Here is a 70,080-nt window from a genome sequence, read left to right as displayed (position 1 = left end):
CAAATGACATAGAATCCTATGAGTAATGTTAACTAAACCAATGATACCCCACTTAGCCTGAATGATCCATTTAGGTTATCTTGTATATTTTGTTCTCCACAAATGAACCTATAAATATGACTGAATATAGAAATTTGGGCAGGTAGAGGAAATCTTGCAGGGCCAAAAAAAGGAGGTCAAGATATACCCGGTCTCTATTTCTACCAAAATGTTCAGAAGACATCTTAAAGGAGTGTTTGCACCCAAGTACAACTATATATATTTCAGATCAACATGTGTAATAAACAAATTTTGCATCAGTTTGACATGTTTGGAATTTTTTAACTCCAAAGGTCATGTGAAGTTCTGATTTTTTTTTTCCTCTGCCATGTTTTTTTCATCATGTCTTTGATACTCATGTATTAGCCCCATTTTGTTTTAAGAGTTATCTCCCTGTATTCTGTATTTGTTTTTTTTTAATGTTGATAGAATCCATCAGGTGACATCTCACAGAATCATTCCACTTAGCTATTTTAATTATCTGTATTTTAGTTTTGAAAACCATGGGTCACAACTATGAAATTAATAAAAAGGTCATGTTCCAAATTTTGACATATCCTTGTTATTCAATCTCCTCTGAAAATATAACATAGATAAAAAAAAAAAAAGAAGATTTTTTACATAACATGCAGGTTATACAAATGAAGCTAATTAGGCTATGGTAAATGATAGGAGATATTGCCCCTGAAATGTTTAAATTAAAGATTTAATGATCATTTCTTCAAATTAAAACATTATATAGCCGTTGGCCTTTGTATAATTTTTAGAGGTTTTTGAACTAGAATAATAATTATGTTTCTAAGTCTGGTTTTCTATGTTATGCATTTTTTAATTGTTTTTTTTTTTTTGCAACAGCACTGCCAATTCATTTTCTACATGTGAGTTTGATTATCCCTTTTGTATCTTCTGCCTTTCTTTAAGGTGGTACCTAACACTACAGGGAGATAACTCTGTAAAGTCAGCTAAATGCTTTGATTACGTTGTGTTGTAAATGGAATATTAAGCTCCTCAATGATCAAAGTTGGCGTTTGTCAAGCTGCTATATAACCAATGTAATTTTTCTGACAAAACAGTTGGTTCAAAATTTTTGAAATTTTTATTTTTTTGTTTAAGGGTCAAAGTAAATACTTTGTCAAAATTTAATGAAAATTAAACGAGCCAAATTAATTTTAGTGAAAGTGTTGGGTACCACCTTAATCATTTCAATCCTCAAGGATTTGTCTGTAAATAAAATTTTTATTTATGCAGATTGAATATTAAGGCAGAGTCTCATTACTATATGTACTAGTGTCATTGTTAATTTAATTAGGGATTCAGAAAATTATACATCGAGGACAGACATCACTATCCAATGACAGGTACAGCTAGAGGAAACTGAAGTGAATGAGTTCTCAACTAAAATTTGTAATTCTCATATGCTAAAAGAGATTTTTTTGACAATTTTTGAACTTTTAAGGTAAAATTATGTTGTATTCTACTAAATATTTCAATGTCCAGAGAAAATGTTAGGGCCATGTTCCATATTTGGAATATTTCTACTATATTGCATTTGTTTTAGTATCAACTAAGCTAATGTTACAAAAAATCATACTGATTCATTTATTTCTATGAATAGTAGATGCTGCATAATAGATTTTATTGGTTCTCAAAGATTATGGATGCTCTCTCGATTATATTAATAACTTTTGTACATTTGTGTAGTTGTGAAATTGTTTTGTATAAAAAGCACTTCTTATTTCTGTAAATGGCATATTTAAGAAAAGTGTCTGCGGATAATGAAGAACAAAACTAAAATTGCATCTCCACCTTTGATAGATGCTGATGTAATTCTTTTAATTTCATATTGAAGTCCATTGAAAACCTCAACGTTTGGATGCTGGCTTCTAATTATTTATAGATTCTGGCATCCCAACATATACGGAAATTGACATCCCAACATATCTGGATGCTGGCATCCCAAAATATTCGGATGCTGGCATCCCAAAATATCCGGATGCTGGCATCCCAAAATATCTGGATGCTGGCATCCCAATTTATCTGGATGCTGGCATCCCAAAATATCCGGATGCTGGCATCTCAATATATATGGATGCTGGCATCCCAATATATCCGGATGCTGGCATCCTAATTTATCTGGATGCTGGCATCCCAAATTATCCGGATGCTGGCATCACAATATATCTGGATGCTGGCATCCCAAAATATCCGGATGCTGGCATCCCAATATATCTGGATGCTGGCATCCCAAAATCTCTGGATGCTGGCATCCCAAAATATACGAATGCTTGCATCCCAATATATCTGCATGCTGGCATTCCAAAATATCGGGATGCTGGCATCCCTATATATTTGGATGCTGGCATTCCAGAATATAGGGATTCTGGCATCACAACCATGCAGACATGTACCATTTTTCATTATGAAATACGAATTTACATGCTGCTTCTCATCAATTGATTTTAGTATTAAGCCACCAATATAACACCCAGAACATTTCCTAAGGTTTTGATGTGTGTTGAATGTATATTAAAACAATCAAGTAAACATAAAAAAAAAGCTACTGATGAATGCCGGGAAGATTATATGTTTTGTCTTTGTTCATGTCCAGTGGCCAGTTTAATGCATATTGAGAATGTGACATCATAGGTCAGAGTGTGAAATGTATACTTGACCAACAAACTGAGTCTGAATTGTTAAGTGCTAGTTTACCATGTGAATGCTGATGTTAACAATTTGATATTTATAAGACTATGTCAATGTACTACCGGTAAGTTTCCAATAATAAGCCAATTTTAATGTTATTTTTCTGACTTTGATTACCATTATGAAAGACATGATGTATACATGTTATTGACTACATGTATAATGGTCTCGAGACAATACATTTATATATGACATCAGGACTACAATTTTCAAATCTGCTCATGTTTCGAATGTTCATAGAATTATTTTTTTTTGAAAATAAGCTTAATGCAATTGCCCAATGACCATCAACCTAAGTCATCCAGGACATACTCTACAAAACAGATTGGAGACTGTACCTTTATGAAGATGCTAAATATGAGTTGCATTTAATGTATGAAGTAAGGAGATTTGTTTTCCGCACTATTGTCTGTATACCATAAAACATGTACCACAATGCAATATTTAAAAAAAATCTATTATCGATACTGGTGCAGTGTCTTTGATCTGTACGTACTGGATATTGTCAGTAAATCTCATGTATCTGGACTTGCTGTATTCATTTTCCAATGTGTCAGTACATTATGTCAGCATCTTTTAGTACTGGAGTCTTTTATTTCATTAACACAACTATTTTTTTATTACAATCATTATTAAACTTGTATCTTTTTTTCTGTATTTTGATATTTCAATATTTGTTAATCATTTAATCAAATCAGTTACACGAACTGGAACTTTCAAACTTTATATTATCATGTATTGCTAGTAATCTGAAATCAGCTGGAATCACAAATGATCTGGTGCTGTTTGGATGATTCGTCGTCTGAGTTTAACCTGTCCAATAACTATAAAGTGTTGCGATACATTAATACACAACACATGAATAGTAACCAGAAAGGTGAAGCCACTTCTTTACTCTTTACAAATGCTGAAAAGAGAAATAATAATTATATGAAAGATTGTCTTTTAAACTTAAACAAAATTACGCCTCTTACTGCAAAAGATAGAAAAACGGACCACGATTTTTTCATTCAATTCCTGAATGAAAAACAGGATTTTCCAAGATTTTTTTCTTAATATATTTTGGACTGATTGGCCTAAATTTCTGTTTTTTTTACACATTTGAAATGTCTGCTGTTCATCTATAGTGAAATTTATTTGATAAATATTATATAAAGCTGCAGTTATTTGGTTTTAAATAGATGTGTAAAAACGGCGAATATGTGTCCCCCATTGACGAAACTTCGGGAAATATCAAACACCCTTTTAATGTCACCTTACATATGATTATTTTCAAACAAACATGTTTTCAAGCTTAGGAATGTTTAGCATTTGAAGTTATCTTCATGTTGAAATATCAGTACACTAACGTCAAAAACATAGACCTGAACATAAACTGTAGAAAACATGGAAAGATATGTTTAAAATGAGCACCCCACTCTAAGATTGTATTCGGTTAACACATTAATTTGTGTTTTTTTTTAAATTTTAGCCTAGTCTTGGAAACACAAAACTCTTGTAGCGATATTTACATTTTGTTCATTGTTGGAGGCCATATGATGACATTTAATTGTAAACTGCTTAGTCATGTTAGTGCTATATTATATGGTCTCAGTCCGGTGGAGAGTTGTCTCATTAGCAATCATACCATTACTCATATATTGCTCACACTTCAAACGGCTGTTTTGCAAAACAAGCTAGGCCCATGAGCGTAGGAAGTCAAGACTCAAAGTAATCACGGACGGGCACAAGTTAACTAGTTTTAGACCCTTGCAAAAAAGAGGCAAACAACACATTCAATTTTCTAGACCGAAAATCAATCTTAAATTAAGTTTTTCATACTTTATTTTTCTTGAACTCAGACTCTTACCAGTGATGCATTTTAATGGTTTTCCTATAGGTTGTCTATAGGAGTAAACAAAATCAATTATGCAGACCCAATAATTTTACTGGCCATGGCCATATTGATGGTGGTTAATCGTCTCAGTGGGGTTTATGTCGATCATATTTTTGTCAAAACTATTCATAACTTCATGAAAAAGGACATACTTCAATAATGCAAAATAAAAAGAATATATGTGTATTCCCTATGTCTGTCTTGGAGGCTCATCTCTACCATAGGCATAGGCAGATCCAGCCCTCCTTCTTTTTCGTGTGAAAAAAAATGGTTTATTATACAGGTAAACATTAAAAGAAGACTTTAGCGGGGCCCTCTGTTATGGCAGTTAGAGACCCCCCAAATCCCATTTATAGAAAGTTGTGGAATCACCATTTGCTCCCACAAACGGATCAAAGTGCATCCCTCCCCGACGACATGGGAGAATCTGGCGACTGACATTAATCATTGTGCCTGTAATTTTCCCTCTGGAAGTAATCAGAAATATATTATCCGGCTGGCGTATCAAGTCACTGAAATGCGTCCGAGATTACTCGGACTTCAAACAGCTGTTTAGCAAGACAAGCTAGGCCCATGAGCGTAGAACATTCCTTATGTCATGAATGAGGGGAAGAGGGGGGGGGGGGGGGGGGGGGGGGGGGGGGGGGGTCATGAATGGCTTAATCTGAGAAATCTCGAACTACGAAGTGCATGTAAAATATAAGCAAATCTACTTACCTGTATGAATAGCGTTCTATTGCGAATAGGTTATATTGTTATATCAAAAGAATGATAAATTGCGGCATACTGCATGGCCAAAGAAGTGTTTTTCGTCCTTCCCCTTGCAACCATGTCCACTTCGCCGATTTTAAACATTCTTTTACATGACGTCATGCGGGTGGGATTTACCGCAATTAGCGTAAAAAAAAAGTGCAAGCGCTTTCAGTATTAAACATAAGAAAATCTAATATATAAGATAATATCAAAAGGGTTATTTGTTTTAATTACTTTTCAAAAAATATTTATATCGGTATTAGTGATTCTTGAGAATTGATTTCTTTTCATGTTTACTGTGTCTGCATGAATCTCTACGCATGATGGTAAACAACCTCTTACGTCATAATATCCCTGACGTCATTAGATAAAGTGTTGGGAAGAAACAACAAACGGATTTTTGTTGTTGTTTTATTTTTTAGCATTACACAAAATTATGCATTGGAGTACATCTATAGAAATTCGGCCAACGGTATATCAAACAGAACTTGAAGGATTACTGCATTTGGATATCTTGCGATGTCTGCACTCCTATAGTTTTGGATGCCAGCATATATAACGGGATGCCAGCATCCCAAAATGACGGGATGCCAGCATCTCAATAAAACGGGATGCCAGCATCCCAATAAATAACGGGATGCCAGCATCTCAATAAAACGGGATGCCAGCATCTCAATAAAACGGGATGCCAGCATCCCAATAAAACGGGATGCCAGCATCCCAATATAGCGGGATGCCAGCATCCCAATACAACGGGATGCCAGCATCCCAAAATAACGGGATGCCAGCATGTCAATAAAACGGGATGCCAGCATCCCCAAAAAATAAAAAAATAGTTTTACAAAATATATGCAAAACTAGCATCCCAGTAATAGTAAGATGCGCCAATACCTTATTTTTTTCACAACAGCATCTACATCAAATTTTAATGCCAGAAGCATATAAAATAAAACACACAGCATACGTACTATAAAAAGATGCTACCTTATGTAAAATATGAAAGCAATTAAAAAATTGAGAAATACTTTGAAAAATAATTCTAAATTAGCATCTTTTCATTGAAATATGCTATTTCCTAGTTATTTCACGGAATGTATGAAAAAAACTGTACATGAGAATTTGAAATTTTAGTTGAGAACTCATTAGTGGCTCTTAAATTTCAGTGTATTTCATATGATAATTTGTTAATCAATAATAACAAAATGTGGCATAACTAATTTATTTCATATACTTGAGATTTCTGATTTATAAGCAGTAATATGCATAGTGTTCCAAAGATTCATAATACTGTAATATAAAAATATCTTTGATTTTATCATATTAAAAATACAGCCATTGAATTCTAAATAAAAACTTTTTATAAAACAGCTTTCTGAAAAAAAAATACTCCAGAACTCGTTCATATCCCTCATTAATACATTCAGTACAAATCAATTTAATGTAATAGCTAAATCATTCTAATTTACATAGGTGCAAAATATACAAAAACATTAAATCACAATTTTTAAATGACTCAATATAATACTGTGAAAGACTATAATTAAAACCAACTACATGGTTTATCACATGACTTTTGAAAATGTTTTAAGGATGTTCCCTACTCTTGTTTTTTTACTTTATGTCATATGTATATTCGAAATTCTATGGTTTTATCTATGCAAGTGTCATCAAAAAAATTCTGTCATAACCCTACTTTTCTTTTCATACTTTAATTACATAAAGTTTAAAGGCCATTTTTGAAAATTTTATAAAATTAGTTTTAATTAGTTTTTCAAAGAAGAAAGGTGCCAATGTTAAAAGAATAAAAAAAACTAGAGGCTCTAAAGAGCCTGTGTCGCTCACCTTGGTCTATGTGCATATTAAACAAAGGACACAAATGGAATCATGACAAAATTCTATTTTGGTGATGGTGATGTGTTTGAAGTTCTTACTTTACTGAACGATTTTGCTTCTTACAATTATATCTATAATGAACTTTGCCCATTAGTAACAGAGAACTATATTTGGTAAAAATTTACATAAATTTACCAAATTAATGAAAATTGTTAAAAATTGACTATAAAGGACAATACCTCCTTAAGGGGTCAATTGACCATTTAGGTCATGTTGACTTATTTGTAGATCTTACTTTGCTGAACATTATTGCTGTTTACAGTTTATCGCTATCTATAATAGTATTCAAGATAACCAAAAACAGCAAAATTTCTTTAAAAATTACCAATTGGAGGGCAGCAACCCAACAACCAGTTGTCCAATTCATCTGAAAAATTCAGGGCAGATAGATATTGACTTGATTAACAATTTAACTTCTTGTCAGATTTGCTCTAGATGCTTTGGTTTCATAGTTATAAGCCAAAAACTGCATTTTACCCCTATGTTCTATTTTTAGCCGTGGCGGCCATCTTGGTTGAATGGCCAGGTCATCGGACACATTTTTGAAACTAGATACCCCAAAGATGATTGTGGCCTAGTAGTTTCAGTGGAGATTTTGTAAAAGATTACTTAGATTTATGAAAAATGGTTAAAGATTGACTATAAAGGGCAATAACTCCTAAAGGGGTCAACTGACCATTTTGGTCATGTTGACTTATTTGTAGATCTTACTTTGCTGAACATTATTGCTGTTTACAATTTATCTCTATCTATAATAATATTCAAGATAATAACCAAAAACAGCAAAATTTCCTCAAAATTACCAATTCAGGGGCAGCAACCCAACAACCGATTGACCGATTCATCTGAAAATTTCAGGGCAGATAGATCTTGACCTGACAAACATTTTTATCCCATGTCAGATTTCCTCAAAATGCTTTGGTTTTTGAGTTATAAGCCAAAAACTGCATTTTACCCCTATGTTCTATTTTTAGCGGTGGCGGCCATCTTGGTTGGTTGACCAGGTCACGCCACACATTTTTTAAACTAGATACCCCAAAGATGATTGTGGCCAAGTTTGGTTAAATTTGGCCCAGTAGTTTCAGAGGAGAAGATTTTTGTAAAAGATTACTTTAATTTACGAAAAATGGTTAAAAATTGACTATAAAGGGCAATAACTCCTAAACGGGTCAACTGACCATTTTGGTCATGTTGACTTATTTGTAGATCTTACTTTGCTGAACATTATTGCTGTTTACAGTTTATCTCTATCTATAATAATATTCAAGATAATAACCAAAAACAGCAAAATTTCCTCAAAATTACCAATTCAGGGGCAGCAACCCAACAACCGATTGACCGATTCATCTGAAAATTTCAGGGCAGATAGATCTTGACCTGATAAACATATTTACCATGTCAGATTTGCTCTAAATGCTTTGGTTTTTTAGTTATAAGCCAAAAACTGCATTTTACCCCTATGTTCTATTTTTAGCCGTGGCGGCCATCTTGGTTGGTTGACCGGGTCACGCCACACATTTTTTAAACTAGATACCCCAATGATGATTGTGGCCAAGTTTGGTTTGATTTGGGCCAGTAGTTTCAGAGGAGAAGATTTTTGTAAAAGTTAACGACGACGGACGACGACGACGGACGACGGACGACGGACGCCGGACGCCAAGTGATAAGAAAAGCTCACTTGGCCCTTCGGGCCAGGTGAGCTAAAAAAAGAGAATTCTCTTCCACCAAATTTTCAATGACTTAAACAGAGAAGCAAACATCCTTACAAAGTAAACATTTTCGTATTTTTATACAGAAAGATATGATTTCGAATGCATTTTATAAAGGTTTAAAAAATATACATATGTACAAATTTTACAAATATACAATTAACAATGAAAGGATGTGTTCATAAGGCAACAATACAATGGCATAGCACCCCAGACTAATGTGACCTTTTATGCTGCTCTTATATAATTATACAAAATAAAGCATAAATGATCCTTCCTGAAACTGTTTCAAAGCACCTGCATGTGCCAGTGTAATGAAATTCTGATAAAATAGTCTTTAATAACAAAACTGTCAATTAATAAATGAATTTTGTAATGCAATATTAGATTCACAGGTATTTAATGCAACTATCAAATTAAAACTTTTAATTAAGTTAAAAATATACTCCACAATCTACTTGATCATTTTGCTGTAATGGTTCTATATCAACTTCATTTCTCTATATTTAACTAAAATAATACATTTTAAAAGTTTGAAAAAAACCTAATGGTTGATCATGATGATAAAGTAATTTATTCCATATTGATAAAACTTCAGTTAGGTTTTTCTATATGACTGGGATTTTGAATAAATAATATTCACCTGCGGAAAAGGTATATTTACCACACAAAACGTCACGTACAATTTTTGTAAAAAAACCGTTTGATAAACAATTGGTATTGATATATAATTTCCATTACATTTATTTCTCTCAAAATATGGAATAAAACAATTACTGTCTTTTGTTTTTGTGAATATGTGGTTTAATTGGTCGTTGGCCTCAGTGAATATCAGTTTTTCAAAAGTCAATAAAACATAAAACAACATATTTACCTCATCAAAAGACAGTGATTGTATAATATACAACCTTTAAATATATTCGAAATATTATGCACTATAAAAATACTGTATTTCTTAATTTCGCAGTTTGAGCCTTAGTTAGGGCAGTTAAATCTTGACTGTGTTCCTTATTCACATTTCATGGCCATATACAATGTATTTCAATGACTAGTAAAGGGTTAATTTTGTAGTAAAATCTCTATTTCATAAAATTAGTTACACATGAAAATTTCTTATGTACAGTAACCAAATCTTAAAGGAAGAATAGCAATAGAAGAGAAAACTGATTCTATATATCAAAGACAAGAATATATGCCAATCAGAACAAAACTCAAACGAGATCTGAAACTAGCATTTTGCAAGTATCATACAAATACAGGCTAAATATCTTATAAATAGCTGAACATTTACATTACAATTAGATATGCAAAATGTAATAATACAATATATACAACACATGCTTAGCACTTAAAAACAAACAAAAAAGAACATACAAGCAATAAATAATTAAAGCACTCTTTAAAAAAAAGGAACAGATATACAAAGAGAACAATTTAAAGCCTCCAAAAAGCATGAATTGATCACTGGTAAAACTTATAACTGACTAGCTGTAGGCATTATGAATGTCAAAAAATATATGACATAAAATCTGGACTTCCTATCAAAAAGCAAAGCAGTAAAACCTCTTGTTCAAAATGTCATGTTAGAGTAATTTTCCCTAATGCCATTGAGCTAATTGATGGCAAATGAATACATGAATTTTGGCAAGGTTATTTTAGATCTTGATATTTATATGAGTTTTCCAGAATATTTGAAATCAAATAGAAATAACATAACATTAAACTTAAAAATACATTTACCATTAACAAAGCATTCATAACAGTTTTATTAAAGCAGTTCCAAAAGTAATTGTAAAAGAGATTGTGTACTTTCATTAAAAACTTAGTTTTAAAAACTTATATATTGAAATCTGATAATTTTATATACTGGTCATTTGGGTCTTTCAGAAAAAAACCCAGCACTAAGCAATATTTACTATACCTAACCTAATATAAGAGCGTCGTAAAAGGGGTAACCTTCATAAAAAAATAACCTTATACATTATTGCTAAATGACGTTAACAGTAATTTTTGGTGCATGACGATAAAAAACTTTTTTTAGATGATAAAAAATCTTTGGTTTTGAAGAATCATGTTAATTTTTTCCCCCAAATAAAGGTAACAATAAATATTTGTGACCTCTGACGAATCACCATAAGGATATTTTGACGAATCACCGTAAAATTTTAACTAATTTGATGTTAACAGTAGCTGAAAATAACCATTTGACATTCGGAAAAGGGTATTACTATCCTAATAAAACACACTGGCCACTGCAAAATTGCACATTATTGTATTGCAATGATTATGATACATGATATAAGCTATGCCTTACTCTTTTTTCTGTCATGATTTATTTTAAAATAATTTTATACCAAGAAAAACTTCAAGTTGATTTATGAACCATGAAAATGAGGCTAAGTACAATGTATATATGAGTTGTGGATGAATATTCGATATCCTTTGATTTTCTATCAATATAAAAATCTTATACATTCTTTAAGACGAATAATAAATTGACTGATTATGACGAGTCAGATTAATTTTTTTCAAAAAAAACTGTCACCATGATTATTTGAGGCCATGACAAATCAGGAAAAAATTTCAACCAATTTGATGCTAACAATAGCCGAAAAATGACCATTTGTTACCCTACTGTAAAGGACATTCATACCCTCATTAATGCTAGTCTATCATTATTGGGAACTTGATACTGTCACAGTTTTGCATTTATAAAACCATTGCAATAATTCCTGAATCAACATTATATAATACAGCTAGATTAGCATTCCTGTGTGCCCCAAGATGAGAAAAAGATCCAGTTTCCCAGACTCCCAGTCAATAAATTAGCACTTTTTGATAAAATGTACCTAAAATTTAGATCTTAATACTATTTTGCACATACAGTATACCTACTGTACACATAAAAAAAATTTAAGTCAAAATTTGCACAAAGTCCTTTGCATAGTATCGTAATAATATCAAAATATTGTTTGTTTAGTTTTGCAATTCTTCAAGGGTAACTGTAAGTGTCTGGTGCTTGCTGCAAAATAAAAAAAGAAACAATGTTGAGGCAGGAAAATTAAGGTATATTATTCCATAATGATAAAACTTTAGTAGGTTTTTCTATATTCATCATGCAAAACATCACATGATTTTACGTGTGTAATTATGTTAAAAAAACGTTTGATAAACAATTGATTTTGGTGAATAATTTCCATTACATACATATGCATTTTTCTCGGAATATGGAATAAAACAATTACTTTCTTTTTTTGCGGTAAATATGTGGTTAAATTGACTTTTGAAAAACTGATATTCACTTCAGCTGTTGGCCTCATCTTTTTACCTCATCAAATTAAGTTATCATATATACTATTACTATTTCTAATCCATTTTTTATCGACAAAGTCTTTTCCTTATCACAACTTATTTCTAAAATCAAAAACTGAATTCTAGTTATCTGATTGATTTGACATTCCAAGAGACCTTGATTACACTAGTAAGAAAATAACAATGTAAAAATTAATCTATTTAATGTTATGAATTTTATGCAACTGTCATACATGTGAGTGGTTTATCTAGGTATAAAACTAGGTTTAATCCACCATTTTCTACATTAGGAAATGCCTGTACCAAGTCAGGAATATGACAGTTATTTTCCATTTCTTTGCGCTCTTGATTTTGCCATTTTTTAAAGGACTATCTGTTTTGAATTTCTCTTGGTCCTAAGTTCGGTACTTTTGTTATTTTACTTATTATGACTATAAACATAACTTACATTAACTGTTTCTTGCTGTAATGACTGGTTACTCTCGGACTCTCTACTATTGTCAGAGCTGGGTGTAGCCAACACATTTCCTGATGCTGTTTCATGAAGGTTTGGTTGTTCATTGTTATCTATGTGATTTATTTCGTCAGTTGGAGGAGATTCATGATTTGTGGAGAGTGAGGGTTGCTGTCTTAATCCTTCAGAACTATCCATACTTGGTGGATGACCCTGTGCAGAATTGATAACTCCTCCTGTATTATTTTCTCTCATGTCTGGGTATTCGCCATAATGAGTATTAGCAACGACCTTGTGACTGTCATTATTAACAGCTTGTTGGATATCAATACCATTTGCAGTAGTTGGGGAAGGAGTATATCCTTGTGCTCCATTTCCTGATGATTGAGCATTGGGTTGTTGTTCTTGTGATGTTGATCTTACTGGAATGACTAAAAATAGATATTCAAAATAACTACTTTAAAAATTGAACTGTATGGGAATGTTGCAATGTGTTTACAAGCTAAATGTTGATAATTTTAACAGGTTGGCAACTGTAACTTGAGGTCATATCATCTGTATTTTACATGAAAAAACTTACAGGTTTTTGATAGTTACAAGGGTTGAACTTTATAAATTCCCTGAATAAAAGAAAGTTGCACTATTATGGTGTTAAGTATTTATTTATTTCTCTTTGAAATTTTACATTAATTATTTGTTAAATAGATAATTTTCCCAGCATTCAATCTTTTATTAGAATCATCAATATTATGCAGAGTTCCAAGAAAAGAAAATCAAACTTTACGGTCCCGATCTGTAGATATTCATCATGATCACCATACACTAGTTTTTGAGCTCATCTGATTGTCTAACAGTTTTTACACACATAAAAGGTTGTTGCAATACATTTTTTCACAACATCTGGAATTTGGTTTATGGTAATAATTCACCTTTAATTTTATTTTCATACATGGCAATTTATATGTTCATGATCATGATGTTTAAGAAAAAACAAGTAGTCGTGAACAGGAATTTGATGTGTGATGAATATGAAAATCCATGCTCACAATAACTCTGATACAAACATTTCATGATCAGTGCCAACTGAACCTCTTTGATAAAACAATAGTAGTCTAATATTTTTAACATTAAATAAATCATTTGTATATGACCCTTAAATTGTTAACCCCTTTCAGTGATATTGTTTGCCTCAAATAACAGCCGAAATTCGGCCTTTTCCCCTAGAGAAAATTCCCAATTACTAAAAACTAGAGGCTCTAAAGAGCCTGTGTCGCTCACCTTGGTCTATGTGAATATTAAACAATGGACACAGATGGATTCATGACAAAATTGTGTTTTGGTGATGGTGATGTGTTTGTAGATCTTACTTTACTAAACATTCTTGCTGCTTACAATTATCTCTATCTATAACAGTACTTTCTGTGGAAAATAATATTGAAAATCTTCAAATTTTAAGAAAATTGTTAAAAATTGACTATGAAGGGCAATAACTCCTTAGGGGGTCAATTGACTATTTTGGTCATACTGACTTATTTTTAGTTCTTACTTTGCTGTACATTTTTGCTGTTTACAGTTTATCTCTATCTATAATAATATTCAAGATAATAACAAAAAAACAGCAAAATTTCCTCAAAATTACCATTTCAGGGGCAGCAACCCAACAACCGATTATCCGATTCATCTGAAAATTCCAGGGCAGATAGATCGTGACCTGATCAACAATTTTACTTCCTGTCAGATTTGCTCTAAATGCTTTGTTTTTAGAGTTATAAGCCAAAAACTGCATTTTTCCCCCCAGGTTCTATTTTTAGCCATGGCGGCCATCTTGGTTTGTTGGCCGAGTAACCGGACACATTTTTTTAACTAGATATCCTAATGATGATTATGGCCAAGTTTGGTTAAATTTGGCCCAGCAGTTTCAAAGGAGAAGATTTTTCTAAAAGATTACTAAGATTTACGAAAAATGGTTAAAAATTGACTATAAAGGGCAATAACTCCTAAAGTGGTCAACTGACCATTTTGGTCATGTTGACTTATTTGTAGATCTTACTTTGCTGAACATTACTGCTTTTTACAGTTTATCTCTATCTATAATAATATTCAAGATAATAACCAAAAACAGCAAAATTTCCTTAAAATTACCATTTCAGGGGCAGCAACCCAACAACGGAATGTCCGATTCATCTGAAAATTTCAGGGCAGATAGATCTTGACCTGATGAACAATAATACCCCCATGTCAGATTTGCTCTAAATGCTTTGGTTTTTGAGTTATAAGCCAAAAACTGCATTTTACCCCTATGTTCTATTTTTAGCCATGGCGGCCATCTTGGTTGGTTGGCCGGGTCATCGGACACATTTTTTAAACTAGATACCCCAATGATGATTATGGCCAAGTTTGGTTAAATTTGGCCCAGTAGTTTTAGAGGAGAAGATTTTTCCAAAAGTTAACGCAGGAGGACGAAGGACGACGACGACGACGGACGACGGACGCCAAGTGATGAGAAAAGCTCACTTGGCCTTTCGGCCAGGTGAGCTAAAAATGGCTTAAAATTCCTCCCAAAAAGGTCTACATTTTCCCCAAACAGTGATGGCATTGGTAGTAATGTTTGTAAATATCGTATTCATGTTATTATTTTGATATTATAAAGCACTTTTGAGATCCAGTTTTCTGATCAGAATCATCATGGTGTTTGTAACACATGTGGTTTTCAATGCATTAAGTACCATCATTGCTTCAGTTTCTTTCCCCTCTCCGAAAAGTACCTTCCAGGTTGAAAATGTCTGACAACCAAAATATACATGAAAAAACAGTGCAAAAAAGACAGCAAAGGTCAGCAAAAAATCGGAGATGTGTTTAGAATAATATTTCCCAATTTCAATAAAAAATATGCATTTTTCCCAATAAAAAACGGTAGAGGTAGTTTTGAAAAAAGACAACAATATCACTGCCTTTATCATTGTTTATACCTTAAGCCATTTAACTTAGGAATTTAGTCATATACAGTAAAACCTGTATAAACCGGCCGGCTATGGGACTATGAAAAAGGGCCGGTTTGGACAGTGAGCCGGTTTATTCAGGTTTCCGTTTTGACCGGAGGTTAATGACTTGTGAAGTCCGATATTTTGCATGTAAAAGTTCTCTCTGTCAGATTGTAAATTATATCTGATAAATTAAAATACTTTCACTTCGTTTTTCATTGTTTGCATTTTCATCATAATACTCGCGTTGTTTGGATTGTGAGACTTTTCTTCTATGATCGTTAATTTGAAACATTGGAATGCCATGGCCGATTAAAAGCCAGAATATTATCAAACGTAATTTCATCACACTATCGAAACGTTGTCGTCAAGTGTACAATATCCATTGATTGTTGCCATCCGGGTGTTTTTCATTATCAAGGTCATGTGTTTTGGGGTTCACAACAGGGAACCCAGGATTTCGAAATCACGATGTAAATTTCTTACTCCGCGATTTTTTCAATTTGTTCATCCAAGTTACAACGTAAGTTCAATCCGAGATATATTCGATGTGTCTTTTCGTTTAATTGACACGTTTATAATGTTTTTTAAAATAAATAATACAGCTCACTCCTGTACGATTGTCAGTTCACAGTTTAACACCTGACTAATTGATTATCCTGAAAAGCCATATTGTATAAATAAATAAATATGTTTTGATTGCATATCGGTTTTGAAATTAATTAGACAAACCGGTTTTGACAGGTAATAATTAATGTAATTAAGAGTATTGGGACTGCATAATTAGACCGGAATTCGGAATGCACAGGGTCCGGTTTACAAAGGGTATTTTAACAAAGACTTTGAAGGGAAAAAACATGGGACTTTCATTTTTGGCCGGAATGGACAGGAAACCGATTTATTCAGGGTCCAGTTCAATCAGGTTTGACTGTAATTCAATATTTTAAACCATAGATATATTAATTGTATACGACCCCTAAGCTTGTTAACCCTTTTATACCTTTAGCCATTGGCTTGACTCTTGTCTGTGGCTTGAGGATTTCTTTTTTAACAGTTGGATTTGCAGCTGGTATTTCTGGTACCCTTGATTGATGGTTAATCTCATCCTTTAAATCAGTCCGTCTATAAGGCACGGTCTGTAAACTTTGAAATAATCCAGCTGCAGGAATGTTTCCATTAGAATTATTTTTTGGAAGACTTTCTTTTCCTGGTTCCTTTACAGATTCTATAGAGAAATTGTCACTCATTGTTTTCGGAATTGTGTCAGGATCACGACAACATGGCACTGGTGACTGAGTCTGTGGAGAGCTCGCACTGTGAACAAAAACTGATTCCAAAGTGTTTTCGTCCAAAGAATTGTCATCTTGTAAGAAACTGTCAGCATTCAGAGAGTTATAAGTTTTGCTATCTGAGTTTGACATTTTAGATCTTTCCTTGGTCTCTATTTTATTTCCACATATAGATGCTGCTTCAGATCCATCAATAAAAGTGTTCATAGTTAAGCCACTAGCTTGTTCACTAACTGAATCTATATGATAGGAATTTTGTCTTCCATCATGTTCATTCATCATTGTATCACTTTGCAAGCTTTGTGTGCCATTTCTTTGCAGAACTATATTTCCATTTAATACTTGATTATCCAATGAACCGTCTTGCTCCCCCTGGAATGGTGAGTTTGGAATGGAATGACCATTGCTTGCAGAGCCATTAGAACTTTGTCTTCCAATGCCATTTTGAAATCTGCCATTTTCAATAGTATTTAACATATGTTCATTTTCCTCAGTATCTATTCCGTCTCCTTTCTTACATTTTTTACATCTTGCACTTAAGATATCTGAAAAATTATAAAACTAAATTATTCAAAGTACTCCTCACTCAAATTTTGTTTTCCATAGTTCAAAATACATGAAAGAACTTATCTGAAAAAAATTCAAACAATTCAAACTTGGGGAGGGGCCAAGACTCACTTCACTTTATGCAAATGGCCTTGAATATAAAAGTATCCCTTGTCCAACAAAAAGGGGGGTAGGAGGGGTCCTGATCCCAAAATCCCAGGCTTGAAAACACGAAGTCCCGAAATCCTGGGCTTAAAAACAAGTAATCCAGAGGTCCCGAAATTCGAAAAAAGAATTCCCGAATGGGTCAATCCCGAAATCCCGAGCTTAAAAAACCCCGATCCCGGAGTCCCGATAAAGGTTCTATCCCCCCTCAACAAATAAATCAATTTATGTATTGCTATGAGTAATCTTAAAATAATCAATTGTTTCAAAAACATAATTGTAGGTGCACAATGCCACTTAGCATGGATAAAATCTGTGAAGTTACATGAAATTTCCATTGACTGGTTTAAAGAAGATTTTTGACAGTTAATTTGAATCAAAGATATTGATCAGACAAAACATGGCTGAATTAATGTTTGGCTTCAATATCTCAGGGATTGATTTTTGACAAGGATCACACTCTTTCTAAATCATTGAAAGGGAGAATCTTGTTTGCTTACAGCACTACAATATTCATTAAATACAATATTGATATTTGAACATTTTTATCCTACTTATATCAGTCAAGGGTCTAACTTAAATAAGTTATTAGAGAAAAATAACGTACATGTCGTTATTGTGGGCTAAAATATAAAAAAACTGTGATCACATATGTATGTTACATGTTTCAAAGGGACAATATACAACCTTTATTTTGTCAAATTGTATACAAATTCTTTTGATATTATAATTGTCTTTATGTATACTTAACTTTAGAAAGATAAAACAGTCCATAGTTTGCCAATCATGCATAGTACACCTATGTTATTACAGAAAATATATGCCTGCAATAACTAAAGGGTGTTATTGCAGCTTCTCTACATCTCTTCGAAACCTTTTCTCAGACATATATCACAATGTATTTTAATTTATTGTAATAAATAATGATCAGAGCATGTAATGAGGTTCTGCACAAGCTTCCAAGTCATTCCCAAGTGTCTCATATAATAAGTTACATGCCTGTAATAACTAAGCCTTGTTATTACAGCTAAGGTTATCACTTAAAACCCTTGTCTCGTTGATTTACCATGGTTGATCAAAAATGTATTAATTGAATTGGAAAATTAGTTTTCAAGGTTATGTATTAAGTTACTGCGCAAGTTTCAAGAATTCCCAAGTGCCGACTGAAATTATAAATTTTTTATCATACATTTAACTGATAACAAAGACATGTGTTGCTACAGATTATGAAAAAAAGAGTAGACAACTCATTAAAGTATCTGTAATAACACATGTATGTTATTTTTCTCTAATATCTTATTTAAGTTACACCCTTGACTGAATATCATTTTTTTTGTTCAATGCAATTCTAACCTTATACATGTGTAAAAAAACAAAATCATACATTTTCTATTTGTCAGGCAACTGTACTTCTATCTTAATATACTTTCCTTTGGGGTTTTTTATGATATGAATGAAAATGTTACTTATGTGCAAGTAATAATTTCCAATTTTCAATACAATTGTGTATACAGAGGCGGCTCAAGATGGGGCACCCCTTATGGAGCTACATGAACTGTTAATCCAGACATTTTACCAGTTTCACTCCAAATTTTGTCTAGTTTGGTCTCCCCCACCCCTTTTTCAAAATCCTGGATCTACATCTGGTATATACAGATTTTATACATTATGCAATCCATACAGTCAATTTATAAAGAAAGCAAAACTAAAATTACAGCAAATAGGTCATAATAATACATATTATTACATATATAACTATATATATAAAGTTAGAACATTCCAAATATATAAATCAAAACTCAAATAGCAATTAGGTATACAATACTACATGTCAAATAAAAAAAACTAATTAAATCTTAAGCAAAGCATAAAAGCAGATTAAAAAGCATGTGTCATATCCCTACTCATAATTCATAATTTCATAATATCCAAAAACTGGTAGTAGATGTCTAATAAAACTAGACAGCACTGCTCACACTAAACAACTCACCACTGTCAAGCTGCTGACCTGGCTGCCGTTTCATAAAACAATCGCTAATAACGACTAACGTTAATTTTAGCGTGTAACTAACGACTACATAACGATGACGTCTACGTGTGTTTCATAAACCGTACGCAGAAGAATCGTTAGAATTTTTGATCGCTAGACAATCGCTATTTATTAATAGCACGGGGATTCCCGAAAACAGCACTCTTTTTCATTGGAGGTATGTTACATAGAAATTAGCAGACGAAAATAAGTACTGAGAGCATCTGACTACAGTCACAGTATGGAAAAAAAAATCAGTCCGAGAAAACCTCACTTTTCCAGTGAGGAGGTAGATGTAATTGTGGAGGGAGTGCAAGAGAATTACTCTAATCTTTTTGGAGCACTCTCCCCCTATTTAGACCAGAATAAAAAGAAGGCACTCTGGTCAAGTATTGTTCAAAAGTATGTGTATACACCACTGAATATTTTAAATAGACACAAATTGAATATTAAACCAAACAAATCAGTAACACAAAGATTGTTCTTTTAATAATTTGTCAGATGAATGCAAACACTATATTAGTAAACCGAAATCAGTCAAGTACCTGTTCGTTCCCCACAATATATATTCGGGATCCGGGATTTAACTTTATTTAAATTCGGGACCTCGGGATTTCGTGTTTTTAAGCCCGGGATTTCGGGATCAGGACCCCTCCTACCCCCCCCCTTCTATGTCAATGTTTTTTTTCTATTCTAAAATCTCGGAAACGAGAAGGATCACTAACCGCTTTTGATATGTATTTTAAATATGCACACTTCCTGTTTCCTGTTTTATTCTTCGAACACAATTTTATTGGTTTAAATTTTAATCTACCTCGACATTTAGATTTACATTATAAAGGATAAGTACTTTTACAATAAGCACTACAGTAACAGCGGACACTTTATTCAGATAGTCGTTGATGTGTCCCGTAAAAAAGAGAGGCGAGGAATCGGGAATACCAACCGGTCAAACCTGTTCACACTCAAAAGTCTAAAAATAAAAACTACTAAAACGCAAATTATAGCTAGAAAAAGTATGAAAAGGATAAACAGACAAAACAACAGTTCACTAGACAAATGCTAGACTATAGTAATCAGTTCATAAAACTAATTTTTTGAAAAAATTGAGAATGGAAATGAGAAATGTGTCAAAGAGACAACAACCCACCCATAGAACAAACAACAGTCAAAGGTCACCAATAGATCTTCAATGCAGCAAGAAACTCCTGCATATGTTTACCTTGTTGAACTGTATCCATTTAAAAAAATACCAAGTAAACAAGTAAATCTGTGACAATACTGGTTCTACAAAGTTTCTTAATGCTCCAAATATATCAGAGTATTATTATGCTTGTACATATCAGAGACATGTATACTAAATATTTATATGTCTCTGTAGATATTCACATTAACTTGCAAAAGGTCAATTTCTACCAGACACATCTCATATATATGTTTAGATACTGTAACACCTTGAGTGTGTAAGCCTGAATTGATGTTACTCATTTACACCATGGTATTATTATAAATTCAGGTTAACTGTTTTCAATAACTTAATAGGAGGATGTGTTCCACAGATATTATATGGTTAAATCTTTGAAACACATGATATATAATTAAAAGCATTTATTACATTGGTTGCAATGAATTACATTGATTTCCCAGTAAAATAAAAACCGATAATTTCACATGTGAAATAAACGTGGTTATTTCACTCTCTGACGTCATACAACAATAGGCGTTGTCAAGACGTCGATAAAGTCGGATCAAAACAAATTGTCAATGCGTAGGAAAAAGATATAGTTCCTTACATTTTCTACATTAATTTCATAAAAAAAAAGACATTTGCCAATGTAATAAAAAGAATAACTAATCGCCGTATTTGAATATAAAAAATAAGACAACTTGTGACCGAACGCCGCTATGGATTAAACTCTTGCGGCTCACTCGTTTAATCCATGCGTCGTTCGGTCACGCGTTGTCTTATTTTTTATATTCAAATACGGCGATTAGTTATACTATAAGAATTGATAAATATAGGATATCCAATTTCATTTGACAATGTTTGACAATATCTTGGTGTAAACCTATATGTTACTTTTAATCAAGAAATATTTGTTATATTAAAGCAAATACTTTTTCATTAACTATATGGAAGTAACAGCTCTTTTTTTCTCTCATCTAAATAGAGTCAATTCAATTAGTTCTGTTGTAAGAACTATCACAGAGGTGAAACACAAATGGCAGGATCTGCAACTGAAGTCCAAGAAAAAGGAATCAGAAAGAAATAGGCTACAGAATCTGACAGGTGGTGGACCAGCACCACCTGCTTTAACACCACTGGAGTTAAAGGTTGAATTATTTTGTTGTTTTATTATTGTTGTAGTTCAAACAATATTGTCATGATTGTTATTAATATATGAATATAAAGGACATATAAAGACAAATTTGATTGACATTGAAAAATTCAATAAGTAATAATCTGACACAAATGGTAGTTTCAATCCTTACATATATATATGTATATATTGTACTGGTATATCAATTCAATTTTGTGTGATTTTAGTGCTCATGAGAATAATATTGTGATGGATTCTAAGACTTTACAATTATATAAACATGTTGTACCAGCTTTTTAAAAAGTAAAATTGATGAATTTGCAATGTTTATAACAGATTTGTTATTACAGTACAATGTACATATATTTAAAATAAGACCCATTACAGTACAATATCTGGCTAACTTTCAAATTAATTTGAACAAGTTCCATCTCACGTTTTTATGAATCATTTATTAAACATCATGAAGTACAGATACAGTGACATTGATTACTTGCCTTAAATTACAGGATAATAATTAAAGGCTTTTTCCCCTTGAGAAGAATCCCAATTTGAAGATAATTTTTTTTTTTTAATTTTCCCAAAAAGATTTTTTTTCGTCCCAGGAGTGCAGTCTCAGTAGTAATTGTGCATGAATACAAACTGAAAAACACACATTCAAACATTTTTCATGCCGAAAAGACCATGTGTGCAGATTTGAGGGTCTGCTTATGTACAAAAATGTATAATCTCTGATAATAAGGGGTTCAACTTGAACTTCCAGTCAAATTCATGGTTCATTATAAATTTTGCAATTTGAATCCTATTTACCCAATAAAAAAGGATAGAGGTAGCTTTGAAGAATAAAAAAACAATATCACTGATCTGATATGAAGTATATAGCAAGTGAATTGAATGTTATCTTTTATTACTACATTGTAGTAATAAAAGATAAATTACAATAGAAATTAAATACATGAATATATGTATGTATGGGATACTATCACGACTATGGAGAACATTTATGAACCATTTTATATCAAAATACTAGACATATTTTCATATTGAATATAAATACTTGGTCATTTTCATATTTATTTTTGTATTTTGTACACATTTTAAATCTGTTCAATGTATATACATGTATATATATATCTACATTTATTTACAGGTTATTTCTATCATTCCCAAAGTTGCATGCTATGGAATTCCTGGTGGTATTGACACTGACAGTGGTAAGTTAAAATTAAACATGTTATATGAATCTATTTTGAATTAACTTAGGACGAATACAATAATAAGTGTCTTTCCTACATCTTTGAAACAGGTTATTTGTAAATTAGACAGAAACCCAACAAATACAAGGTTTAAAATTTATATTGAAAGTATGAAAGATAACTTGACCATTTTAAAATTAATGACTTCTGAGTTTTGTAGCACTCATTTTTGTAAAAAAAAAAAGAAATATATTTCTAAACTATTAATACAATCACATTTTTTTTCAGTATACATATATGTAACAAATAATACAATTCGTTTACAAAACAAATACCTTCATGTACAATATTTAAACATAAGTTTATTTTGTCAATTCTAATAATCATATCTTTTTGTTTTAAATTGATATCATTAGAGTCCTCAGTACAGATTCCAGACATGACCAACCTCCCAACATTACAGTTACCTGTTTCTCAGAGTAAGTATGAACATGAACTTGTACAATTTCACTGCTGAATATAAAATGACAAATCTGGCCTACGTTTCATTTAGGGTTTATTAAGTCCTGTACAATTTAAGAGATGTGCTTTATTCCAAAACTTTTTTGTTGTTTAAAAAAAACATAACAGTGTGTTACAAAATAAAATCACTTTCTTTTAAAATGTAACTTAAGGTATAGTCAAATCATTACTAGAAATATAAGTCTATGTTCAAGTTAAAGAAGACCAAGTCAATAAAATATTTAGCCAAAAAAAAAAAACATGATTGCAAACCAGCAAATACAAACACATTGATTTAATTGTAGTAGTTTATCATAATTTTGATTATTTTAATAGATGAACAAACAGATCCAATTGGTAGTGCTGATGACAATGTTAATATTTTGATAGACATGTCGACCGGAAAGGAAATCAGAAGTAATTCTTAATTACATATATATATTTTCCTACTTAATGGGGCACTAGCTGTCAAAGTCATGGTCACCGATTTAAGTCAAATTTTCATATCTTATTGATAACAGTGTAAAGCATTTATCCAAACTATCAAAAGTGTGAAATAAACAGTTTACAGAGGATAGGGTCAATAATATGAAGTTTGGTTTCTTGTGTATTTTAGTCTAGACTCCATCAAATTAAATATTGAGTTGACCTCAGATGACCATATAAGAAATGTAAACATAAATATACTAATGATTATATATAAATAGATTAAGCCAACATGTGCATTTGAATTTTTATATGTCTGTTTAATTTTATTTTATAGATTAAAAATATATGTTTCTTGTCGTTTTAACATGTAGAAGAAAGATTTTTAGTGAATTGAATCAGTCATCAAATGATTTACCTTGGTTTCACTTTCAATGTTTACATTCCTTTCCTTTAAATAAACAGTACACCTACAAAACATGCATTGTCCATCTCTAGTTAAGGGGTTTAATTGAAGTTAACATGAATACGGATTTAATGAGGTCAACTTATTCACTTGCAAGTGAATAAGTCATTATCAATATTATATAGATTTATTTGACCAAATTCAACCATGTTGGCAGCTAAAAGCAAATTATTATTTCACCATTTCACTGTTATCATTGATTGAACAAAAACATATTGTACTTTCAATTTTTAGACATCTTGTAGCTAGTGCCCCTTTAAAGAAAATTCTTTAATACTATTACTTCACATTTCTTTGATACAGTAGAAACCCTTTTTGTTTTAATTTAGAAAAAAAAACAAGTTTAATTTAAGGTTTGTGCTTGGACTATTGGTTTTAAGTCACAAGTATGAGTGCAAAATGTTATGTTATTGTTGACAATAAAATTTGAGAAGAAAATTTTTTCAGAGGCATAGGAAATATTGAATTAATTATAAATACATAATCTTTAGTCATTATGACATGTAACTTTATATCTGCACTACTCATGTTTGCGATTAAGTAGCTTATGAATATACTTAATAGTATGGAAGCTTAAAAATAGTTTCATTGGTTTTTATTTTTATTTCTCAGTTAACGAAAATGAAGAGACACTTTGTGGTATTGAGAGCAGACCCAAGGAACAAGCATCACCACCATCAAAGAATAGGACTGGTATGCCTAGTATATAGTTTCTATTATATCAGCTTTATTCTAAATTCAGAATGTTAATGTTATTTTTTTCAGTGAAATTTTAAATAATAATTTTTTTAGTTATGTTTATGAAATATTGGTTTCAATACTAGTATAATATTTGAAGCAATTCATAAACCGGAATTATATTTTATATAATGACAACATAAAAAAAGAAGATTGCAAATAACACAACTATCCACCAAAGTTTTAATAAAAGGGATGTAAGCAATAATAGGCAATTTACAGTTGTTGTCTATTTAAGGAGTGACTGATACATTTTTCTGCTTATGAAGAAATAACATTTTAAATGTGCACCTGGAATACATTCTATAAACAAGAAGAATAATTGTGAAAAACATAAAACATCGAATCAACTGCATAATAATGAAGAAATCAAATTTGTTTATTTTACTATTTCCACAGCAATTGTTCCCTAAAATTTATTACAAGTAATTGCTTTGCTGGCCTAAACATATTCAGCTGAGATGTATATTATTTTGTTACATAAAAAATTTAGTAATAATTTTCAATGTAGGAAGTAGAATATTTTTAAATCAATAATTTGTTGAATAGTATACCATTATTTTTAGGAAAGACAGTGGAAAGTGATTCTACCAGTAAATTGTTGATAATAGAACAGGAAAAGTTACAGTTGAAAAAAAGAAAAATAGAGTTAATGGAGGAAAGAAATGATTTGGAAAGAAAGAAACTGAAATTTTTTGAACTTATAGCAGAAAAGTTAACTGTAGTTAATGAGCAATAGGTCAAATTTATCCCTACTCTGTGTACAAGCAAGTTGATTATTCATTATTGTATCATGAATAAGTTTTATTTTTAAGTATTTTTCCAGGATAATTGTTCATACTCAAAAACAGATAAGTAATAAGAGGTCCATCTCTTCACAAGCATTTTATTACCGTTTATTAATTCTATTGAAGACTAATGAGATAATATCACTCTATAAAATATCCTTAAACTAGCATTTAAAATTAAATGATGGTTGTACACTATGTGTAACTGACATGTTTAGTTGAACCTTTGTCTCACAAGGGAGGCACGTGTGTTTATACCATCACGGAAAACATTGAAAACCTCTGGTTGCTCATGGTCATTCTCGTTATTGTCATCTTCCAGTAGTTCATCCAGCTGTGGAATAGACTTGTCTATGCAAATGTTGTGAAGTATGAAGCATGCTACAACAATGTTGGTACACTTTTTTGGGATGAAATGTAGGCATCCTGTGGTTTTGTGTAAGCACCTGGAATAATGAATTAAATCATTTACTTTCAAATTGTAAAGCATATTTTGTGAAGAAAATATGATGGTCACTTTCAATTTACATGTATAACAGGTTAGTCACAACAGTTTTGGTTTTACCCACATTTTCTGTTTGTGTAATAAAACTTTCATTTTTTTATGCAACACAACTCTTTACATCTGATGTTTTGCCTAATATATAGCAAATTTGTAAGTCATTTTAACTACTTTGAATTAATTCTGTATAATACATGTTTTTATTATTGATTAATGTACTTGACAATCAAAATAAAAGAACTGTATTGATGCAATATTTGTGACAGTTTTATTCCTTTGCTTTCCTCTATGTGTTTTACTGTGCAAATACTGATTAAGTGTGATGTTAACATACCCTATATATCCTTAAGTTTCTGGTTTGAGAAAACTGTAAATTTAGAAATAAGTGTATGCATTTATAATTGTGATCTAATTTTGGACTAAAATTATGATCTGATTTTGAACTTAAATTAGATCACAATTTGTAGTATCCAGAAAATTTCTGTTTAGTTCACAAGAAATTTAAAAATGTAATAAAATCATTGCAATAATTTCTCAAATTACAGTTGTACCAGTATATTTCGTCAATTATTGACTCTTTTAAGTATAATCCAAATAAGTTCCAAAACTGGTGTTTTTACGTGGGAGGTATATTGTAACATCCGTTAATATGAATATCACTGAGTCTGCGCTAAGTATATATATATTGAGAATAGAATTTTATCACGGTGTTGTATACAAAGCAAAAGAAGAAGGTAATATTAGAATAACTGGTAGATGTAGGTGAATCATTTTGGACTTGGTTATGATTTTGTATACTTATATAAAGAAATAAGTCATCATATCTTTTTATTAATTGTACAAGTAGTACCACAGGCTGTGCATTTGAACAATTTGTATACCTGAACCTGGATTTCAGAAGTCCAAAGGCTCTCTCAATTACATTCCTGGTACTTTTATGACATCTGTTGTATTTTTCTTCTCCATTTGATGATGGATTTAAGAAGGGTGTCAACAGCCATGGTTTCAGGGGATACCCTGAATCACCCAAAAGCCAGCCGTCTATCTGCTTGTTCTCGAATTTTTCACTTAAAGAGCAATTCTGCATTATGAAGCTGTCATGTGTGTTTCCAGGCCATTTTGCAACTACATTGGTAAATCTGAAATAAGAAGGCCATATGTCATACTTAAAAACAAGCTAATCAAAGTCTTGATATACATTCATTAGAATATTAGCTGTAAATCAACAAAAATCAGCTGATAAATAGCAATCATGTGTCATGTTTGCTTTGATTATTAAAAGGCACTAGCTTCAGTTATTTGGTAATGTAACAATAATAAAAATATTAGTGCACAAATCTGATAATGGGTCACGTTATGTTGCAGAATATCTGAAAAAGTAAAAGTCATTTAATCACCAATATAATGGGCTATGTATTTAGCCCAATATTCAAAGTAATTGTTTTCAAATTTTTAGAGCTGGGGAAAATCTATATCTTACTTTTATTTAATGTGAAAAATATTTTTGATGTTCATAACCAGTGTCCTTATTTGCTTCAAAATACCGATTCAGGGGCAGATCAAGCCATTTAAAAAATAGGGGGGCCCAACCCAGGACAAAAAGGGGTGTGTGTTCCAATTATATGTCCCCATTTAAATGCATTGATCGGCCAAAAAAAGGGGAGGTCCATACCCGGACCCCTCCCCCCCCCCCCCCCCGGGATTTGCCAATGCCGATACCAGGTCAAATTGAGTAGAATAATTGGTGTGTATATTGTTTACAAGAACAACCTTAACACACTATTATGTGTTTGGACTGTTGATTTTCCCTTTTGATTTTTGATTTTCCTTTTTTAATTTTCCTCAGGATCAGTATTTTTGTGTTTTTACTTTCTATCCGCTTTGTAATTTTTTTGTCGAGCCTGCAACTTTGGTAGCAGAAAGCTTTACATAGGCGTTAGCTAACTTGTTAAAAGCTTTATATTTAAAAGGTGGAAGACCTGGATGCTTCATACTTTGTATATAGATGCCTTATGTTACGAAGCTTCTGTCAGTCACATGTCAAATGTCCTTGACCTCATTTTCATAGTTCACCGACCACTTGAAAAAAAAGTTCAGATTTTTTTTATTGTTGAATTTTCTCTTATTATAAGTAATAGGATAATTATAATTGGTATGTGCGTACCTTGCAAGGTCCTCATGCCTGTCAGACAGTTGTCACTTGACCTCGACCTCATTTCATGGATCAGTGAACAAGGTAAAGTTTGGGTGGTCAAGTCCATATCTCAGATACTATAAGCAATAGGACTAGTATATTCGGTGTATGGAAGGACTATAAGGTGTACATGTCCAACTGGCAGATGTCATATGACCTTGACCTCATTTTCATGGTTCAGTGGTTATAGTTTAGTCTTTTGTGTTGTGGTGTGTTTTTCTCATACTTTATGCAATAGATCTACTATATTATGATCTATATGTCAGTCGCGCAGGTTTTATTTTGACCTTGATCTATTTTTCACGGTTCATTGCTCAGTGTTAAGGTTTTGTGTTTTGGTCTATTTTTCTGAAACTATAAGTAATGGGTCAACTATATTTGTTGTATGGAAGCATTGTTAGCTGTACATGTCTGCTTGGCATTGCTCCTCTGACTTTGACCTCATTTTCATGGTTCATTGGTCTTTGTTTTGTTATCTTTGTTAATGTTAAGTTTATGTGACAATTTTTAAGCTTTATATTTAGGACTATCAACCTAATATCAATGATAAGTAAAGAAGGCGAGACATTTCAGTGTGTGCACTCTTGTTTGCAAATAGTAATAAAATAAAATACATAAATAATTTAAATAAAATATTGTTCTCAAATCTATCAGTATGTTCCCTGTGTGAATAAACAAACATTTTCGTATGGAACGCCGGAACTGCCGTATTTTTCTCCTTTTAATTGTTTTACATTGTCTTATCGGGGCCTTTCATAGCTGACTATGCGGTATGGGCTTTGCTCATTATGAAGGCCGTACGGTGACCTATAGTTGTTAATGTCTGTGTCATGTTGGTCTTTTGCGGATAGTTTTCTCATTGGAAATCATATTACATCTTCTTTTTTATATTATGGTAAAACTTTCATTATACGGTGGTATTTTGACATTATACGATTGTACTTTGACCTTATACGATGGTACTTTGACATTATATAATGGTACTTTAGAATTATATGATGGTACTTTGACCTTATACGATGGTACTTTGACATTATACGATGGTACTTTAGAATTATATGATGGTACTTTGACATTATACGATGGTACTTTGACATTATACCATGGTACTGTGACATTATATGATGGTACTTTGACATGATACAATGATACTTTGTCATTTTGTAAAGACAATCAATTTGGGAAATGAGAAAAAACAAGAATGTGCACCCAGTACACGGATGCCCCATCCGCACTATCGTTTTAGTTAAGTGGACTGTGAAAATGGGGAAAATCTCTAATTAGGAATTAAAGTTTAAAAGATTATATCATAGGGAACATGTATACTAAGTTTCAAGTTGATTGGATTTCCACTTCATCAAATACTACCTCGACCAAAAACTTCAACCTGAAGCGGGACGAAGGGACGGACGGACGGACAGACCAGAAAACCTAATGCCCATAAATGGGACATAAAAACATAATGCAAGAATCACTCATGTTGAGAGAAATACTGAAGGTTGATTTGAAGCATGCGTTTGTACATTTTGGAAGAGTAAAGTTAACACCGAACATTGTTGGTATGCTCACAAGACACAAAAGACTGGACGGACCACCCCACCCCTATATTCGCAAGCGGATATGACATTGTAACTGGACCATATGCCTGTCCGAAACGTGTCCAAAGCATGTGCTCCGATGTTATTTTATTTCACCCGCCGCATGTGTCATGTCACTAGCTTTCTTCAACCATGAATATGTTGGCCAATGGTCAATACAAATGTTATATAGTACGACTCGTAATTGGGAGGAATAAGATTGTATATTCTTTTCGCGGTAGAATTTATGTTCATACGATATTCGTCTTGAACATGTATGAAATATTTGCCACTTGACGTTAAGCAACCAAAAATAAACCAGTTTGCGATTTTATTTATTTCTTTGTAGCATCATATGATGTTATATACCATGTGCAGTAATGTGCCATCCTTGTGAAACTAAATGAAATAGTTATTTGTTTACATAATTATTTCCCACCGCAAAAAATACAGAATATAACAATAAATATTTCCCTTCTATTCCTTCATGATAGTCCACATGAGGGTCTCTTAAAATTCTGAATTCTTATATTTCTAAAGTTGTTCTTTTCCGTTTAAATATTTTTTCCATTATTCTCTATTCAGTATTTTATGTTGAAAACTGTTCTCTACAGTCTGATCATTATCATAATTTGGCACCCCTATATTTCTTTAGAGAAAGAAGGTGAGACATTTTTGCGTGTGTCGTGTTTTTTTCTTTTTTTTCTTAAAATAATAGCAATAGGTCAACTTTATTTGTTGCATGGAAGCTGTATTTGTCTGTTTATTGGTATCACTTTAGTTTAAGTAAACCGAAGAAGTAAGGTTGGGATTGATTTTGTGGGTTGTGTTCCCAACAGTTTATAAAGGGGTCCAAATAAGCTTTTTTCCTAGTTTCAAATAACTTAAGTGTAATGTATGGATCATTCTGAAATTCTGGAATTAGGGGCCAAAAATTCAGTGCTCCAAAACAAGCAATTTACTTTATACTATTTAGTACATATATATTATTTTTACTAATTTAGAAAACTTATACCATATTAATATCTGAGTGAACTTATTTACCTTTAAAGTAAGAGGTAACTGTAATGTATTTTACGCTACGACGGGATCAGTTGGGGATATGAAGGTCGAAAATGTATTTTCGATATATGAGTTTGACTGTTCCTCTGATATCGTTCGTCTCTCTTTTGTAGTGATGGTAACATTTTACATTCCGGTATATATATATATTTTTAGTCGAATTTTTTTCCAGGACAATGTGCAATCATAGTATCAGTTTAGTTTTTCGACAATCTAATTAAAATATTGATCTCTGATTACGTTATACTACATATGAGTAGTATAACGTAATCAGAGATCAATATTTTAATTAGATTGGTTTTTCGACACAATCCGTCAAACATTTTTTTTTTAAATTTATAAGACCTAGGTAGTGAAAAAATCTTAATATTTGTTTAATTATTATTATCAAAAAAAAGAAAAATTGATAGTGTCATACCTAATGAAAAATTAATTATTTTATTATAAGTCAACGTGTTAATTATATACTCAAACGGTCATGACTATACGCGTATGGTCAAAATACCCATATGGTCCTCATACACATGAATGTTTGTATTAAGACCGGAGTAAATTTGTTTTGACAATCAAACATTCCCTGTTAAAACACGCGGACGTGACAGAAGACACCATTATGTAGCGTCAACAGTAAATAATGGATCGAAATATTTGGTAAACGATTTTTTTAACATAACTTGATTTAAAAACATGATTTAAGTCTAGATATATATGTTTTTTTATACTAGATAATTCACCTTTTAAGTCCATAGCACTCTCAGTCTATAAGAAAGACAGTATATTATTGCTGAAAGACATAATCTTCCGTCTTATCATATAATGGAACTCTGATGGAAGATGCACGTTAATTTAGAAGCTTTTTTTAATTCTATGTCTCCATACAATAAAGGAGATATTTGTGGAAGAGTTGATTTTCGTATACTTACTTCATCTTGGCATCACAAATGGCTTGCACATTTAAGCTGTGGTAATTTTTTCTGCAAACAAATATCTGTTCATCCTCACTTGGTCTTATTATTGGAATTAAAGTTCCATCAACTGCCCCAACAACATTTGGCATACCATACATATTATGAAAATCCTGCTTAATTTCTCTTAAAGAAGGCTGGTCAAGTGGGAATTTTAATTTGTACAGGAGAGAAGAAACCAAAGAAGTGGTAACTGATGATATTATCCTGCTTACAGAAGACCGGCTTATACCATGGATGTCCCCTATCTCGGACAGGAATCCCCCCTTTGCATAGTATCTTAAAGTTGTCAAAACTTGATGCAAAGGGGGAATGGCGAAGTTTCTAAGGGTTGGCCTCTCTAAATGAGGGGCAAGCACATCTACCAAGTCGAAAATACTCCGCCTATCTAAGCGGTATCTTGATATGAGTTCAATATCATTCAAACTGTCCATAATATTGGTCCTATCTCTAAAGACTCTTTCCCTCCGCATTGCCCTGCGTTCATTGTGTCTGATAATATGTAACGCGACGGCCATCTTTGCGGACGCTGCGATTAATCTGCGATAGGTTCAAGTTCACGCTAATAACGTTCGCGATTTGCACGCAATGTACGACCATCGCAAAGTACGTTTGTTTTATGAAACGGAATTTTAGCGTTACGTTTGGTTAACGTTCAAACGTACGCTAGCGATCGTTTTATGAAACGGCAGCCAAATATGAAATTCTTCTACTCAGCTTTACCTGACAAAAGTGTGAAGAAAATTTTTGTTGGACATATGAAGCGACAACAGAGTGCTTACATTAACAAATATATACCTGGCCTCCAAGCAAAAAAAAATAAGCAAAAAAGTTTATTCAGTTCTATACTTACTACAGATATCAAAGCCTGTAAATATAATTCTTTCATGAAAAAAAGTTTGACATACAAATGTATAGTATACTGTAAAATAAATATATAAATCTAATTACAGCATACTGCAGTTCAAAATTCAGATAATCATACAATAAGAAATAGGACTTTATAATTAGTATTTATATAGTATAATTTCACTTGTGTCTCCTGTAGTATACTTCCAATAAATCTCTGAACCTCAAGATCTAAAGTCATGTTTGATTGATTAATGACTGCTTGCTTAACATCCAATAACATTTTTTTTTAAGTTATTAAAAAATAGAACAACAAGTAAATTATGCAAGGTATGCCATCAAGAAGGAAGGGATAGAAAGGACAAGGTATGATAAGAGGCATATTTGGCCCCCCTTTTTCCCGATTTGAAAAACTTTTAAGTTGAAACCCATCCCGCTTGTGAAATGACCTATAGTATCTGTTCTTAAACGTATCGTCTTATTTTGTTGAATTATGTCCCCAGTTTTTTGCAAAAAGAGACCTCAAAAAGGCCATGAACAACGAAAAGTGTTAAAAATCTACAATTTTGTGACGTTTGAAGACAATATTCAACATCAGCGCCAACGTAGACCATCCTGAAATAATCAACCAGCTACTCTTCTCTACTATATCTTTCATCTTATGAAATATCATGGTGGTCTACGTTGGCGCTCATATTTTAAATTGAAAAAAAATAAATATCCGTTTGTTTACAATTTTGACAAATCGATATAATACGGCAAATGAACCGGTCCGGTTCCGACACTATTCCGGTAGCTAGATGCAGACGGAAAACCAAGAGTTGCTGTATCCTACAAGCACTCTCAAGAAAATACGGGTAAGCAACACATTTCCAACCCAAATCTTAACTACAGGTAAATAAAAAAAAACTGGAATTCTGCATGTTTGCAATAAGCAATTATAAATGCAAATGTAAGTTTTATTTACGAGTCTGCCGGGCAAGTGGATCAGGCCTTGACGGCTTGAGCTTGAAAACGATTGCATTTTGTATACAAATAAAACGTATCGTTGCCTGCCCTCAATAACTAGGAATATACTTTTGATAATCATATTTTGCAAGATTCAAGATGTTTCTTGTTAGAAATTCTTTTGTCTGTCGCTCCTGTAGGGGGAGGGTGTCTTCTTTCTTCATTTTTTAAAAATATATCCAGGGGTTAATAATTAATCAAAATATCAAGCATTCATAGATTTAACGTATTATCACCAAAAATATTACAGATAATACGTAAGACGTGTAATTAACACAGGCTATATATAAGCCCGACGCAGACGACATAGGTTTGTTTACATAATAAAAGAGTGACGTCCCCTGAAAATTGATGAATTAATTTTTCGTTTATATTTTTTTCCAACATGTAGAAATACGGTTTAAGTATGATTCATAATTAGGTTATCATTAATAAATACCTTTTTTTTTAATTTTGAAGTACATTGTTTAATTCAATTATTATACTTTGAACTGGAAAATTTTATAATGTACCAGTTACGGAGATGTAGAGGCTTAAATAATAGAACAACAAATCATATATCGTTTCGAAATTACCGACTGTGCAAATCTGTATAGCCAGTCAAGGTCGTCAAAAACGTCCACTTTTTGTTGCTTGGTATAAAAGTGACTGTGCCAAAACTGTATAGCCAGTCCAGGCCTGATAACTTAAATAAAAAGACAATCAAGGACGTTAAAATCTTCCATGTGTTGTCGTTTTGAACCATGACCGTGCATGACGAAATCTCAAATTAGACACAACAAGGTCGGAGGTTAAATGACATCCTTGATAATGAATATTTAAGAGGTCATGCCGGCAAATTCTGAAAAGGATAACTAAGAAAGTAAAACGCTCCCCATCCTGAAACAAACAAACAAATGTATGAAAAGTTTCGTTGCAAATGGGGAAATGAACCTGTTTTATCATTGCTTGAGTAACGTCTCACTTGTATGAAGTTGTAGTGTCTTCTATTATAAAAGTATAAAGTCTACACGCCACCAACGCAAAACGTATCTTGAGACGCACTAAGAAAAAAAATAAGTGTAACCCTTGTCCCTCCGTCCGCCACAAAATTTGTTTCCATCTCTAACTTTAGTTTTTCTCAACCAAATGATATGAAACTGATACACAATGCTTATTGCCAATAAAAACAGACCAAGTTCGAATTTGGGTGGTGTAACCCTTACTATATATATATAATTTACCGAAAAGGGGGGGGGGCATCATAAGTGTTCAATGAACACATGCTCCATTTAATTTAGATTGTAAGCACTCTTTCAATATTGTTGAATTTGATAAGCTGTCTTCATAAACTAAAAGTTTGTGGTTTATTTAGCATTTCTTTTCTTATAGCTCAACTTGATAAATCCCTAAGTACAAAGCCCAAGAAGAGTATACCGGAAAAATGTAGAACTAGTTACACGTATATCCGATAGAAGATTTAGGTAAATCATACAATATCCGCTTATTTTATACCAGTGCTCATGCATTCCAAAATATATCCATTCCAACCACTTCTGCTACAGTAAATGTACAACTCTTCGGATGTACTGCAACACTGCAACATTTATAAACTATGATTTCCGTATACTCATATAACAATATACCAGTATTCAAATGGTGCATAATCACACGGAAAAAAAAGTTCCGGCTTAAAGTTTAGCAGAATCATCTTCCCAATTCACTTGTAATAACAAATTATTATTAAAGAAAATGTAGATCTACTTTGCAATCTGGCAATATAAGTTTTTGATAGTTTTTTTTAAAAAAGATCTCACTTCACACAAGAAAAATAAGAAGTGATTATCTTTCGTGTTGTTCGCAGTTCTTATTTATGATGAACACATAAAGAAATACAATTGAGACTGGAAATGGGAACAACCCGACCAAAGAGAAGACAACTAAAATTGAAAGAAAATATATAACACCCCCTTCCCCATACAAATATAAATTGAAAGGCCTTCCACAAAGTCACCATTTTAATTAAGGGTGTATCCTAAAGGCTAAAACGAAGCGTACAAGTAACGCAATATTGTTTAGTTTTTATTTGTACATGTCATGTTTTGATTAAATACCCCAAGATCGATTATAAATTTTACGTATTGTAATGTAGTTCAAAAAGTGCTAACATTGCTACGCAAGTAGATTTTGAAACATTGTTCTTGATTTTGAAATGTCAATCAAAGATTAAATTCTTACGGCCTTATCCTGTTTATTTGTTTATTTTCAAATCATTAAAGATTTATCATCAACTATAATTATGCTTTTTTTTTCACATTTTGCAGCACTTTTGAAATTCCAGCAAGATGGTCATGATCAACAGCATTGATACATGTTATGTTGGATTCATAAAATAGGTAATTTATAAAATAAAAAATACTACATACAAAAATATACTCCTTATCTGTCCTCACAACGATTTATGTGTTCGTAGAAACCAAAGTAGATGGTTGTGCATATATGAAAATAAGGAGTTTGGTATGATTCCCAACTAGACAACTATCCACAAAAATTCAAATGAAGTAGATTTTAACAATTATATGAAAAAGTTGGGACTTTATCAATGAGAAAAACCCCATGTCATACAGTTGACTATACATGTACAAGGTCCAAACATCAAAAAAAATGTAAATAGACAATTGATAAAACTAACGACCAAATCTATAACAAAACAATTATATGGTTATCATATTTATATAAAATATAAACATTAACTCGGAATGTGGTATACGTTTACAGATAAAATATAAGACACAAGATAATCTAAACGAGAAAATGAACAGGAAACAATATCAGTGAGACAGGACAATGTTAACGAGACCAGAGACAAGACAATATACATGAAACGAGAAACAAAAGACAAGTACAAGACAATGAAAACAAGAGACAATATACAAGAGACAAAAGATAATGAAAACACGACAAGATACAAGAGACAATATTAATGAGACAAGATACAAAAGAAGATGTAACCGAGACAAGATACAAGATACACGAGATAATGTAAATGACACAAGACACTAATTTAATGAGACATGACACAAGAGACATGACACATCACAATGTAAACGAGACAAGAAACAAAAAACATGAAACAATGAGACCTTATTTTAATGGGACAAGACACAAAAGACATGACAATGTAAACGAGACAAAAGAGCAAGACAATGAAAACAAGAGACAATATACGAGACAATATTAATGAGACAAGATACAAAAAAAAAATGTAAAGAAGACAAGAAACAAAATACATGAGACAATGTAAATGTCACGATACCTCATTTAAATGAGACAAGACACAACAGACATGACAATGTAAATGAGACAAAAGAGCAAGACAATGAAAACAAGAGACAATATACAAGAGACAAAAGATAATGAAAACACGACAAGATACAAGAGACAATATTAATGAGACAAGATACAAAAGAAGATGTAACCGAGACAAGATACAAGATACACGAGATAATGTAAATGACACAAGACACTAATTTAATGAGACATGACACAAGAGACATGACACATCACAATGTAAACGAGACAAGAAACAAAAAACATGAAACAATGAGACCTTATTTTAATGGGACAAGACACAAAAGACATGACAATGTAAACGAGACAAAAGAGCAAGACAATGAAAACAAGAGACAATATACGAGACAATATTAATGAGACAAGATACAAAAAAAAATGTAAAGAAGACAAGAAACAAAATACATGAGACAATGTAAATGTCACGATACCTCATTTAAATGAGACAAGACACAACAGACATGACAATGTAAATGAGACAAAAGAGCAAGACAATGAAAACAAAAGACAATAAACAAGAGACAAAAGACAATGAAAACAAGACTAGATACAAGAAACAATGTCAATGAGACAAGATACAAAAAAAATGTAAATGAGACAAGATAAAAAAGTCAAGATACAATTTTAATGAGACAAGACACAAGAAACATGAAACAATACAATGTAAACGAGACAAGATACAAGATACATGAGACAATGTAAATGAGACAAGACACCATTTTAATGAGACATGACACAAGAGACATGACACATGACAATGTACACGAGACAAGAAACAAAATACATGAGACAATGTAAATGAGACAAGCCGCCATTTTAATGAGACAAGACACAAAAGACATGACAATGTAAACGAGACAAAAAACAAGTGACTCGACAATATGTATTAGACAAGAGACAAACGGAAATAGAAACGGGATAAGATACAAGGTAAACAAGACATGATACAGGCTGCAAAAGACAATGTACACCGAGACAAGAAACACAAGACAGTGCACAAGTAACTGTATTCATGTGACGATATACAATGTAAATGAGACAAGAAACAAAAGACAATGTACACGAAACAAGATACAATGGACAAGAGAAGACAATGGGACCGAGACAAGATACAAACAGCAATGTAAACAAGACAAGAGACAAAAGACAGTTAAACCAGGTGATGCAAGCAAATATGTATATGAAATATTTTTTATTTTTTATTTTATTTAGGCACTTAGCTATGGCTAAAAATTACAGTTGTGGTCTCTGCAAAAAGACGCATTTAACAGTCAAAAACAGAAGAACAATAGTAAATGAAAAAATAATAGATTATCTGGCCAAAACTCTTAAAAGGAATATTGATAATGCAACTACATGTATATGCTTGCAATGCAGGGCACAAATATACCGGGATATGAAAAAAGTGATGAACTCACCACAGATAAGACTAGGTACAACTTGCCAGCCAAACGATGATGATGATCCAGATTTTTTGGCAGAAGAAATATTACCAACAGAACTGATAAGCCCCAAATCTATACAGTTAAACCTTTCATCTACATCTAAATCTCATAGACGTTGTACTGTTTGTCAGAAAAATAGTAGTAATCGACATCGACAGGTAGTTGTACCACATGAGGCTCGAACTCAGGCTTTAATTGACAAATGTATCGTTATACCAGCAAATAGCAGATGTTGTCCAAATCATCTTTTGGGAAACTATTTTACACAAGAGTCTATTTCAAAGATACCAGAAGTAAATAACACTACACTTTTTAATAGAAGTGACATCACTGAACTATTAGACAGGGTTCGAGGAACATTGACATTAAATGGCAAACTTAACTTTGACTGTGCGCACTCATTGTCAGAGGAGGACACCAAAGACTGACTGGTTTAACAAGAAATCAGTTCGAAGCTGTTGCAAATACAGTTACTGACCTCAGGAAATCTGAAATAAGATCTGTAAAGACATGTTTGGCCATCCTTTTAGTTAAACTAAGGACTGGACTTTCAAATTCAATTTTAGCAACATTATTCTCATTAGAAATACACCAAATTCAAAGAGCGACGCATGCTGCTAGATCCTCTTTGATGAAGTCATTTGTGCCAAAGTTTCTTGGCTTTCAACATATGTCCCACGAGAAGTTCACTAGAGACCACACCACTCCAACAGCAAGAACTTTGTTTGCAGATGATCAACAAGAGACTGGTATTCTTGTCCTTGATGGGACTTATATCTACCTACAGAAAAGTTCCCACCATCATTTTCAAAAGCAGACATACAGTATGCATAAAGGGAGATCCTTAGTAAAGCCCATGATGATTGTTGCAACAGACGGGTATATTTTAAATGTCCTCGGCCCATATTATGCTGATGGTCATAACAATGATGCTTCTATCATTAAGCATGTATTTAAGACTAATGCTGACGAGATTAACACATGGATGCACGATGATGATGTCATGGTTGTAGATAGAGGCTTTCGTGATGCGGAAGAATTTTTGAAAAAATTAAATTTCAAAGTTGAGATGCCTTGTTTTCTAAAGAAAGGTGCAAAGCAGCAAACAGTCGATGAAGCGAATACCACTCGACTTGTAACTAAAGTGCGCTGGGTAGTGGAAAGTGCAAACGGCAGAATCAAACAGTGGAACCTTAATCCTAGGAAATTTTGGTCCCTTAGTAAATCTGTGTTAGGTTACAATTCAGATAGAACTATCCCCCCTTTAAAAGATAACATGAATCTGATATCTGATGATCTTGAGAAAGCAGAACTCCTTAATTGTTATTTTTCGGCTCAGATGCACTTGGGTCAACATGAAAATGACTTGCCCGCTCTACCGCCATTATCTTTTCTTACAGTAGAGCGTCTTCAGGAGATAGTAGCTGTCGAAGAAGATGTTCTTAAATATTTACGCCAATCTAACCCCCATAAGTCATGCGGCCCAGATGGTATATCAAACCATATCCTAAAGTACTGTGCTCATTCTCTGTATAAACCACTCACTAAACTCTTTAATTTCTCACTCCATTCTGGAGTATATCCATCTCTCTGGAAAGTATCTAATGTGTGCCCAGTGTACAAAAATAAAGGCGATAAAAATATCATGTCTAATTATCGACCAATTGCTCTACTATCATCTGTGTCCAAGATCCTTGAAAAAGTCATCTACAAGGCTATCTATGAGTTCTGTGAATTTAATGACTTACTCATCAGTGAAAATTCGGGCTTTAAGAAAAACGACTCAACAGTGAATCAACTAATTACTATTACTCACGAAATTTACAAGTCATTAGATAGCGGTAAAGATGTATGTACAATCTTTTTAGATGTTTCAAAGGCCTTTGATAAGGTTTGGCACAAAGGCCTGATTTTCAAACTTAAACAATTTGGCATATGTGGCTCACTTTTGTCTCTTGTAGAGAATTACCTCTCAGGTCGTACTCAAAGAGTCGTTATTAATGGTCAGACATCATCGAGTCAAAACACCTATGCTGGTGTACCCCAGGGCTCTATACTCGGTCCTTTGCTTTTTCTTATATATGTGAATGATATTAAAGATGGAATTGTCAGCAATATCAAACTGTTTGCTGATGATACGTCCCTTGTCAAACAAATTGATGACATCTCTGATTGTTTCCAAACTCTGAACAGTGACCTCGTCACGTTGAACACATGGGCCCAGCAATGGTGTGTAACATTCAATGCAGAAAAAACGGAGTATCTTATTATTTCTAAGAAGAAGCAAATACCACACTACCCTCCATTGATCTTAAATAATGTAAATATAAAGAGAGTTACATGCCATAAACATTTAGGTCTTATCTTGAATGATAAACTTTCTTGGACCGATCATATTGCTGATATTTGTAAGAAATGTCATAATAAACTGAACACTATCTTGAGGATGCGACATATATTACCTAGATTATGCATTGAAAAATTATATAAAACATTTGTTCGTTCATTGCTAGATTATGCAGATGTCATCTATGATAACTGCACTAGCGCCGATTCTGCAAACATTGAACATGTACAGAGACGTGCCTGCATTATATCTACTGGGGCAATCAGGGTCACAAAACATGTCACTTTATTGAAAGAGGTTGGTCTTGAGCTTCTCAAAACACGCCGTCAAGTTCATAGACTTACATACTTGTACAAAATTAAAAATCATCTTGTCCCAGATTATCTTTGTAATTTTCATCCATTGTTCCATCATAATACTGAAAACTATAACTTAAGACGACATGCTAACCTGATACCCATCAGGTCAAGAACAGTAGCATACTATAACTCTTTTCTTCTAGCTACGATTAGAGACTGGAATAGTTTGTCAGCTGAACTAATTACAGCAACATCTTTGGCAAGTTTCAAAAGGTTGTTAAAGAAGAATCTCAATTTGTGTAGTAAAAAAATATATTCACGAGGACATGGTTATGAGAAAAAGATTCATACTAGATTACGCTTAGGGCTTAGTGCTCTTAATGACCACTTGTATAAATATAATCTAACATTAAATAGGTTTTGCGATTTCTGCCCAGGTAACTGCATTGAAAACACTGAGCACTATTTAATTCATTGCGCCCGTTACACGAACTATCGGATTACTCTTCTACTTGGAATTAAGAATCTGCTTTGTCCAGATATAAATATAGCAATGTTGCGGGATCTATGTCCCAACTATCTGAGCAAAATATTAATAGAAGGTAGTGATGATTTGTCTGATGATACTAATTTAGAGATGTTTGAGTGTGTGTTTCGATTTATTAAATCTTCGAACAGATTTTCTCGATAGCTTAAAAACTTTTTTGACCTGATTGTGCTCAAAATTGTCTTTCCATAATCACTATTTTATATTACTGAATCATACATGTTTGTTAATTCGTGTGCATGTGAGTAAGAATGAGCGAGTGATTGGATGGGTGTGTAGTATTTGTATGTCTTGTCCTGTACATATTGTCTTGTCTTGTGTTTAACATGTTTGTATTCAAAACTTTGATAATTGTGAATCTGTATATATCTATGTTGAGGAGATCCACGCGTAGCCTCTGGCTGTTGGCAATCCTCTTTAAATAAATAAAGAATTACAAACAGTGGAAATTTTTAGATAAAGTGGTTGCCAACCACTACGTTCCACACATTGGGGACTTTGTACGAATTGTATGCGCTCTTGTTAACTGTTTTAGGCCGCCTCTCATAAATGATTTTGGCAATGATGATATAGGAAAAGAAATGATTGAAAAGGCTCAATTAGACAACCATGTCAAACTATATGTAGAGGAGCACAACCTTCTGAGAAGAAAAACTGTATACAAGGAAGTTGATGGTGCAACTGAGCTTATCATGTTCCCAAGGATATCTCTAGACCATCTGAGACAAATTACTATGGGTATTTACCAAATTAAGTTAGCTAAAAGGTATACAGATGCCCATCAGGAGGACGACAACTATGCATTGTACATTTGCAAGGATAGGCCAGATCTGTTGCGAGTAAAAATGCAGTCTCGCCATTCATCTTCTAGATGCTATCATTTGTGGTTGGAGTACGATGAGAATGATGTCAGTGGGTGGTATTGTACATGTAAAGTTGGGTCACGTATGGTCGGGTGTTGTGCTCACATCGCCAGCGTTGTTTGGTATCTTGGATATCAGAAGTGGAATATTGAGGCTGCTCAATCTGTCAATGCTTCCGGAAAGTTTTCAAATTCCATACTCAATGCTAAAGATGTTCCTGAAGAGTCTGACATGTCTGACGTAGAAAGTGTTGATTCATATGTAGAAGAATGACATTAACAAACTCCTCGCAACTGTTTTTGTTTATTCATAAGATGTTTATTGCTGTTATAATCTAAATTAAAAGAAGGGTTCACATTCCATATGTCATCACATTTATATAATTGTTCTTAAAAAACACGTTTTTTAACCACAAGACTTATTTTGTCTGAACTTGTAACGTAAGATGTGGAAGACTAGATTTTTTTTTTCTTCAATTTTTTCAATTTTCCGCTTTGTTAACACATGTTTTTTTTTAACTCCAAGCACTTGATAATACACATGTAACTTTGTTTAACTCAGGAATTTGTTGTGTTTGGTCACGTGTGTCGTGTAATTCTGTCAATTTTCTTTATTACTATTGGTAACAAAATTAACATAATGTTAAAGCACGTTAAGATATCTAATCAATTTGTAGAGTTTTAGTAGAATATTTCATACAAAGTACATTGTTATAATTGTTTGCAGTTGTGACTACCGGAGACCTAGTGTGTTAATTTCAAGAAATCTAGCAATATAATATTTTTTTAGAGAAAAATGTAATAGTTCTAGGAGGTCACCCTTTTTATGCATTTTCCCTCTATGAAGTGTTGACGAACACTGAACTTTGCAAACTTTTTTATGCATTTAAAATGTCCCTGTAATTGATTTAGTTCCCTAACAGATAAAAAACGAATTCTAGAAGCAACACACATTTGTTACAGAATACTTTGTGATCCCCTTCTCATTTGTCAATAGCATTTTTAGACGTTTTGTGTTTTAATGAAGTCGAATATTCTCCTCTGTATATGCTTTAGCTGGAAGCCAGTATAATAGTTACTGAAAAAGTTATAATTGAACTGACTTTTTAAATTTCTATCAAGTCTTTTATACAGAACTAGAAAATCGGATGAGTAGATATGTGTACAATGAAAATAGTAGTTGTCTTTAATTAATACCTGATTGATAGTTGCTTATAACATTTGTGTTGCAATGCAATATATAGACTTCTCAAAAAAAAAAGTATTGATAAAGATATCAATACTTTAGTGTACTCAATGCGAAAGAAAGTTTTTAAAAAATACCAAAACTCATGCTTGGGATTAAACAAAAGAATCATTATTAAACCGTTGCTAGGCACTATTTTTTTTTTATTGAAATGTTGTTGATATATATGAACTTCAATGCAATTCATTTTATTTCTTACAGTTATTTGTTTTCATATGAAATCATTTTGTTTTTATTTACAATAAAATGATTGTGCTCACATTTCTTTTAAATTATCATTTTGTGTCTGTTGCTAAGCAATATTTGTGTTGCTATGGTCGATATCAACATCCATATAAAAAATAGTGATGACTGATCGATCATATCAGTCTGAAAACCAGTTTAGATTTAAAATCTACAAATATTGCTATTTTTGTATATCCCAGAGGGAAAAACTAACCAAACTTTGAACTGTTGCTAGGCAACAATCTTGTTGCTAAGTTGTTGCTAAGCATTTTAATTTACTGAAATTTAACGTGAACATTCGTTCGTAACTTCAGGTTCCTATAAAGTAAACAATAGCATTTAAAATTGAGATCATTTGTTTAGATAATACTGTCCATAAGAGATAATTTGGCTTTTTAATAAAACCGTTGCTAGGCAACCATCCCTTGACCGGAACATAAAAAAATCATTGTTTTATCAAGTTTCTATACAAAGGCTATCAATGATATGAATATAAGCTCATTTTGAGAGGGGGCCAAAAACACCCCTTATCATACCTTGTCCTTTGGACTGCCACTTGAGATAAGTTGCATGGGGGCTAAAATTTAGTCTTGCAATAGGCCACATACACAAGATGTATAAAAACTTTTTAAAAATTAGGGGGGTAGTCAAATTCCTTGAGTCTCAGGTCAAATACAGCTAACCTCAAATCTATGACAGGGCCAATACAGAAACAGCCAGTTAATAACACTTTATTAACCAACTTACTACAATATGTATAGAAATGCCCATGCTTTATAAAAGAAAAATTTCGACAACTGGTCATTATGAACTGAAAAATTGCTACAGCCAGTCATTACGAAATCTCAGTCATGCATTACGAAATCACACCTGTGCATTACGAATTCACAGTCATGCATTATGAACAGATGAAACAGGACATCAATTAAATCAAAATGTCGTTTATTTCTTTAAATAAGTGTGACAATTTAAAAAAAAAATTTAAAACTTAATATCATAAAAACAATTTTAAATGATGTTCAGTGTTTTGTAATGACTTGAAACGGAAATATTTCGCAGCCTTTTTTTAGTACGACTTTCGATTATTATCACTGTTTCATTTCCATTGTTCAATCCTCAGAATACAGACTACTCAAGACAAAGATTTAGAATAGTTAAACTGTCTGATTTATTCTTCCCAACTACTTTGTATTTGCTAGATGAAATGAATTTTAATAGCATAAAATTAAGTACTTGGATGAGAAATCAGAAATTACATCTGACAGTCACAATGTTGACCAAAATTCCGTCGTAAATGCGAAAAGACAAGTTCAGCTATGAAATTCCTGTATCTTCTTCACGGTAAGATTCTTACTCTTTGTGTAATCAAAGAATTAAAACCATGTAATAACAAGAATGTGTCCATAGTACATGGATGCCCCACTTGCACTATCATTTCCCATGTTCAGTGGACCGTGAAATGGGGATCAAAATTCTAATTTGGCATTTAAAGTAGAAAGATCATATCATAGGGAACATGTGTACTTAGTTTCAAGTTGATTGGACTTTAACTTCATCAAAAACTACCTTGACCAAAAACTTTAACCTGAACTTCGCACTATCATTTTCTATGTTCAGTGGACCGTGAAATTGGGGTCAAAACTTTAATTTGGCATTAAAATTAGAAAGATCATATCATGGGGAACATGTGTACTAAGTTTAAAGTTGATTGGACTTCAACTTCATCAAAAACTACCTTGACCAAAAACTTTAACCTGAATCCAGACGGACGGACAGACAGACGGACGGACAGACAGACGAATGGACGTACAGACCAGAAAACATAATGCCCCTCTACTATCGTAGGTGGGGCATAAAATTTTTATAAAACTGGCTTTTTCTGTATTGGTCCTGTTGTAGATTTGTGGTTAGCTGTATAATGTTGGATCCGAAACTCGAAGACTGTTCTTGAATGAAGTTGCCTCAGTTGGTATATAAAAGTATCAATATATGGACTTTTTCATATTGGCCCTGTAACATGCCCTTGATATTAATTATGGCCTCGGACAGTTGAAATGGCCCTTGGCGTTGCCTCAGGGCCATTACAACCATCCTTGGCCATTTTTAATACCTCGGGCATGTTACAGGGCCAATATGAAAAAGTCCATATATTGATACTATAATAATGTTTTCCAATCAAAGAGGGTGTACAACGTCAACATCTCCTGAATCAGCCACTGTGTCTTACCTTTAAATTTTTCCATCAAAGTCTTTCTTTTGCAACACAATACTATCAAAACACACACCAGAATAACTACTGCAATTACTACTACTACTATTATCCTGCAAATAAATATTTTGATTTATGAGACCATTACTGATCATTACTGTTATTTTTTTGTAACAGTCACTCTAGACAATTACTGTTGTAGACATGATCTATTGTAAATTCAGAAATTATTGCGATGTTTTTATTATTGCAAAAAATGCAAAAGGATTATCATCTCAATAATTTAAACTTGTATTTTGAAAATTTTTATATAAATTTCAGAGGATCTTTCCCAATATTGCAAAAATCAATAAAATGCTCCTCAGGGCACATCTTGATATGACCGCAGAAGTAGAATGCTGAACAGTTGGGGCAAGTATGGACACAACATTCAAGCTTTATACAGCTCTGAATTTGGATTGTGACTAAACAGTTGACACAGCATAGGTTTCTGACACAGAATGAATGTGGTCTAAGAACTTAAAAAACTTATTAATTGGACATTTACCTTTTATGGTTCCAACCTTCCTTTAGGTTGCACTTTGTAAATACAGCTGTTTCTCAAACCACGCCTCTTTTGGGGGGATTTAGAATATTCATAGAAAATTAATTTTGTTTACATACTGGTTCCCAGTTATGATCTCTGTGTTCCATCTCATAGACATAACTTGAGAATGTTACCAGTAAATATACATATAAATCTGTGGTAACCTTTTATTCGAGATAGGGGTAGTTAAGAAAATTAGTGTAAGTTTAAACTGTGAGAAGTTCAGGGCATATAAACGTTGAAAATATGCCGCACAGCCCTATATTTTGACCTTTGAAAAAAATTGTAGTGCATATGAACTTTCAATTCTAGGATAGGATTTTATTCAAAACTTCATAGTAAAAGTGGTACAGGTGTAGCCGTAAAAGGAGTTCCTATTGGAAATTGCATTGTCAATGTTTACAGAAATGCAACCTATAGTGGTTATAAACCTTGTGTTAAAATTTTATTCGTTTCTATTCACTTTAATACTAAAGTTATTATCTGGAAATTATCTGTCTTCGGACGACGACGACGAAACTAATATTGTGATAATTAGCATTGTGTATGAGTTTCATAACATTTGGTTGATGCAAACTAAAGTTAGAGAATGCAAACTGAAAATTTTGCAATTTTTCCATTTATAAAGGGTCATAACTCTAGAAAAGATAAAGTGACGCCACCAAAATTCAAACTTGATTGGTGATTTGAGTTAATAAGCATTGTGTATAAGTTTCATAATAATTGGTTGCAAACTCATGTTAGAGAAAGGAAACTAATTTTTGGGACGTATGTACAGACGAACAAGGGTAAAACTTAATGCTATTGCAGGGGCATACAAATAATGCTTTAAATAATTTGTAGACAGAGGGAAGTCTTGCCTGTTTGTTATTTTGAAAAAAATGCATTTATAGTCAATAAACCATGATTAAATGTCCAGAACCAAATAACCTCCATTGAAATGAAAAAAAGATGATGTTAACACTACTGCATACCCAATACCATTGACTTAACATTAGATGTTCCTCTTAAATTGCCTTAATCCTAAACTTATCATGTAAACTACGAAAAACCTTCAAAGTTCATAAAAAATGCTATTTTTTGCAGGGTCATACAATACTCCTTTTTGGTCTTCTGCTATTACATTGAAAAACACAACTAAAATTTTCTTTTTAAATATAAGACATACATACCATGTTTTAGCTGACTGTTTCTTAACCGTGGTTGCAGTTGTTTCTGAAAAGAAGAGAAATGGCTTTTCAGAGCTTTCAAAATATCTTTTAAATTATACATAAACAAGTCTGTTGGTTTATATGTACTGCATGGTCAAATGTTTATATCCAGTTATATAGATATACTAACTGAGAGTACTATCAGATCTGTACGTCATGTCTTTTGTTGTTAGGGTTGTATTAATACCCTGCCATATCCAGTCTGTGTATTTGTAAAAAAAAAAAAATTTTTTTCTAATCATCGTTAAGGCTAACGACACTTTTGAACAACCTGGAGCCTGTAGTAAGGTGGTTGTCATTAGTTCATGTCTGTCAAACTGTTTTTAAATTGTTTCATTATAAATTAGGTCATTAGTGTTCTCAATTGAATTGTTTCATATTTTTCATGTTGGGGCGTTTTATAGCCGACCATACAATATGAGTTATCCTTATTGTTGAAGGCCATACAGTTGCCTATAATTGCTTACATCCACTTCATTTAGACTCTAGTTGATGATTGTCTCATTGGCAATGTTACCACATCTCCTTATTTTTATACTTATCAATATTTCATGTAATACCTGTAGTTGTAATAAATTCCGGTACAACAGTTGTTGGTTTTTCTTGTTTCTTACAAATTCTGTCACTGGTTGTATTTCCAGGGTTTTCTTCAATTTCTCCATCTTTACATCTATCAAATAAATATAAAAGTTGTCAGCATGTCAAATTTTTTAAGTAAAAAAAGAATCCCAAAGTGGGTGAGCACTAAAATCATAAAATTGTATAAAATATTGAAAGAATTCAACTCAATTATAAACAAAGGAAGATAACTCTAATTTCAAATATTACTTTAAAATTTCCTATTTAAGGAGGTAGACCTAGGTTAAGGGAAATAACTCTTAAAATCATCAGTACGTTTATGTCAACCATTTTTTAAGAATATATTTTAAGCTTCTAGGTTACATAGATTATTTTCAATCTGTTTCAGGTAAATGCTTAAAATACATGGATGAACTTGACTTTTACAAACGCTTAACTGATTTAAAGAGTTATCTCCCTGAACCAAGGTCTACCCCCTTAAAGTTTTAAAACAGACCTTACTTTGATCTATAATGGCTTTTCTTTTACAAATTGTGACTTGAATATAAACTCATCATAGATACCAGGATTAAATTTTATATTTACGCCAGACGCGCGTTTCGTCAACAAAAGACTCATCAGTGACGCTTGAATCCACAAAACTAAAAAGGGCCAAATAAAGTACAAAGTTGAAGAGCATTGAGGACCATTGAATGAAGAGTTGTCTCATTGGTATTCATACCATATCTTCTTATATCTATGACACTTTTTTTAATTGATACCTTTTTCCAAGTTCTTAAAATTCTTAATGAAGAAGTGCTGTATTATCTCAACCAGTTTGCAACACATTTGAAACGGCGATTTAATACATTGCATGGAATATTCTCAAAACAATCAAATCTTTTCAGTGTTTAAAACGTCTTAAATGACAATGCAAATTTTTAGAACATTGTTTGAAGCTTCTTTTGAACATAAACCTGAATATGATTTTAATAGATATAGGAAGATGTGGTATGAATGCCAATGAGACAACCCTCCATCCAAGTCACAATTTATAAAAGTAACCCATTATGATCCATTATAGGTCAAGGTACAGTCTTCAACACAAAGCCTAGGCTTATATAACATTTCATTTATGTCAACTGGTGCCGGGGTATTTACTTTCAATTAAATATACAATGAAAAAAATACAAACTTTCTTTTATCTTGACAAATTCCAAGTTGGTCTATTCCTGGCTTGAACTGATTAGGACCACACTCAATACAGTTTCCTAAAAATCAATGATAAGTGAAATATAAACACGAAAAATTTATCTGAAATAATCTAGAATGTTATTCAGTGGTTGTTATTGGTTGCTGTCTGTCTGTCATACATGTACTGTAAACCAACTTATTTTCGCGGATACTTTATTTCGCGTTTTACCCTTTCTAGATCACTTCGCGGGTATTTAATTTCGCGATTTTCTGATTTACTTGATGAAGTTTTATAAGGAATAATTGAAGTTTTACATATTCGCGACGATTTAAATTCGCGTTTTTTTTCTACTCGCGAAAGTCGCGAAAATAAGTTGGTTTACAGTAATCGTTTTCCATTTTTGTCTGATCTATTGTTGTAGTTTTTTTTCATTACATTGGTAGCAATATCTAATGGCTTTATGATTCATTAAAAATAATTCTTGAAGGAAATTATCTATACATTTTTTTTCTTCGATGTATCGATACATGCACATGTTTTTGTTGTGATACCAGTACATATAGTATTTTTTACAGTTCAAAATCAAATCGAATAGCACTGCGTGCATTTGGTTGTTGTTTCATAAACGTATACTCCAAATATCTTTTTATTCATATTTAATACTCTGTCTTAGCTTTAGTGAGGGCGGGGGGGAATTAAACTGTCAAAGCAAGGAATTATTTGAATCTGGAAATACTGGAATTCTGGAAAATTAATAAAAAAAAAAGTATGGTGAAAACTAACCCAATAAAGGAGGGTTGGTCATGCATGCATGCATGGTTAAGGGGGATAGTAAGTTCATACAGACATATCAGTGAAAGTTACTTCAACCTTAAATATGTGCACATGGCAAACCCACTAAAGTGGGATTAATTTTTGACCTATATTTCTTATTAATTTTTCAGAATTCAACATTATTCCAGTTGGCAGATTTTACAGTATTGTGTTCTGTCTCCTACTTTCATGTTGCTAATGTGACGGAGACAAAAATGAGTAACGTTAGCGACATTTGGACATGTCACATGAGCAACAACATCTTTAAAAGTTAAAATGTATGCACACAGTGATGTTTAATATATGCCTGGAGTAATAAAATTGTACAGTCTGGTTTAGAATTTCTAAATATACAGAATGTCATTTGCAGGTGTACTTTATATCAAATGAATACACAAGAAACCAATTCGTAATAGTAACATTAGCAACATCTACTATCATAACATTATGTTTTGTTGCGAACGTCTTTTTGATGGACGGAATACATTTAAGGTCCTCTTGTAACGATATTACATACAACTTACCTTCTTTGCTTCCCCATCATGTGAAGGAACTGACTCCGAATCTATTTCTGCAAAGGGCGATATCGTAACTCCTATACAGGAGAGTTACAGATATAAATATATGTTGCTCACGTGACACTGATTTGGACGGAAACCTCGAACAGTAACGTTCGCAAAAAATAAAACAGCCAATGATATTGATTCCTCAAGTCCTTTGACCCCCTTACGTCATCCAAATTTAATATGATTGCTATTTTCAATTATTTATAAAACCCGGGATAAAAATAACTACAATGGGCTGTCTGAGAACTAACAAGAAAATTGCGATCGTGACATACCACAATGGACGGAAAAGACGTGACGTTAGCAACAATATTATTAAATTACCTTTTTTAGCCTTTACCAATAAAAATCTGCCTTAAAGTTATGATTAAAACACAAAAGAAGACTTTTTATTAAAATATAAGTCCATGTTATTAGGCTCCACTTATAAATAATACTTCAAAATTCCACTCCAAATAAGCTGGATGTCAGTAAAGTAGGTCATGATGTCTATTCCATGTCCAATATTTTGAAATTGAAAACCCTCTAATTCTAACATAAAACACAAACACAGAGTAATTTTTATTTTTATTTACTCAGAAAGACACATTTTATTCAATAACATAATGCATTACTCCATTACACAGTCTGTTTCACTGTTTCAGCAATTGCTTTTTTGATGGATACAAAAAACAATAATTCCTTCTTATTGTAAAATCTGCCAGTTTCAAATAATTCCTTGTTCTAATTAAAAATCATAAATACCATCATTATTTAACTGATATCCTGCTATTTTACAGTCATCAAATTTGATACCACAGTTGTCTGGGTCTGTACCAAAGTATCCTTTACTACGATCACACTCACATTTATTTCCAACTAAAATCTTCTCAGCTGAAAAAAAAGAAGACAAAAAAATTCATATAACCTTTGATTATCTTGAACACTCCGTTGTGAACTTTGGAATGTGAGGAAAGGATTTAGTATTGCCAATAAAAAGCAATTACATGTATACACCCGTACTAACTCTTCTTAAATCAAGGAATAACAGTACTGACATGAAAGACTTGCCCCTGTCAATTGGTGATTGACAGTCTCAAATGCAGATTTTCCTGGGGACGTGTTTCAGAGACAGGAAATAAGTTTTGTGATTGTCACAAAAACCAGCTGTTAAGAGTTACATACACAGTCAATAATCTTATTTCCAATGCAGTCTTTTCTAATTTAGTAGTTGCTGTGTTGCTTTTTATCATATTTGCTTTTCGTTTCTTACTTTTAACATAAATCAAAATGTTAGCAATGCATGCAGTATGGGTTTTACTCATAGTTGAAGGCTGTATAATGACCTGTAGTTACTAGCCTTCTACATCATATGGTCTCTAGCAGAGAACTGTCTCATTCAATAATACAATCATACCACATCTTCTTAATTATAAATTTTATTTTACATTCCATCCATAAATTTCTTCCTTATTTAATAGATTGTCTTACGTGCACTACAATCAGGCTTCAATACACAGACATCAGTTTCTTCATTCCACTGACTTGTATTTATAGGATCATTAGTGTACTGGTCTGGTGGACAGTCCTGGCATATGTCATATCCCTGGTCCTTCTGACAAAATCTAAACCTCTGACCTGGAAGTAATTAAATTCAAAAGAACTAGAGCTAAAGGATACAACAGATACAGTTAAATCTGCCTCATATCTTGACTTACATCTAGAAATTGACAAATAGGGACAGTTAAAACTTTACAACAAATGAGATGATTACAGCTTCCAAATTGTGAACTTTCCATTTCTATGAAGCAATATTCCAGCAGCTCATGCATGTGGAGTACTGTGGATTCATTCATTTTCATGGGCCCGGTGGGTATCAATTTTCATGGATTGCTGAAAATCTGCATATTCGTGGGTATATATTTTATTTCATGGTTTTGCCAATGTCTGTATATAAAGCATACATGTATTGAAAATATGTTATTCGTTGAAAATTTAAACATCAGGGTTCACCTTTATCCACGAAAACCATGAAAATTTGTATCCAAAGAATAATAATGAATCCACAGTATATATCTCTCAATTGAAACGATATTCCCGCGCTTGTATTTCCTATCACGATTTCCTTGATAGAGGGTTTCTGCTTACAAAGAAGCTATTAAACCAAGAGTTCCAAAAGGTGAAGTTGAAATCATCCCTTTGTAAATTAAACGGAAGCCATCACGAGTTGGTTGACAGTTATGGAATAACCGTTTCACAGATGATACTGGATATGTTTCTTACGTCATAACTACAGTCCCCTTCCCTTTTCATGAATGTGACCTACCGAATTAGACTATTTACTAGGTTTGAAATATAATGAGCAACACGACGGGTGCCACATGTGGAGAAGGATCTGCATACCCTAATGGAGCACCTGAGATCACCCCAAGTTTTTGGTGGGGTTTGTGTTGTTTAGTCTTAAGTTTCAATGTTGTTTCTTATGTACTACCATTTGTCTGTTTGTCTTTTCTTTTTTAGCCATGGTGTTGTCAGTTTATTTTCTATTTGAGTTTGAATGTTCCTCTGGTATCTTTCGGCCCTCTTTTAAGATTCATTATAATTTCTTACTGTCATATTAGCTCGTGTTTAGATAAGCAAACTGTTTAAAAACTGCTGAAACAAGGCAATTTTTAAGATAGTTAATGTTTCCAAGGGGCATAACTCTATTAAAAAAAAATTGATTAGCACTTATTTTTGAATTCATCCAAGAAATTGTTGATATTAACCTATGATATAAGATTCCTAAAAATTTGGCAAGAATTGTTTACATGAGAGTGCTAACATGCTCTGACATACGCTGATATTTTGATGTCATTCACAACGCCTTTAGTGGGATCAAAATCAAAGGTAAATTCTAATGATTTTTTAAAATTAAAATGAGCAAAGTGTAGGAAAATGCTGCTCCAATGAAATCCCAAATAAATTTTGTGTGTCTTACATAAAGGACTTACTATTATTACATTTTGCTGTAAAACAACAAATTGTAGCTCCATCAGCATTTGTTCTTTGTTTTTGGCCTGTTCCACAAGTTAATATACTAGGTAGTGTTGTCTAATTGAAAAAAACATGTAAAATGATATGAGTGAAAATTTTGAAAAGTAATGACTCATATTAATTATTTCCACTGGAATGAAGATATTACAGTACATGTATTTGTTCCATCTTGAGTCAAGGTTAAAGAATATTTTTTTCCCATCAGGAACAGATATATAGCATTGTTTTACTTTACAATAAATTTTCAAGAAGAAATTCTTTTAGAGAAACAATTATATACTGAAATGTCAGGCATAAAACATGATAATAAAAAGATTTATTCACTGCATCTGTAAATTTTAAAAGAATGAAGTCATATCTGTTAGGAAAAACTTTGCAGTATTATTTTAATCACAAAATAAAGATAAACATACTGCTGTTATTAGGATTGTCAGGAGCCAATGGACCATCCAGTAATTATTTTCTGTTCCTCCTTGCATATCTGTAGACATGTGTAGGGCTGAAAACTTACTATCATACTGTTACTGTTTACATTTCAAAATTGATCTGAAAATAAAATATGAAGATACAAATAGTTTATCACTATCACACAAACACAACATTGTAATTATTAATGTGGAAAATGTTGTTTTCCATGAAAAATGTCAATGGAAGATATTTTCACAGCCTCGAAGTCAAAAGCAAAGTTTACATGCAAGGATTTTGTTCACCACTTTACACCCAATTACATGCTATTTCATTGTTTTGATTTATAGAGCAGAAATATCCGAAGTCACAGACAAAATAATACAAGAAAAAACTTAAATTATGAGTCTGGTGAAGAGAAACCTTAAGGGATCCTGTACTGGAAATCAACTACAGTCGTGTCCGGTAATTCCGCCCACCCGTCCGGTAACTCTGCCCATCCAATAATTCCACCCTTTACTTTGATGTGCGTAAATTTCGTCTGCTATATAATTTTAACTTTGAAGAAAACCATTTGTTAATGTCATGTCTAAATAAAAGGGAGGTAACCGTAATTCAATTTTAAAAACTATGGAAAGCCAAAATAACAAAAAAAGTTATCAAAGATCCTCTTGCATGAAGAAATATGTATGTGAAAGTTTGACACAAGCTTTCTGATCTTTTTGTGATTTACAGATTAGATTCTAAAGAATAGAAATAAAATATATTGACTCTAAAATAAAATTCTGGGTTATTTATCAAAATCACTACAAACTGCACAGATTTTAAACCCAATGACAAGGATGATGGTTTCTTTAACTGCATTTCAGAATACTGAATGATGACAATTTTCTTATGAAAATAATAATATCATTCTTATCTTTTTTTTTAATCATATTTTTTACTTTTCTTTATTTTCTGATCTTATATAGAAAAAAAAAACAAGTTTTTGGTTTATTCTTCTTTTTTACCAATTTATTTATTCTATTAAATGACTTGATTTTTTTATTTCGTTCATTTATAGTTCTTATCTTAGTACATGTAGTAGTCCATTAATAAAACATCATTTCTTTACATTATTGTTTGTTAATATATAGTAAACTGGTCCTCCTTACATGTTTACTACCCATGGGCAGACTTACCGGACAGCCACACTTCCAAGAAAAACACAGGTGACCCATTTGTATCTTTGCGGAAGTACAATAATATATGTAACATCAAGTTTTCAGTGAATAGATTTTAATATATATAAAATTTGATGCAATTTTTATATAATAAAGATGAAATATACACGATCAGAGACTTAGGTGGGCGGAGTTAGCGGACTGCATCGTATAAGTAACTGTAAGTAATACAGTGCATGGGAGATTCAACCCTCCCCCTTTTTTTTATGGTTATGCATTCATTTTCATATGCAGCAAGATAGTTGGCTAATTTAATACACCTTATCGCTATTTGTCCGCCATTGCTGGAAATCACACAGGTTCCCGTAAAATTTTGACGTCATAAAACAAAATGTCTGACGCCACAATGGAAAAGTGATTGTTGTTGACGTCAAAAGTTCAAGCGGACGGGTCAGCCGGGAATAGCGATAAGGTGTATAGCATCAGTGTTCTAGACACTTTTTTCAATTGCTGTCACACGCATTGGTAATTTACACAGACAGGAAATACGGGTTTTTATTCAAAATTGTGCCCCTGCCAAAAATATTCTAAACAGTTAAAAATACTGCATGGCAGCAAAACATTTCTCAGATGCGCTGTCTCATAGCCTACTGTTAATCGTTTCATTAAAATAGTTGCGTATACATTCATATTCGTCACCTTGCATGTCACTTACTGGATTTATAAAGATAGAAAACTGCGCAATTCAAAATCAAAATATCAGAAATCTGTCATTCGTCCACACGTTATTATAAATTAGAGGTCGATTACGGGTAGGACCTGTAATATGAAAATCTGGATGCGTTTGGGTAATCAACTAAGTCAGCCGAATGATCCAAACTTAACAGTCAGACACACAATGGTAGTCAAACCGCTACTAGGTAGCTATGGCTTATCAGACCCCATTTAAGACATTTGACATGCAGTAATTGGTTCCTGCAGAGAATCTAACTGTTCTATAAGTTTTAATACTTGCCAGATGTAAATCAGGTTATACTCTTTCCCATATGATAAGAAATGACCATAATATTTAATTGCTTTCACGATCTTTTGTTTTATAATTTTTCCACACAATATATATAAATGTTTGTGTTTGTTGTATTGATTGCTAAGTGACATTGAACATTTTTGATATAAAAAGTACCTTTTGTGTTAAATACTTGAAGAAAAAGGAATGTGTTTCTCAAAAGATGCCTTTGTCATAAACATGATAAACATCTGAATGATGGATTTTTCCACATGAAACAGGTAGGACGTTTATTTACTTCTTTAAATATCTTAATAATAATAATTATTCATATTAATTTGAAATGTAAAAACAAACACAAATTTTATTTGATAAAGGTATAGTTTTATAAAACTATTCCTCATAGCCAACACAAATAAATTATCTGAAACAATTTGTCAAAGGGAAGTAATACATTTTCAACTATTTTGTTACTGTAGATTAACTATGCTGTTTAACTAATTGGGGATGTTACACGCAACACTCGACAAAGAATATGAATTATATTTATTGCGTCCATGACAGAAGCATATCGGTAAGCATACCCTATAAATATAAATTATGTTTATTTTGATATAATAGAAAAAATGGTTGGATTGTTTGACTTAGTGACCACAAGTGCTCTTAAAGGAAAATTTGAGTATGATTTTAAAATGCATCATAAAATGTACAAAGAGAGTTCCAATATAAATCAATATACATATCAATGTAATATTATCTGTATAAGGATAACATTGCTTTAATTTGTTCCCCCCTTTTTTACCGCTATGGTTTGCCCGGCTACAGGCGCTTTAAAACAACTTGATGTCCTCACCGATAATGATGGTAATGGCAGGTGGATATACCTGCAAAACTTTCTGAAATTTCTTAGATACATCACAGACCTACAGATGTAATCAAAGAAATTAAAAGATGCGATATTACCAAGGAGTTGAAAGGACATACAGGCGGATTGAAAGAAATTAATAGTCAGGTGGATGTTGCTGCTAAATCTATATTGGGTTATATTTTTCATCATGCTGCATGAATCCCTCTTTATATGCCAAAATTTAGTAGATCAAATTGAGAAAAAGTGTCATGATAATACTAGTGTAAATAATAATGATTTAAGCATAAAAGAGATATATAAACTAGTGGTACAAACAGAATACCGAAATTTAAATATTGAAAAATACATAGTTCACACTTCATCATTTCAAGAGTCTGAGATAGAGACCTTATTTGTTGATTATAAGACTATATGATGACTTTTCTGAAGGTGATTGGAAAAAATATGCTTATTCGAGCATCATTTTAGCAATGTTCATTTTTCAAGGCAGAAGGGACTTATGAAAATATTGTTGATCAGAGAAGAAATTTCCTCAGCACACTCAAAAATTGTCACGATATTCAAGTCTGCCTTTGAAGTCATCGAAAGATGCAATTATTGAAAGAACAAAAAGGAAACAAATTGATGAGACTAATGAGGAAATATGAGTGAATGCAAGAAAGCGTCACTCTCCCGAACTTTTAGAAACTCTGATATACCAGACATTTTCCCAGATAATTCGAAGATTCATAAACTTATTTGTCTCGATTGTACAAGTGTTTGTCAACATCTTTACACATTTACATCGAAATTGAAGAGAATGTTATTTTTGAAGACTACATTCTTCATATATCTTCGTATTTGTTAAAAGATCATGAAGAAAAATGTGGTGAAATTGTTTTCCTACAGCCTGGAACATTAGACGATTACACAGACAAGTATGACAAGCCAGCCCGGTTTGAATTTAGAGACGATCTACTCTTGAAAAAAGTTAGTAACCGAATCATTTTTGTTTGGAATATTAATAGTCAAGATGAAGTAGACGTTAAAAGTTAGTCTGCTGTTTGAAATTATCAAACCTGTTACAGTGATTCAATTACAAAGCCATTGAATATGAAAACCTTTGATAATATTACAGAATGGAGTTTAAATGTTCTCCTTTTAGAAACATTCATAAATGAAAAAAGTTTCAGAAGATCAGAAAATTTAGACAAATTTGCTTCATCCAAATTGAATAAAAATGTATGGAAAATTTCTGTAAATGACCATACATGAGTATACATGTGACATATATAAAAGCTTTTTAATATGGTCAAATAGTTAGGATTGCCTTTGAAAGTTAAACAATATTGTAAAACAAAACAGGACTCAGGGTAGGATAAATAGCTATTCTGTAGCAACCTTCGTGGACACCTAATCTTCATTTTTTTTTAAATATTTTATATAGATGGCATTTGGAACACACTTGCAGTTCAAACTGTTGAAAACCCAGACACAACATTGGAGACATCATTTGCTTCCTTACAGGTGGACGACGAAGATGACACTCTACCTCTATATGCAGATGAAATTGCCATGAACAACAATTTGGACAACCTAAATGAGATGGAAAACGAAAACTTTCATGATGCATCTTCTTCAAAAACGCCTGCTAGTGAATTGCACGTGAATACTTTAATTATCTTTGATTCTATTTCTCGACAACTAAGAAATATCAATAGTATTTTTGATATTTGGCACCCATTTTCAGGCAGGTATGCTATTAGGTGTTATAATATTTCCATTTTGCTCATCAACCTGGTCATAAAAATATAGATATGCAAGAAGAAACATGTCTTCAGACTCACATATTAGGTCATTTTTAGACGAAAGGGTCACCATAATAATTTTTAAATGAAAATTTGCAAACACACGCATTTATACTGTTTTGGTTCGCTTATCAATTGTCCTACTCAACTTTTTTTTAAATTGATGAAGAAGAAGAGACGTTTGAACAGATTTTTGAGTCACGAAACATAAATGTTGACGATCTTGAGGAAGAATCAAACATGGATTGAAATTATTCCAACATGTCTTAAGATGATTCCTTCAATTTTACCAGTCTTAATTTTGAAGAAGATGACGAAAGTCACACTGAAGGAATTCTAAACACACTTCACTTCACGATGTTTCAACCACCACCCTTTTGGCACGACATCCACCACCAGCTACAGGGAAAGATGATGATATTGTAAAGTTGAAGGAAATTCTTGACGACATCTTAGTGAAAACAGACCATATCAACATGCAAAAGAATCACAAAAAAATCTTATTTGGACTAGACAACAAAATTGGAAGTAATCTATTAAAAAGAATTTCCTTTACTCCATTTGAGAAAATCGAAAATAAATAACCTCTGCAGCGCATACCAGCATGCTGGAATATTACATATATTCAAGTACATGAGGGATGACAATGCTAAGGAATGGAAGAAGCTGATCAACCCTGACAACATTTACAAGGCTACCAGATATATTAGACCACTGTTATTATCCCTACAGTTGGCCTTCATTTGCAAATTTATGCAGACATTAATTTGTCAATAGAAGATGCTGAAATTGTGCAGGAACACATCACAAACAAAACTATCTTTGGGACAAAATGGGAAACAGACTTCGGGTTGTTTATGGAGAAGGGAAAAACAGATAATGCCACTTTTGCATTGCATGTTGACATGATGGCCCACTCTGACAAGGTGTGTGCAATCTCCTTTGCAGAAATACTTGGAGGGAGGCTGGCTATACCTTACTATTATCAGCTGTAAAGACATCACTCCCATTTTATTTTCTCAATAGAGCATCATCTTATGCAGCATATTGCACAAAACTCCTCCATGAACACTTCAAATCTGGACCATTTTATAGACGTATAATAACAACTCTGTTCATGCAGCACCACATAAAGGAAGCAATGTCAACTTTGCTTTGGATTCTCAGAGAGAAATTGACCATCAAGATGTTATCAAGCAACACTAACATCAGTTATACCAAGAATGTCCTTAATAGACACTTTAAATGAGGTCCATGATTTGACCATAAAAAAATACACCAGGGCATAATATTTCAACTCAAGAGAAATCACAGGAAGAGCTGCTTGGTATTGCAATGTCTGGAACTGATATAAAGTATACTTTACGGATGACATCTCTTTTTTTGAGGCGCGATGGAATTTCAACAGAAAAGAATCTACCTGTTTTTAATGTTTATCAACTGTCTCCTGAAATTCTTCCAGAAAGTGTTCTTGGGGAAACAACCAAAGAAGTAGGAAGATATCTCATTAAAAAGTTTGTTGCAGAGAAAAATCTATTTGGCTACACAAAGTCTGATATACCACCAAAGGCTGAAGTAGACCGAATAATCTGTCTCTTGTGTGGGTACATTTGTCATTTCATATTTTTCTTTTCATCATTTGGCTATTTATTATTATTTTATTTTTTTGTGACAAAAAAATAAATAAAATAATAAATAGCCAAATGATGAAAAAAGAGACAGATTATTCGGTCTAAGGCTGAAGTTAAAGGACCATTAAGTGTATTGATACAACGGCTTAAACAATCGAAATGTTTGACAATAATGCGGGTGCCAGTAAAGAAGAAATAGAGTATGAAATCAGAGATAGATATGAAGGAAGACAAGAGGAATCAAAGTACTGAAGTACTGAACATCGGATGACCGCAGGTTCTTGTGGATGGTCAAAAGCGCATGTCACAGAAACAGATCACATCTCTATACCTGAAACTTGGGTTAATTTACAGAGATATTTTTTTCTGATAGAAGTTCGTGCTTGGATGATGAATAAATGACAGAAAATTCAACCTCACCGTAATAACTATTATATTGTAGTGCAAGAAATCAGTATACCTTGGACTATTATACTTATATAATAATAGTCGTAGAGAATACACTGGTTTGTTGTTATATATATTATTAATATTACGATTGCATGCATATATAATTTTCATCTATTTATATATGATAATTCTATTCTACTATTATTATAGTGCAGTGCAAGTGCATGGTGGACACTCTTCTGTAAAAAAATCAAAACCTTAAAGGCTGTAAAAGCAATTGCTGCCATGTTAATGTTTTGGGGACTTTTATTTTTCATCTACATATATAAGAATTAAACCTGACAGGACATGGTTGTCTAGTGAAAAGCAAGAAGGTTTTGACTTTATATCAATAAAAGACTTAAGCAGGAAATCATTTTTAATATGTTTTATATTTCACAAGGAGACAACAAGTTTACCAGGCTAAAGTTGGGGGTAATTATGGATTATCCCCTGGTAGTGTTTGTAACTGGGCAATAATTACTTTTATTTATTTAATTTTAACAATTTTCATAAGTAATTTAAATTAACCTTTCAGTTAAAACATTTCACCTTTCGAGACGCTAATGTTGAAAAATGGGACAGAAATAAAATAACCTACAAGACATAAACATGTAAAAAATAAATATATATTTCAGCTTACTAAAAATATTTTCATAGTGTTACTTTGACATCATTTCTTAAAACTAAGTCCCACACATAATTGTTCATTTGATATGTGTAATCCTCATGCGATACGAGAAGTTTTCATGTCGCTAAATAGTCTTCTTGTCGCTTAATTTATTCTTCTTGTCCGTTCTTGACGCTTCTTGTCGCTAAAATTCTTCTTGTCGTTATTAGTGAGACCGCTATTTTTAGATTACAGGTGGTCATTTACACTACACGTATAACCTGTGTAGTGATTTTTATTTTACGATAGATTTATGAATGAACGATAATTTTATGAATGAACAAGAGCACCTGACCTCTTTCTGAAACACCAATTAAACATATAAAATCGTATTTATTAAGATATAATTCAGTCAAATTTTCACCACTAAATCAACAACTGAAATGATTCCATATTTTGTCGAAACATCGTACAACCGGAGAACAGAAATCGCAGGTATGAAAATGCACTTTTTTCACTGGTGTTGACAACCCAAAACTAATTTGACTATAATTTATGAATGACGGAAATTTAAGCGATAACAATACATCGGAGTGACCTCTGGACTTTCATCACATCAAATTGACAAATAAAACGAATGAACAGAAGCAATGGTATTTACCAGGAAACCAGGTTTCCAAGACTTAAGGCAATATTGCAAAGCATATTGAATAACATTAATAAAAGACCATATAATATATGTTATATTATAACAAGAGTGCACACACTGAAATGTCTCGCCTTCTTTACTAATCATTGATATTATGTTGATACTCCTAAATATAAAGCTTTATTACGACTGTCACATAAACTTAACATGAATATGAAAATGAGGTCAAGGTCAGTTGACCCATATGCCAGGCAGACATGTACAGCTAACAATGCTTCCAGACAACAAATATAGTTGACCTATTGCTTATAGTTTAAGAAAATAGACCAAAACACAAAAACTTAACACTGAGCAATGAACCGTGAAAACTAGGTCAAGGTCAAATAAAACCTGCACGACTGACATATAGATCATAAAATATTTCCATACACCAAATATAGTTGACCTATGACATATAGTATTAGATAAAAAGACCAAAACTCAAAAACTTAACTTTGACCACTGAACCATGAAAATGAGGTCAAGGTCAGATGACATCTACCCGCTAGACATGTACACCTTACAATCATTCCATACAACAAATATAGTAAACCTATTGCATGAAGTATGAGAAAAACAGACCAAAACACAAAAACTTAACTATAACCACTGAACCATGAAAATGAGGTCAAGGTCAGATGACATCTGCCCGCTTGACATGTACACCCTACAATCATTCCATACAACAAATATAGTACACCTATTGCATAAAGTATGAGAAAAACAGACCAAAACACAAAAACTTAACTATAACCACTGAACCATGAAAATGAGGTCAAGGTCAGATGACACCTGCCAGTTGGACATGTACACCTTACAGTCCTTGCATACACCGAATATACTAGACCTATTGCTTATAGTATCTGAGATATGGACTTGACCACCAAAACTTAACCTTGTTCACTGATCCATGAAATGAGGTCGAGGTCAAGTGAAAACTGTCTGACGGGCATGAGGACCTTGCAAGGTATGCACATACTAAATATAGTTATCCTATTACTTACAGTAAGAGAGAATTTAACATTACAAAAAATCTGAACTTTTTTTTCAAGCGGTCACTGAACCATGAAAATGAGGTCAAGGACAATGGACATGTGACTGACGGAAACTTCGTAACATGAGGCATCTATATACAAAATATGAAGCATCCAGGTCTTCCACCTTCTAAAATATATAGCTTTTAAGAAGTGAGCTAACACCGCCGCCTCCGCCGCCGCCGGATCACTATCCCTATGTCGAGCTTTCTGCAACAAAAGTTGCAGGCTCGACAAAAACTATGTTAATAGCTTTATAGGCGTTACCAACAAGATAGAAAATAAAGAGTCTGAAGACAATTGTCAAGAATTGTAGAATGTATCATTCGAATACAGAAAACCGCACAAACTCATTCTTGCATCATAATGGAAATTCAATGAGTATTGATGACATTGATTATATCATGTCACCAACCAGTGCACTTAAACACTTAACTCATAGATCTCGACACTAAACTTAGCTGCGCATGTTATTATTTCAGGCTTATTTACGAGTTCAAAATTGACAACAAATTAATTAATGGAGAAATCGTCATATGATGAGGTTCTGCATACAACAGAATTGATGTGCCCTGTTGTATGTATACAGTGAAGCAATGAAAATGGCACTTAATAAGTAGATAAAAAAATCCTAACCCTAAGAGCAACTATTGATGACCAATGTTAAATTAAATGAACAGCATCAAATTCAGTTTACAGAAGTACATCGATGTTTAAATATTCTAAATTGATAAAGAAGGAACAAATCAATGTACAAAACAAATAAGTACGGAATTGCAAGAACTCTAAAAGAAGCGAGACTGGGTTGTTTGACAGAAACATTGTCTTTTGCAATGCATCGTCCGGCATGTGAATTCATACTCATTCTAATAGTTACAATCTTGAACATTGACACGATTAAATAATAGACCAGACGACTTTTAACGTATCTAGAGATCCATGACCATACAAACATGTCGCTAGTGGGTTGCAAGACAGACACGTTGTATTTGTCTGATAGTGATCATGCATAAAACTTAGTACGGAGTGTTGATCTCAGTCGTTCTTCTTCATGACTCAGTCGAAGCAGTTGTTGATAAAGGTACACACCGCGAGAAGCACGCGGCATTACTCAAGATATGTAAACTCCATTCAGTGAGGCAGAGGGTATGATACCACTGAGAATTGGTAAGGGGACAATATTGGAAAATTACAATCATCAGGTTTGTCAAACTATATTCTATTTTGAAGTCGTCCATCTTTGTCAATGTCGTCAAAATACGAAAAAGACCTTCTGGTTACCGTAGAATAAGAAAAAGTGGGCTATTTATTAACAGGACACCGTCAGTATGTCTGAAATGGAAATTTAAGAACTTTGCCAGATACTTAATGCGTTTGTTAGCGCTGAGAAAGTTCTGAGTACAAAACAAGTTGTCCAGTAGAAGTGCACAATACGTACCCATTGGAATACATACTTTCTGTTGAAATATCAAACTATCAAACTCAACAAATATGTTGTTGATCAAAATGTAAAGCATTTTGATGATATTATCTTCGTTGTAATCATTGTTGGAATCAGCGTCGTTCTTTACAAAGCAAGCTTTTTCATAATCTAAGATATTTAATTAGTATCTACTTTGCCAATTTTTGAAATTAAAATATTTCTGTTTAATGAATTGATGCAGTCGATCTTTCAATTGAGAATGGGGCATAGAAGTGGAGTAGAGGAGAACAATTAAAGTCTTTGATCTAAATAGCAAATCTTTACAAAGCAAGCTTTTTAATAACCCAAGATATTTAATTAGACCTACTTTGCCAATCTTTGAAATAAAAAATATCTCTGTTTAATGAATTAATGCAGTCGATCTTTCAATTAAAGTGGGGAATAGAAGTGGAGTAGAGGAGAACAATTAAAGTCTTTCATGTAAATAGAAAATTGTAACGATTATGACTGAAGATTTTGAGTGGATCTTTATAATTTTTAAAAGAATTAAGAATCCACATCTGATTGAAATATTTATAATAGTAATTTTGGTATGTGTAGAAAAGAAGGATAGTATTCAAGCATTAATTTTTGAAAGATGATTAGTCGGACATCTTGACGATTTAAATATTGTAAAAAATAAATTAACAAAAATACTGAACTCCAAGGAAAATTTAAAATGGAAAGTCCCTAATCAAATGGCAAAATCAAAAGCTCACCACATCAAACGAATGGATAACAACTGCCATAACCTGGACCAATATAGCTAACATTAATGGAGCATGAATAGCTAAACAACTACAAATGATTGATTGATTGTTAGTTGCTTAACGTCCAGTGGCAAGTATGTCATCCATGTTCAGATTAAGATTAAGTTAACAATAAAGACAATAGATAGGTTCTGTAATAGAGACAGAAGGTTGGGGAAATGCCACTGGAAAATGTTGGTAAACTGGTAGAAATTTAGGCTTGCAACAGGTCACCTTCAAATCCCTAAAGACTTGTTGCAAGGATTCTAAATGTGGCACTTCCTTTACCATGCCCATTCTGACTGAACTTGGCCTTTACACTTGTTCATCCCGCACAAGAGGGATTTGGCAAGGAGTGACCCTATCTCTATTACCCAGTCACCCTTAAAGGGGGGGGGGGGGGGGACTACAAAATGAAGATCATTGGTGGTCATTTTTTGGTTATTTTTCTTATGTTTGTTTCTCATTTATATTTTTGTACATAAAACAGGCTGTAAGTTTTCTAGCTTGATTTAAAAAATAAATAAAATAGCCATGTCAGGCATTCTATAGCTTTCTATATGTTATGTATTTGGCATACAGTGACCTATTTATCAATCTGTGAAATAAACACTCGTTTTTTCATTTTAGGTTTTGCGTTCTGACAGGTAACAAGGAGCATGTCACTGAACCTATGTTCATTTTTTATTGATACATGTACAGTAAAACCTGACTAAACCGAATCCTGCATAAACCGAAAACCTGTATAAACCAAACATGTTCTTAAGCACTGTCATATCAAATTGTATGCATTGTGAACCTGATAAAACCGAACATCGGCCAAAACCAAACAAAATCTTAAATCCCAAAGAGGTTCAGTTTAAACAGGTTTCACTGTATATACACATTTGTTTTTTTTAAATTTTGTGTCACCTTGTTGGTTTCTCATTGACATATAAATGAAATACAAATATCCTATCAAATTAAACAATGTGATTCCAATATACGACGGCAATTTTTTATAGTCGTATAAAAAAATTTAGTATGGTGAAATTGTTTTTTGTTGTGCATTTACCATGTTTACTATTAATGAGGGGCCTGATGGGTTATTTTCGTTCTTCGTGTTTGTCACATTTTCGCTATTGTGATCCGTTTTTTTCAACATTTTTTTTTTTTTTATATTTTTGTGATCTTTGATCATGGAAATTTATTTTTGATTGTGATTGACAAAAAAATCAACTCTTGAATTGTGATGAGACCCCCCCCCCCCCCATTAGGCCCCTCATTAATAACTAATCTTAGATGTTGGCCTCATGTAAACAAAAGATGTAGTATTCAGATCAGTTTTATTATGCAAATCAGTTCTAAAACTACAAATTTTTATACTTCACACACTCTCACAAAAAGTCAAGCAGTTGATTCACCGGTATTAAAATATTTTTTTTAGCACAACTTTGTATATTGCATATTACTTTCTTAACTGACATGATTAACTTTTTCATGGATTTCAATTTAGATCATTTGTTATAAAATATAACTTCAGGGAATTTTTTTTTATAATTTATGGTTGCATACTTTGCAATTCTACATCAATTGGATTTCATTGAATTAAAATCTAAAAAAGAGCTATTCAATTAGGCAGATATGGGAGGGTTGCAGCCAGGACTTCCATAACTATCCCAAAATCAAAATTACTTTCTTCAAATAAATCTGCAAATCAAATGCAAAAAACAACTGAAATTGACCTGCAACCCATTTCAAAAAAAAATAATACCCTCTCATATCCACTAAATGGAATAGCCTTAACTATGTAAGCCATCCAAAATTGACGTCCATGAATAAAAGTATCATAATTTACAATAATCAAGAATTCATAAGAATTTATACATTATATGCAAGAAAAAAAATATGATGTGGAGAATACATACAGATAGATATGGCCAACACCAAAAAAAATTAATTAAAGTTATTCATTTTAAATGTTTAATAAACACTGTTACATATCTTTAGCATCTAAAAAGTGGAAAAGTATTTCAACTGTACAAAATATAAAGAAAAGGTAAAATACTTAAAGATAAAAAGTCTTTATTAATCTCAATTCATCATATATTGCAGAAAAATTGCACATATATAAACATATGTTTGTATTAAAATATTACACAAACTAGAAATTCTGTATATACACTAAAACTATTTATAAAAGAGAAGTCCATGTTATCTTAAAACTACAATTTGTGATTGCATCAAAATTTCTTATTCTTATCAGCTGCTGGTCAACCATCTCTTGATCAACAATATAACCTCTCCCCCCCTCCCAAGAAAAACATGCCAATTAAAAAGTATTCTTTGAATATGTCAAAAGGCGATATATTATTGATGCTGCCAAATATCCCTATGATTTCCTGTAGGGATTTAATTAGTTTTGATTACTCTTCTAGTCTTGGACTGAAGAAGGGCCAGGTAATATTAAACACAATGAATAATTCAACAGATCAATTCAATTCTGGGAATGCACATTTGGGCTATTTGGTATAATATTTGGAATCAAATTTAAATAAAAATCTACATTTGGGGCAATACTCCCATTTACAGGTAAATAACAGGTAGCATATCTACATTTCAATTACATACTTATATTTGATACATACATGTATAATGAAATTCTATTTATAACATATTCTTGTTTTATGTACTCATTCCCTTTACCAGATAAATGTCTTCTCCCTTGCTAACCACAGAAAGGTGGAAGACATGTTTTAAGCAAGATCAGTCTAATAATAACCCTAAATAACTTAAAACAACTGACAAAGTTCAGGGTTGAGTTTAATATTGTAGTGGCTACGTAGCTGCTATCAATATCTATGTAGCAACTAGTCTGTAGCTACATGTTCAATAGTCAAAATCTACGTAGCACTACGTAGCCGCTACGATATTGAACTCAACCCAGGTATAAAACAGCTGCATGAATGTTAAAGGATAAAATGTACACCTAATCAATTGTTCTTAAAGATTGTATCTGGCCCTGAATTTAAAGCTAACAGCCCTAAAAACTGTAGTGCTGTGTTACTGCCTGATCTCAACTATAAACTAATTAACATTTAATGGTGTAAAACTTCAAGTTCCTTTTTTTCAAACTAGCATAGTTTTCAAAAGACAAGATTTATGTTGGATGTGTTTTTAAAATTATTTCTAAAATGATATTTTGTATATTTTACATCAAATATTGATTTTTAAGTATATCATATGTTATATAACAGTACAGGAAGAAACATTTATTTAGTCTTAATGTAAACTTGTATCTCCGTAAGTTTTAGCCCACCTGATAGCATTGTCACGTAATTGATTTAGCCCAAATGTCGATTTAGCCCAAATGTCTTTTACCAATATTTTTAATATAAGACCTTTAGGATTATTTTTTTCAGAAAATTCATAAAATATGTCATGGTATATTTGTAACTAAAAAGTACAGAATA

At 32.5% G+C, this 70,080-nt stretch overlaps 3 protein-coding genes across 3 annotated transcripts; 1 reads left to right on the top strand and 2 right to left on the bottom strand.

The window, feature by feature from the left end:
- Positions 1 to 10,084: 10,084 nt before the first annotated feature.
- LOC139502200 (uncharacterized) lies at positions 10,085 to 57,188 on the bottom strand. The gene is made up of 13 exons (XM_071291627.1): positions 57,080 to 57,188; positions 55,210 to 55,342; positions 54,754 to 54,853; positions 53,252 to 53,398; positions 52,526 to 52,654; positions 50,403 to 50,478; positions 49,210 to 49,319; positions 48,611 to 48,653; positions 46,871 to 46,965; positions 33,339 to 33,353; positions 16,721 to 17,554; positions 12,734 to 13,170; positions 10,085 to 11,995 (listed from the first exon to the last, which is right to left on the bottom strand). The coding sequence occupies exons 2-13, from the start codon at positions 55,285 to 55,287 to the stop codon at positions 11,966 to 11,968; spliced, it is 2,094 nt and encodes a 697-aa protein (XP_071147728.1). The 5' UTR covers positions 55,288 to 55,342; positions 57,080 to 57,188; the 3' UTR covers positions 10,085 to 11,965.
- On the top strand, positions 19,940 to 26,941 carry LOC139502201 (myb-related transcription factor, partner of profilin-like). Its single transcript, XM_071291628.1, has 7 exons — positions 19,940 to 20,151; positions 21,921 to 22,083; positions 23,221 to 23,284; positions 23,683 to 23,745; positions 24,104 to 24,184; positions 25,272 to 25,352; positions 25,964 to 26,941. The coding sequence occupies exons 1-7, from the start codon at positions 19,991 to 19,993 to the stop codon at positions 26,134 to 26,136; spliced, it is 786 nt and encodes a 261-aa protein (XP_071147729.1). The 5' UTR covers positions 19,940 to 19,990; the 3' UTR covers positions 26,137 to 26,941.
- Positions 26,400 to 32,601, bottom strand: LOC139502202 (putative nuclease HARBI1). The gene is made up of 3 exons (XM_071291629.1): positions 32,444 to 32,601; positions 27,569 to 27,826; positions 26,400 to 26,631 (listed from the first exon to the last, which is right to left on the bottom strand). Exons 1-3 carry the CDS (start codon positions 32,584 to 32,586, stop codon positions 26,400 to 26,402), a joined length of 633 nt encoding a protein of 210 aa, XP_071147730.1. The 5' UTR covers positions 32,587 to 32,601.
- Positions 57,189 to 70,080: the final 12,892 nt, after the last annotated feature.

This window comes from Mytilus edulis, chromosome 13 (genome assembly GCF_963676685.1).
Source record: "Mytilus edulis chromosome 13, xbMytEdul2.2, whole genome shotgun sequence".
Lineage (NCBI taxonomy): Eukaryota > Metazoa > Mollusca > Bivalvia > Mytilida > Mytilidae > Mytilus > Mytilus edulis.
The sequence above is the reverse complement of the archived record's forward strand: the minus strand, read 5'-3'. Positions and strand labels throughout refer to the sequence as shown.

What these genes read in the sequence shown, in the direction of transcription:
- LOC139502201 (XM_071291628.1), top strand. Translation starts at nt 19,991, where the DNA reads ATGGAAAAAAAAATCAGTCCGAGAAAACCTCACTTTTCCAGTGAGGAG. An exon ending in TAACACCACTGGAGTTAAAG is followed by an intron (nt 22,084 to 23,220) that starts GTTGAATTATTT and finishes ATTTATTTACAG; the next exon opens with GTTATTTCTATCATTCCCAA. An exon ending in ACCATCAAAGAATAGGACTG is followed by an intron (nt 25,353 to 25,963) that starts GTATGCCTAGTA and finishes CATTATTTTTAG; the next exon opens with GAAAGACAGTGGAAAGTGAT.
- LOC139502200 (XM_071291627.1), bottom strand. Translation starts at nt 55,287, where the DNA reads ATGTCTACAGATATGCAAGGAGGAACAGAAAATAATTACTGGATGGTC. An exon ending in ATATCAGTTAAATAATGATG is followed by an intron (nt 50,479 to 52,525) that starts GTATTTATGATT and finishes ATTGATTTTTAG; the next exon opens with GAAACTGTATTGAGTGTGGT. An exon ending in GGAATTTATTACAACTACAG is followed by an intron (nt 48,654 to 49,209) that starts GTATTACATGAA and finishes TCTTCTTTTCAG; the next exon opens with AAACAACTGCAACCACGGTT.
- LOC139502202 (XM_071291629.1), bottom strand. Translation starts at nt 32,586, where the DNA reads ATGTATGGTATGCCAAATGTTGTTGGGGCAGTTGATGGAACTTTAATT. An exon ending in ATTTGTGATGCCAAGATGAA is followed by an intron (nt 27,827 to 32,443) that starts GTAAGTATACGA and finishes TTCTTATTTCAG; the next exon opens with ATTTACCAATGTAGTTGCAA. An exon ending in CTTCTGAAATCCAGGTTCAG is followed by an intron (nt 26,632 to 27,568) that starts GTATACAAATTG and finishes TCATTATTCCAG; the next exon opens with GTGCTTACACAAAACCACAG.